This window comes from Rhipicephalus microplus, unplaced genomic scaffold, assembly GCF_043290135.1.
Source record: "Rhipicephalus microplus isolate Deutch F79 unplaced genomic scaffold, USDA_Rmic scaffold_12, whole genome shotgun sequence".
Lineage (NCBI taxonomy): Eukaryota > Metazoa > Arthropoda > Arachnida > Ixodida > Ixodidae > Rhipicephalus > Rhipicephalus microplus.
Genome location: NW_027464585.1, coordinates 8,602,033 through 8,661,037, shown reverse-complemented (window position 1 = coordinate 8,661,037; position 59,005 = coordinate 8,602,033). Strand labels below are relative to the sequence as shown.

The following is a 59,005-nucleotide window of genomic DNA, read 5'->3' as shown; positions in this document are numbered from 1 at the left end:
AACAGCCGATCGCGCTAGACAATTGCGGCACGGAGACAGTCGTGCTCCACTCTCACCATCATCAGAACATAACTTCAAAGCTATCAGCGCAAAGAAAAAAGCAACACACTACTCCCGGGAGATCTCGAAACTCCAATTTTATGATTAACAGCCGAACGTGCTAGCCAATTGCGCCACGGAGACAGTCGTGCTCCTCTCTCACCACCGTCAGAACATTTCACCAAAGCTATCAGCTCAAAGAAAAAGAAGCGCCGCACCACCACCGGGTGGGCTCGAACCTCCAAACTTTCGGTTAACAGCCGATCACGCTAGCCAATTGCGCCACGGAGACAGTCGTGCTCCACTCTCACCATCATCAGAACATATCTTCAAAGCTATCAGCGCAAAGAAAAAAGCAACACACCACTCCCGGGAGGGCTCGAAACTCGAACTTTCGGTTAACAGCCGATCGCGCTAGCCAATTGTGCCACGGAGACAGTCGTGCTCCACTCTCACCACCGTCAGAACAATTCACCAAAGCTATCAGCGCAAAGAAAAAGAAGCGCCGCACTACCACCGGGTCGGCTCGAACCTGCAACCTTTCGGTTAACAGCCGATCGCGCTAGCCAATTGCGCCACGGAGACAGTCGTGCTCCACTCTCACCATCATCAGAACATATCTTCAAAGCTATCAGCCCAAAGAAAAAAAAGCGCCGCACCACCACTGGGTGGGCTCGAAACTCCAACCTTTCGGTTAACAGTCGATCGCGCTAGCCAGTTGCGCCACGGAGACAGTCGTGCTCCACTCTCACCACCAACAGAACATAACTTCAAAGCTATCAGCCCAAAAAAAAGCGCCGCACCACTACCGGACGGGCTGTAACCTCCAACCTTTCGGTTAACAGCCGATCGCGCTAGCCGATCGCGCCACGGAGACAGTCGTGCTGCACTCTCACCACCATCAGAACATATCTTCAAAGCTATCAGCGCAAAGAAAAAAAAGATTCTCGTCACCACCGGGTGGGCTCGAACCTCCAAATTTTCGGTTAACAGCCGATCGCGCTAGACAATTGCGGCACGGAGACAGTCGTGCTCCACTCTCACCATCATCAGAACATATCTTCAAAGCTATCAGCGCAAAGAAAAAAGCAACACACTACTCCCGGGAGATCTCGAAACTCCAATTTTATGATTAACAGCCGAACGTGCTAACCAATTGCGCCACGGAGACAGTCGTGCTCCACTCTCACCATCATCAGAACATATCTTCAAAGCTATCAGCGCAAAGAAAAAAGCAACACACCACTCCCGGGAGGGCTCGAAACTCGAACTTTCGGTTAACAGCCGATCGCGCTAGCCAATTGTGCCACGGAGACAGTCGTGCTCCACTCTCACCACCGTCAGAACAATTCACCAAAGCTATCAGCGCAAAGAAAAAGAAGCGCCGCACTACCACCGGGTCGGCTCGAACCTGCAACCTTTCGGTTAACAGCCGATCGCGCTAGCCAATTGCGCCACGGAGACAGCCGTGCTCCACTCTCATCACCATCAGAACATATCTTCAAAGCTATTAGCCCAAAGAAAAAAAAGCGCCGCACCACCACCGGGTGCGCTCGAAACTCCAGCCTTTCGGTTAACAGCCGATCACGCGAGCCAATTGCACCACGGAGACAGTCCTGCTCCAATCTCACCACCATCAGAACATATCTTCAAAGCTATCAGCGCAAAGAAAAAAGCAACACACCACTCCCGGGAGGGCTCGAAACTCCAACCTTTCGGTTAACAGCCGATTCAACTTGTCCATTGCGCCACGGAGACAGTCTTGCTGCACTCTCACCACCATCAGAACATATCTTCAAAGCTATCAGCCCAAAGAAAAAAAAGCGCCGCACCACCACCGGGTGGGCTCAAACCTCCAAAACTTCGGTTAACAGCCGATCGCACTAGCCAATTGCGCCACGGAGACAGTCCTGCTCCACTCTCACCACCATCAGAACATATCTTCAAAGATATCAGCGCAAAAGAAAGCAACACACCACTCCCGGTAGGGCTCGAAACTCCAATTGTTCGGTTAACAGCCAAATGTGCTATCCCATTGCGCCACGGAGACAGTCGTGCTCCAATCTAACCACCGTCAGAACATTTCTCCAAAGCTATCAGCGCAAAGAAAAAGAAGCGCAGCGCCACCACCGGGTGGGCTCGAACCTCCAACCTTTCAGTTAACAGCCGATCGCGCTAGCCAATTGCGCCACGGAGACAGTCGTGCTCCACTCTCACCACCATCAGAACATATCTTCAAAGCTATCAGCGCAAAGAAAAAAGCAACACACCGCTCCCGGGAGGGCTCGAAACTCCAACTTTCGGTTAACAGCCGATCGCGCTAGCCAATTGCGCCACGGAGATAGTCCTGCTCCACTCTCACCACCATCAGAACATATCTTAATGGCTATCAGCCCAAAGAAAAAAAGCGCCGCACCACCACCGGGTGGGCTCGAAACTCCAACCTTTCGGTTAACAGTCGATCGCGCTAGCCAATTGCGCAACAGAGACAGTCGTGCTCCACTCTCACCACCAACAGAACATATCTTCAAAGCTATCAGCTCAAAAAAAAGCGCCGCACCACCACCGGATGGGCTTTAACCTCCAACCTTTCGGTTAACAGCCGATCGCGCTAGCCAATCGCGCCACGGAGACAGTCATGCTGCACTCTCACCACCATCAGAACATATCTTCAAAGCTATCAGCCCAAAGAAAAAAAAGCGCGGCACCACCACCGGGAGGGCTCGAACCCCCAACCTTGCGGTTGACGGCCGAACGCGCTAGCCAATTGCACCACGGAGACAGTCCTGCTCCACTCTCACCACCATCAGAACTTATCTTCAAAGCTATCAGCCCAAAGAAAAAAAGTGCCGCACCACCACCGGGTGGGCTCGAACCTCCAACCTTTCGGTTAACAGCCGATCGCACTAGCCAATTGCGCCACGCAGACAGTCCTGCTCCACTCTCACCACCATCAGAACATATCTTCAAAGCTATCAGCCTAAAGAAAGAAAAGCGCCGCACCACCACCAGGTGGGCTCGAACCTCCAATCTTTCGGTTAACAGCCGATCGCGCTAGCCAATTGCGCCACGGAGACAGTCGTGCTCCACTCTCACCACCATCAGAACATATTTTCAAAGCTATCAGCGCAAAGAAAAAAAAAGCGCCTCGTCACCACCGGGTGGGCTCGAACCTCCAACTTTTCGGTTAACAGCCGATCGCGCTAGACAATTGCGGCGCGGAGACAATCGTGCTCCACTCTCACCTCCGTCAGAACATTTCTTCAAAGCTATCAGCGCAAAGAAAAAAGCGGCACACCACTCCCGGGAGGGCTCGAAACTCCAATTTTTCAGTTAACAGCCGAACGTGCTAGCCAATTGCGCCACGGAGACGGTCGTGCTCCACTCTCACAACCATCAGAACATTTCTTCAAAGCTATCAGCGCAAAGAAAAAAGCAACACACTACTCTCGGGAGATCTCGAAACTCCAATTTTATGATTAACAGCCGAACGTGCTAGCCAATTGCGCCACGGAGACAGTCGTGCTCCTCTCTCACCACCGTCAGAACATTTCACCAAAGCTATGAGCGCAAAGAAAAAGAAGCGCCCCACCACCACCGGGTGGGCTCGAACCTCCAATCTTTCGGTTAACAGCCGATCGCGCTAGCCAATTGCGCCACGGAGACAGTCGTGCTCCACTCTCACCACCATCAGAACATATCTTCAAAGCTATCAGCGCAAAGAAAAAAGCAACACACCACTCCCGGGAGGGCTCAAAACTCGACCTTTCGGTTAACAGCCGATCGCGCTAGCCAATTGCGCCACGGAGACAGTCGTGCTCCACTCTCACCACCATCAGAACCTATCTTCAAAGCTATCAGCGCAAAGAAAAAAGCAACACACCACTCCCGCGAGGGCTCGAAACTCCAACCTTTTGGTTAACAGCCGATCGCGCTAGCCGATTGCGCCACGGAGAGACCTGCTTCATTCTCATCCCCATCAGAACATATCTTCAAAGCTATCAGCCTAAAGAAAAAAAGCACCGCACCACCACTAGGTGGGCTCGAACCTCCAATCTTTTGGTTAACAGCAGATCGCGCCAGCCAATTGCGCCACAGAGACAGTCGTGCTCTACTCTCACCACCATCAGAACATATCTTCAAAGCTTTCAGCGCAAAAAAAAGAAGCGCCGCATCACCACCGGGTGGGCTCGAGCCTCCAACCTTTCGGTTAACAGCCGATCGCGCTAGCCAATTGCGCCACGGAGACAGTCGTGCTCCACTTTCACCACCTTCAGAACATATCTTCAAAGCTATCAGCGCAAAGAAAAAAGCAACACACCACTCCCGGGAGGGCTCGAAACTCCAACCTTTCGGTTAACAGCCGATCTCGCTAGCCAATTGCGCCACACAGACAGTCCTGCTCCACTCTCACCATCATCAGAACATATCTTCAAAGCTATCAGCCCAAAGAAAAAAAAGCGCCGCACCACCACTGGGTGGGCTCGAAACTCCAACCTTTCGGTTAACAGCCGATCTCGCTTGCCAATCGCTCCACACAGACAGTCCTGCTCCACTCTCACCACCATCAGAATATATCTTCAAAGCTATCAGCCCAAAGAAAAAAAGTGCCGCACCAACACCGGGTGGGCTCGAACCTCCACCCTTTCGGTTAACAGCCGATCGCACTAGCCAATTGCGCCACGCAGACAGTCCTGCTCCACTCTCACCACCATCAGAACATATCTTCAAAGCTATCAGCCTAAAGAAAGAAAAGTGCCGCACCACCACCAGGTGGGCTCGAACCTCCAATCTTTCGGTTAACAGCCGATCGCGCTAGCCAATTGCGCCACGGAGACAGTCGTGCTCCACTCTCACCATCATCAGAACATATCTTCAAAGCTATCAGCGCAAAGAAAAAAGCAACACACCACTCCCGGGAGGGCTCGAAACTCGAACTTTCGGTTAACAGCCGATCGCGCTAGCCAATTGCGCCACGGAGACAGTCGTGCTCCACTCTCACCACCGTCAGAACATTTCACCAAAGCTATCAGCGCAAAGAAAAAGAAGCGCCGCACTACCACCGGGTCGGCTCGAACCTGCAACCTTTCCGTTAACAGCCGATCGCGCTAGCCAAATGCGCCACGGAGACAGTCGTGCTCCACTCTCACCATCATCAGAACATATCTTCAAAGCTATCAGCCCAAAGAAAAAAAAGCGCCGCACCACCACTGGGTGGGCTCGAAACTCCAACCTTTCGGTTAACAGTCGATCTCGCTTGCCAATTGCTCCACACAGACAGTCCTGCTCCACTCTCACCACCATCAGAATATATCTTCAAAGCTATCAGCCCCAAGAAATAAAAAGCGCCGGACTACCACCGGGTCGGCTCGAACCTCCAATCTTTCGGTTAACAGCCGATCGCGCTAGCCAATTGCGCCACGGAGACAGTCGTGCTCCACTCTCACCACCATCAGAACATATCTTCAAAGCTATCAGCCCAAAGAAAAAAAAGCGCCGCACCACCACCGGGTGGGCTCGAAACTCCAACCTTTCGGTTAACAGCCGATCTCGCTTGCCAATTGCTCCACACAGACAGTCCTGCTCCACTCTCACCACCATCAGAATATATCTTCAAAGCTATCAGCCCAAAGAAATAAAAAGCGCCGCACTACCACCGGGTCGGCTCGAACCTCCAATCTTTCGGTTAACAGCCGAACGCGCTAGCCAATTGCGCCACGGAGACAGTCTGCTTCACTCTCATCACCATCAGAACATATCTTCAAAGCTATCAGCCCAAAGAAGAAAAAGCGCCGCACCACCATCGGGTGGGCTCGAAACTCCAACCTTTCGGTTAACAGCCGATCGCGCAATCCAATTGCGCCACGGCGACAGTCCTGCTCCTCTCTCACCACCATCAGAACATATCTTCAAAGCTATCAGCCCAAAAAAAAAGCGCCGCACTACCACCGGGTGGGCTCGAACCTCCAACATTTCGGTTAACAGCCGATCGCGCTAGCGAATTGCGCCACGGAGACAGCCGTGCTCCACTCTCATCACCATCAGAACATATCTTCAAAGCTATTAGCCCAAAGAAAAAAAAGCGCCGCACCACCACCGGGTGCGCTCGAAACTCCAGCCTTTCGGTTAACAGCCGATCACGCGAGCCAATTGCGCCACGGAGACAGTCCTGCTCCAATCTCACCACCATCAGAACTTATCTTCAAAGCTATCAGCGCAAAGAAAAAAGCAACACACCACTCCCGGGAGGGCTCGAAACTCCAACCTTTCGGTTAACAGCCGATTCAACTTGTCCATTGCGCCACGGAGACAGTCTTGCTGCACTCTCACCACCATCAGAACATATCTTCAAAGCTATCAGCCCAAAGAAAAAAAAGCGCCGCACCACCACCGGGTGGGCTCAAACCTCCAAAACTTCGGTTAACAGCCGATCGCACTAGCCAATTGCGCCACGGAGACAGTCCTGCTCCACTATCACCACCATCAGAACATATCTTCAAAGATATCAGCGCAAAAGACAGCAACACACCACTCCCGGTAGGGCTCGAAACTCCAATTGTTCGGTTAACAGCCAAATGTGCTATCCCATTGCGCCACGGAGACAGTCGTGCTCCAATCTAACCACCGTCAGAACATTTCTCCAAAGCTATCAGCGCAAAGAAAAAGAAGCGCAGCGCCACCACCGGGTGGGCTCGAACCTCCAACCTTTCAGTTAACAGCCGATCGCGCTAGCCAATTGCGCCACGGAGACAGTCGTGCTCCACTCTCACCACCATCAGAACATATCATCAAAGCTATCAGCGCAAAGAAAAAAGCAACACACCGCTCCCGGGAGGGCTCGAAACTCCAACTTTCGGTTAACAGCCGATCGCGCTAGCCAATTGCGCCACGGAGATAGTCCTGCTCCACTCTCACCACCATCAGAACATATCTTAATGGCTATCAGCCCAAAGAAAAAAAGCGCCGCACCACCACCGGGTGGGCTCGAAACTCCAACCTTTCGGTTAACAGTCGATCGCGCTAGCCAATTGCGCAACAGAGACAGTCGTGCTCCACTCTCACCACCAACAGAACATATCTTCAAAGCTATCAGCTCAAAAAAAAGCGCCGCACCACCACCGGATGGGCTTTAACCTCCAACCTTTCGGTTAACAGCCGATCGCGCTAGCCAATCGCGCCACGGAGACAGTCATGCTGCACTCTCACCACCATCAGAACATATCTTCAAAGCTATCAGCCCAAAGAAAAAAAAGCGCGGCACCACCACCGGGAGGGCTCGAACCCCCAACCTTGCGGTTGACGGCCGAACGCGCTAGCCAATTGCGCCACGGAGACAGTCTGCTTCACTCTCATCACCATCAGAACATATCTTCAAAGCTATCAGCCCAAAGAAGAAAAAGCGCCGCACCACCATCGGGTGGGCTCGAAACTCCAACCTTTCGGTTAACAGCCGATCGCGCAATCCAATTGCGCCACGGCGACAGTCCTGCTCCTCTCTCACCACCATCAGAACATATCTTCAAAGCTATCAGCCCAAAAAAAAAGCGCCGCACTACCACCGGGTGGGCTCGAACCTCCAACATTTCGGTTAACAGCCGATCGCGCTAGCGAATTGCGCCACGGAGACAGCCGTGCTCCACTCTCATCACCATCAGAACATATCTTCAAAGCTATTAGCCCAAAGAAAAAAAAGCACCGCACCACCACCGGGTGCGCTCGAAACTCCAGCCTTTCGGTTAACAGCCGATCACGCGAGCCAATTGCGCCACGGAGACAGTCCTGCTCCAATCTCACCACCATCAGAACTTATCTTCAAAGCTATCAGCGCAAAGAAAAAAGCAACACACCACTCCCGGGAGGGCTCGAAACTCCAACCTTTCGGTTAACAGCCGATTCAACTTGTCCATTGCGCCACGGAGACAGTCTTGCTGCACTCTCACCACCATCAGAACATATCTTCAAAGCTATCAGCCCAAAGAAAAAAAAGCGCCGCACCACCACCGGGTGGGCTCAAACCTCCAAAACTTCGGTTAACAGCCGATCGCACTAGCCAATTGCGCCACGGAGACAGTCCTGCTCCACTCTCACCACCATCAGAACATATCTTCAAAGATATCAGCGCAAAAGAAAGCAACACACCACTCCCGGTAGGGCTCGAAACTCCAATTGTTCGGTTAACAGCCAAATGTGCTATCCCATTGCGCCACGGAGACAGTCGTGCTCCAATCTAACCACCGTCAGAACATTTCTCCAAAGCTATCAGCGCAAAGAAAAAGAAGCGCAGCGCCACCACCGGGTGGGCTCGAACCTCCAACCTTTCAGTTAACAGCCGATCGCGCTAGCCAATTGCGCCACGGAGACAGTCGTGCTCCACTCTCACCACCATCAGAACATATCATCAAAGCTATCAGCGCAAAGAAAAAAGCAACACACCGCTCCCGGGAGGGCTCGAAACTCCAACTTTCGGTTAACAGCCGATCGCGCTAGCCAATTGCGCCACGGAGATAGTCCTGCTCCACTCTCACCACCATCAGAACATATCTTAATGGCTATCAGCCCAAAGAAAAAAAGCGCCGCACCACCACCGGGTGGGCTCGAAACTCCAACCTTTCGGTTAACAGTCGATCGCGCTAGCCAATTGCGCAACAGAGACAGTCGTGCTCCACTCTCACCACCAACAGAACATATCTTCAAAGCTATCAGCTCAAAAAAAGCGCCGCACCACCACCGGATGGGCTTTAACCTCCAACCTTTCGGTTAACAGCCGATCGCGCTAGCCAATCGCGCCACGGAGACAGTCATGCTGCACTCTCACCACCATCAGAACATATCTTCAAAGCTATCAGCCCAAAGAAAAAAAAGCGCGGCACCACCACCGGGAGGGCTCGAACCCCCAACCTTGCGGTTGACGGCCGAACGCGCTAGCCAATTGCACCACGGAGACAGTCCTGCTCCACTCTCACCACCATCAGAACTTATCTTCAAAGCTATCAGCCCAAAGAAAAAAAGTGCCGCACCACCACCGGGTGGGCTCGAACCTCCAACCTTTCGGTTAACAGCCGATCGCACTAGCCAATTGCGCCACGCAGACAGTCCTGCTCCACTCTCACCACCATCAGAACATATCTTCAAAGCTATCAGCCTAAAGAAAGAAAAGCGCCGCACCACCACCAGGTGGGCTCGAACCTCCAATCTTTCGGTTAACAGCCGATCGCGCTAGCCAATTGCGCCACGGAGACAGTCGTGCTCCACTCTCACCACCATCAGAACATATTTTCAAAGCTATCAGCGCAAAGAAAAAAAAGCGCCTCGTCACCACCGGGTGGGCTCGAACCTCCAACTTTTCGGTTAACAGCCGATCGCGCTAGACAATTGCGGCGCGGAGACAATCGTGCTCCACTCTCACCTCCGTCAGAACATTTCTTCAAAGCTATCAGCGCAAAGAAAAAAGCGGCACACCACTCCCGGGAGGGCTCGAAACTCCAATTTTTCGGTTAACAGCCGAACGTGCTAGCCAATTGCGCCACGGAGACGGTCGTGCTCCACTCTCACAACCATCAGAACATTTCTTCAAAGCTATCAGCGCAAAGAAAAAAGCAACACACTACTCTCGGGAGATCTCGAAACTCCAATTTTATGATTAACAGCCGAACGTGCTAGCCAATTGCGCCACGGAGACAGTCGTGCTCCTCTCTCACCACCGTCAGAACATTTCACCAAAGCTATGAGCGCAAAGAAAAAGAAGCGCCCCACCACCACCGGGTGGGCTCGAACCTCCAATCTTTCGGTTAACAGCCGATCGCGCTAGCCAATTGCGCCACGGAGACAGTCGTGCTCCACTCTCACCACCATCAGAACATATCTTCAAAGCTATCAGCGCAAAGAAAAAAGCAACACACCACTCCCGGGAGGGCTCAAAACTCGACCTTTCGGTTAACAGCCGATCGCGCTAGCCAATTGCGCCACGGAGACAGTCGTGCTCCACTCTCACCACCATCAGAACATATCTTCAAAGCTATCAGCGCAAAGAAAAAAGCAACACACCACTCCCGCGAGGGCTCGAAACTCCAACCTTTTGGTTAACAGCCGATCGCGCTAGCCGATTGCGCCACGGAGAGACCTGCTTCATTCTCATCCCCATCAGAACATATCTTCAAAGCTATCAGCCTAAAGAAAAAAAGCACCGCACCACCACTAGGTGGGCTCGAACCTCCAATCTTTTGGTTAACAGCAGATCGCGCCAGCCAATTGCGCCACAGAGACAGTCGTGCTCTACTCTCACCACCATCAGAACATATCTTCAAAGCTATCAGCGCAAAAAAAAGAAGCGCCGCATCACCACCGGGTGGGCTCGAGCCTCCAACCTTTCGGTTAACAGCCGATCGCGCTAGCCAATTGCGCCACGGAGACAGTCGTGCTCCACTTTCACCACCTTCAGAACATATCTTCAAAGCTATCAGCGCAAAGAAAAAAGCAACACACCACTCCCGGGAGGGCTCGAAACTCCAACCTTTCGGTTAACAGCCGATCTCGCTAGCCAATTGCGCCACACAGACAGTCCTGCTCCACTCTCACCATCATCAGAACATATCTTCAAAGCTATCAGCCCAAAGAAAAAAAAGCGCCGCACCACCACTGGGTGGGCTCGAAACTCCAACCTTTCGGTTAACAGCCGATCTCGCTTGCCAATCGCTCCACACAGACAGTCCTGCTCCACTCTCACCACCATCAGAATATATCTTCAAAGCTATCAGCCCAAAGAAATAAAAAGCGCCGCACTACCACTGGGTCGGCTCGAACCTCCAATCTTTCGGTTAACAGCCGATCGCGCTAGCCAATTGCGCCACGGAGACAGTCGTGCTCCACTCTCACCACCATCAGAACATATCTTCAAAGCTATCAGCCCAAAGAAAAAAAAGCGCCGCACCACCACCGGGTGGGCTCGAAACTCCAACCTTTCGGTTAACAGCCGATCTCGCTTGCCAATTGCTCCACACAGACAGTCCTGCTCCACTCTCACCACCATCAGAACATATCTTCAAAGCTATCAGCCTAAAGAAAGAAAAGTGCCGCACCACCACCAGGTGGGCTCGAACCTCCAATCTTTCGGTTAACAGCCGATTCAACTTGTCCATTGCGCCACGGAGACAGTCTTGCTGCACTCTCACCACCATCAGAACATATCTTCAAAGCTATCAGCCCAAAGAAAAAAAAGCGCCGCACCACCACCGGGTGGGCTCAAACCTCCAAAACTTCGGTTAACAGCCGATCGCACTAGCCAATTGCGCCACGGAGACAGTCCTGCTCCACTCTCACCACCATCAGAACATATCTTCAAAGATATCAGCGCAAAAGAAAGCAACACACCACTCCCGGTAGGGCTCGAAACTCCAATTGTTCGGTTAACAGCCAAATGTGCTATCCCATTGCGCCACGGAGACAGTCGTGCTCCAATCTAACCACCGTCAGAACATTTCTCCAAAGCTATCAGCGCAAAGAAAAAGAAGCGCAGCGCCACCACCGGGTGGGCTCGAACCTCCAACCTTTCAGTTAACAGCCGATCGCGCTAGCCAATTGCGCCACGGAGACAGTCGTGCTCCACTCTCACCACCATCAGAACATATCATCAAAGCTATCAGCGCAAAGAAAAAAGCAACACACCGCTCCCGGGAGGGCTCGAAACTCCAACTTTCGGTTAACAGCCGATCGCGCTAGCCAATTGCGCCACGGAGATAGTCCTGCTCCACTCTCACCACCATCAGAACATATCTTAATGGCTATCAGCCCAAAGAAAAAAAGCGCCGCACCACCACCGGGTGGGCTCGAAACTCCAACCTTTCGGTTAACAGTCGATCGCGCTAGCCAATTGCGCAACAGAGACAGTCGTGCTCCACTCTCACCACCAACAGAACATATCTTCAAAGCTATCAGCTCAAAAAAAGCGCCGCACCACCACCGGATGGGCTTTAACCTCCAACCTTTCGGTTAACAGCCGATCGCGCTAGCCAATCGCGCCACGGAGACAGTCATGCTGCACTCTCACCACCATCAGAACATATCTTCAAAGCTATCAGCCCAAAGAAAAAAAAGCGCGGCACCACCACCGGGAGGGCTCGAACCCCCAACCTTGCGGTTGACGGCCGAACGCGCTAGCCAATTGCACCACGGAGACAGTCCTGCTCCACTCTCACCACCATCAGAACTTATCTTCAAAGCTATCAGCCCAAAGAAAAAAAGTGCCGCACCACCACCGGGTGGGCTCGAACCTCCAACCTTTCGGTTAACAGCCGATCGCACTAGCCAATTGCGCCACGCAGACAGTCCTGCTCCACTCTCACCACCATCAGAACATATCTTCAAAGCTATCAGCCTAAAGAAAGAAAAGCGCCGCACCACCACCAGGTGGGCTCGAACCTCCAATCTTTCGGTTAACAGCCGATCGCGCTAGCCAATTGCGCCACGGAGACAGTCGTGCTCCACTCTCACCACCATCAGAACATATTTTCAAAGCTATCAGCGCAAAGAAAAAAAAGCGCCTCGTCACCACCGGGTGGGCTCGAACCTCCAACTTTTCGGTTAACAGCCGATCGCGCTAGACAATTGCGGCGCGGAGACAATCGTGCTCCACTCTCACCTCCGTCAGAACATTTCTTCAAAGCTATCAGCGCAAAGAAAAAAGCGGCACACCACTCCCGGGAGGGCTCGAAACTCCAATTTTTCGGTTAACAGCCGAACGTGCTAGCCGATTGCGCCACGGAGACGGTCGTGCTCCACTCTCACAACCATCAGAACATTTCTTCAAAGCTATCAGCGCAAAGAAAAAAGCAACACACTACTCTCGGGAGATCTCGAAACTCCAATTTTATGATTAACAGCCGAACGTGCTAGCCAATTGCGCCACGGAGACAGTCGTGCTCCTCTCTCACCACCGTCAGAACATTTCACCAAAGCTATGAGCGCAAAGAAAAAGAAGCGCCCCACCACCACCGGGTGGGCTCGAACCTCCAATCTTTCGGTTAACAGCCGATCGCGCTAGCCAATTGCGCCACGGAGACAGTCGTGCTCCACTCTCACCACCATCAGAACATATCTTCAAAGCTATCAGCGCAAAGAAAAAAGCAACACACCACTCCCGGGAGGGCTCAAAACTCGACCTTTCGGTTAACAGCCGATCGCGCTAGCCAATTGCGCCACGGAGACAGTCGTGCTCCACTCTCACCACCATCAGAACATATCTTCAAAGCTATCAGCGCAAAGAAAAAAGCAACACACCACTCCCGCGAGGGCTCGAAACTCCAACCTTTTGGTTAACAGCCGATCGCGCTAGCCGATTGCGCCACGGAGAGACCTGCTTCATTCTCATCCCCATCAGAACATATCTTCAAAGCTATCAGCCTAAAGAAAAAAAGCACCGCACCACCACTAGGTGGGCTCGAACCTCCAATCTTTTGGTTAACAGCAGATCGCGCCAGCCAATTGCGCCACAGAGACAGTCGTGCTCTACTCTCACCACCATCAGAACATATCTTCAAAGCTATCAGCGCAAAAAAAAGAAGCGCCGCATCACCACCGGGTGGGCTCGAGCCTCCAACCTTTCGGTTAACAGCCGATCGCGCTAGCCAATTGCGCCACGGAGACAGTCGTGCTCCACTTTCACCACCTTCAGAACATATCTTCAAAGCTATCAGCGCAAAGAAAAAAGCAACACACCACTCCCGGGAGGGCTCGAAACTCCAACCTTTCGGTTAACAGCCGATCTCGCTAGCCAATTGCGCCACACAGACAGTCCTGCTCCACTCTCACCATCATCAGAACATATCTTCAAAGCTATCAGCCCAAAGAAAAAAAAGCGCCGCACCACCACTGGGTGGGCTCGAAACTCCAACCTTTCGGTTAACAGCCGATCTCGCTTGCCAATCGCTCCACACAGACAGTCCTGCTCCACTCTCACCACCATCAGAATATATCTTCAAAGCTATCAGCCCAAAGAAATAAAAAGCGCCGCACTACCACTGGGTCGGCTCGAACCTCCAATCTTTCGGTTAACAGCCGATCGCGCTAGCCAATTGCGCCACGGAGACAGTCGTGCTCCACTCTCACCACCATCAGAACATATCTTCAAAGCTATCAGCCCAAAGAAAAAAAAGCGCCGCACCACCACCGGGTGGGCTCGAAACTCCAACCTTTCGGTTAACAGCCGATCTCGCTTGCCAATTGCTCCACACAGACAGTCCTGCTCCACTCTCACCACCATCAGAATATATCTTCAAAGCTATCAGCCCAAAGAAATAAAAAGCGCCGCACTACCACCGGGTCGGCTCGAACCTCCAATCTTTCGGTTAACAGCCGAACGCGCTAGCCAATTGCGCCACGGAGACAGTCGTGCTCTACTCTCACCACCATCAGAACATATCTTCAAAGCTATCAGCCCAAAGAAAAAAAAGCGCCGCACCACCACCAAGTGGGCTCGAAACTCCAACCTTTCGGTTAACAGTCGATCGCGCTAGCCAATTGCGCAACAGAGACAGTCGTGCTCCACTCTCACCACCAACAGAACATATCTTCAAAGCTATCAGCCCAAAAAAAAGCGCTGCACCACCACCGGATGGGCTGTAACCTCCAACCTTTCGGTTAACAGCCGATCGCGCTAGCCAATCGCGCCACGGAGACAGTCATGCTCCACTCTCACCCTCATCATAACATATCTTCAAAGCTATCAACCCAAAGAAAAAAAGCGCGGCACCACCACCGGGAGGGCTCGAACCCCCAACCTTTCGGTTGACGGCCGAACGCGCTAGCCAATTGCACCACGGCGACAGTCCTGCTCCACTCTCACCACCATCAGAACATATCTTCAAAGCTATCAGCCCAAAGAAAAAAAGTGCCGCACCACCACCGGGTGGGCTCGAACCTCCACCCTTTCGGTTAACAGCCGATCGCACTAGCCAATTGCGCCACGCAGACAGTCCTGCTCCACTCTCACCACCATCAGAACATATCTTCAAAGCTATCAGCCTAAAGAAAGAAAAGTGCCGCACCACCACCAGGTGGGCTCGAACCTCCAATCTTTCGGTTAACAGCCGATCGCGCTAGCCAATTGCGCCACGGAGACAGTCGTGCTGCACTCTCACCACCATCAGAACATATCTTGAAAGCTATCAGCGCAAAGAAAAAAAAGCTTCTCGTCACCACCGGGTGGGCTCGAACCTCCAAATTTTCGGTTAACAGCCGATCGCGCTAGACAATTGCGGCACGGAGACAGTCGTGCTCCACTCTCACCATCATCAGAACATAACTTCAAAGCTATCAGCGCAAAGAAAAAAGCAACACACTACTCCCGGGAGATCTCGAAACTCCAATTTTATGATTAACAGCCGAACGTGCTAGCCAATTGCGCCACGGAGACAGTCGTGCTCCTCTCTCACCACCGTCAGAACATTTCACCAAAGCTATCAGCGCAAAGAAAAAAGAGCGCCGCACCACCACCGGGTGGGCTCGAACCTCCAAACTTTCGGTTAACAGCCGATCACGCTAGCCAATTGCGCCACGGAGACAGTCGTGCTCCACTCTCACCATCATCAGAACATATCTTCAAAGCTATCAGCGCAAAGAAAAAAGCAACACACCACTCCCGGGAGGGCTCGAAACTCAAACTTTCGGGGTACAGCCGATCGCGCTAGCCAATTGTGCCACGGAGACAGTCGTGCTCCACTCTCACCACCGTCAGAACAATTCACCAAAGCTATCAGCGCAAAGAAAAAGAAGCGCCGCACTACCACCGGGTCGGCTCGAACCTGCAACCTTTCGGTTAACAGCCGATCGCGCTAGCCAATTGCGCCACGGAGACAGTCGTGCTCCACTCTCACCATCATCAGAACATATCTTCAAAGCTATCAGCCCAAAGAAAAAAAAGCGCCGCACCACCACTGGGTGGGCTCGAAACTCCAACCTTTCGGTTAACAGTCGATCGCGCCAGCCAGTTGCGCCACGGAGACAGTCGTGCTCCACTCTCACCACCAACAGAACATAACTTCAAAGCTATCAGCCCAAAAAAAAGCGCCGCACCACCACCGGACGGGCTGTAACCTCCAACCTTTCGGTTAACAGCCGATCGCGCTAGCCAATCGCGCCACGGAGACAGTCGTGCTGCACTCTCACCACCATCAGAACATATCTTCAAAGCTATCAGCGCAAAGAAAAAAAAGATTCTCGTCACCACCGGGTGGGCTCGAACCTCCAAATTTTCGGTTAACAGCCGATCGCGCTAGACAATTGCGGCACGGAGACAGTCGTGCTCCACTCTCACCATCATCAGAACATATCTTCAAAGCTATCAGCGCAAAAAAAAGCAACACACTACTCCCGGGAGATCTCGAAACTCCAATTTTATGATTAACAGCCGAACGTGCTAGCCAATTGCGCCACGGAGACAGTCGTGCTCCTCTCTCACCACCGTCAGAACATTTCACCAAAGCTATCAGCGCAAAGAAAAAGAAGCGCCGCACCACTTCCGGGTGGGCTCGAACCTCCAAACTTTCGGTTAACAGCCGATCGCGCTAGCCAATTGCGCCACGGAGACAGTCGTGCTCCACTCTCACCATCATTAGAACATATCTTCAAAGCTATCAGCGAAAGAAAAAAGCAACACACCACTCCCGGGAGGGCTCGAAACTCGAACTTTCGGTTAACAGCCGATCGCGCTAGCCAATTGCGCCACGGAGACAGTCGTGCTCCACTCTCACCACCGTCAGAACATTTCACCAAAGCTATCAGCGCAAAGAAAAAGAAGCGCCGCACTACCACCGGGTCGGCTCGAACCTGCAACCTTTCGGTTAACAGCCGATCGCGCTAGCCAATTGCGCCACGGAGACAGTCGTGCTCCACTCTCACCATCATCAGAACATATCTTCAAAGCTATCAGCCCAAAGAAAAAAAAGCGCCGCACCACCACTGGGTGGGCTCGAAACTCCAACCTTTCGGTTAACAGTCGATCTCGCTTGCCAATTGCTCCACACAGACAGTCCTGCTCCACTCTCACCACCATCAGAATATATCTTCAAAGCTATCAGCCCCAAGAAATAAAAAGCGCCGCACTACCACCGGGTCGGCTCGAACCTCCAATCTTTCGGTTAACAGCCGAACGCGCTAGCCAATTGCGCCACGGAGACAGTCGTGCTCCACTCTCACAATCATCAGAACATATCTTCAAAGCTATCAGCGCAAAGAAAAAAGCAACACACCACTCCCGGGAGGGCTCGAAACTCGAACTTTCGGTTAACAGCCGATCGCGCTAGCCAATTGCGCCACGGAGACAGTCGTGCTCCACTCTCACCACCGTCAGAACATTTCATCAAAGCTATCAGCGCAAAGAAAAAGAAGCGCCGCACTACCACCGGGTCGGCTCGAACCTGCAACCTTTCGGTTAACAGCCGATCGCGCTAGCCAATTGCGCCACGGAGACAGTCGTGCTCCACTCTCACCATCATCAGAACATATCTTCAAAGCTATCAGCCCAAAGAAAAAAAAGCGCCGCACCACCACTGGGTGGGCTCGAAACTCCAACTTTTCGGTTAACAGTCGATCTCGCTTGCCAATTGCTCCACACAGACAGTCCTGCTCCACTCTCACCACCATCAGAATATATCTTCAAAGCTATCAGCCCAAAAAAATAAAAAGCGCCGCACTACCACCGGGTCGGCTCGAACCTCCAATCTTTCGGTTAACAGCCGATCGCGCTAGCCAATTGCGCCACGGAGACAGTCGTGCTCCACTCTCACCACCATCAGAACATATCTTCAAAGCTATCAGCCCAAAGAAAAAAAGCGCCGCACCACCACCAAGTGGGCTCGAAACTCCAACCTTTCGGTTAACAGTCGATCGCGCTAGTCAATTGCGCAACAGAGACAGTCCTGCTCCACTCTCACCACCATCAGAACATATCTTCAAAGCTATCAGCCTAAAGAAAGAAAAGTGCCGCACCACCACCAGGTGGGCTCGAACCTCCAATCTTTCGGTTAACAGCCGATCGCGCTAGCCAATTGCGCCACGGAGAGTGTCGTGCTGCACTCTCACCACCATCAGAACATATCTTCAAAGCTATCAGCCTAAAGAAAGAAAAGCGCCGCACCACCACCAAGTAGGCTCGAAACTCCAACCTTTCGATTAACAGTCGATCGCGCTAGTCAATTGCGCAACAGAGACAGTCGTGCTCCACTCTCACCACCAACAGAACATATCTTCAAAGCTATCAGCCCAAAAAAAGCGCTGCATCACCACCGGATGGGCTGTAACCTCCAACCTTTCGGTTAACAGCCGATCGCGCTAGCCAATCGCGCCACGGAGACAGTCACGCTCCACTCTCACCCTCATCATAACATATCTTCAAAGCTATCAACCCAAAGAAAAAAAGCGCGGCACCACCACCGGGAGGGCTCGAACCCCCAACCTTTCGGTTGACGGCCGAACGTGCTAGCCCATTGCGCCACGGAGACAGTCGTGCTCCTCTCTCACCACCGTCAGAACATTTCACCAAAGCTATCAGCGCAAAGAAAAAGAAGCGCCGCACCACTTCCGGGTGGGCTCGAACCTCCAAACTTTCGGTTAACAGCCGATCGCGCTAGCCAATTGCGCCACGGAGACAGTCGTGCTCCACTCTCACCATCATCAGAACATATCTTCAAAGCTATCAGCGCAAAGAAAAAAGCAACACACCACTCCCGGGAGGGCTCGAAACTCGAACTTTCGGTTAACAGCCGATCGCGCTAGCCAATTGCGCCACGGAGACAGTCGTGCTCCACTCTCACCACCGTCAGAACATTTCACCAAAGCTATCAGCGCAAAGAAAAAGAAGCGCCGCACTACCACCGGGTCGGCTCGAACCTGCAACCTTTCGGTTAACAGCCGATCGCGCTAGCCAATTGCGCCACGGAGACAGTCGTGCTCCACTCTCACCATCATCAGAACATATCTTCAAAGCTATCAGCCCAAAGAAAAAAAAGCGCCGCACCACCACTGGGTGGGCTCGAAACTCCAACCTTTCGGTTAACAGTCGATCTCGCTTGCCAATTGCTCCACACAGACAGTCCTGCTCCACTCTCACCACCATCAGAATATATCTTCAAAGCTATCAGCCCAAAGAAATAAAAAGCGCCGCACTACCACCGGGTCGGCTCGAACCTCCAATCTTTCGGTTAACAGCCGATCGCGCTAGCCAATTGCGCCACGGAGACAGTCGTGCTCCACTCTCACCACCATCAGAACATATCTTCAAAGCTATCAGCCCAAAGAAAAAAAAGCGCCGCACCACCACCGGGTGGGCTCGAAACTCCAACCTTTCGGTTAACAGCCGATCTCGCTTGCCAATTGCTCCACACAGACAGTCCTGCTCCACTCTCACCACCATCAGAATATATCTTCAAAGCTATCAGCCCAAAGAAATAAAAAGCGCCGCACTACCACCGGGTCGGCTCGAACCTCCAATCTTTCGGTTAACAGCCGAACGCGCTAGCCAATTGCGCCACGGAGACAGTCGTGCTCCACTCTCACCACCATCAGAACATATCTTCAAAGCTATCAGCCCAAAGAAAAAAAAGCGCCGCACCACCACCAAGTGGGCTCCAATCTCCAACCTTTCGGTTAACAGTCGATCGCGCTAGCCAATTGCGCAACAGAGACAGTCGTGCTCCACTCTCACCACCAACAGAACATATCTTCAAAGCTATCAGCCCAAAAAAAAGCGCTGCACCACCACCGGATGGGCTGTAACCTCCAACCTTTCGGTTAACAGCCGATCGCGCTAGCCAATCGCGCCACGGAGACAGTCATGCTCCACTCTCACCCTCATCATAACATATCTTCAAAGCTATCAACCCAAAGAAAAAAATCGCGGCACCACCACCGGGAGGGCTCGAACCCCCAACCTTTCGGTTGACGGCCGAACGCGCTAGCCAATTGCACCACGGCGACAGTCCTGCTCCACTCTCACCACCATCAGAACATATCTTCAAAGCTATCAGCCCAAAGAAAAAAAGTGCCGCACCACCACCGGGTGGGCTCGAACCTCCACCCTTTCGGTTAACAGCCGATCGCACTAGCCAATTGCGCCACGCAGACAGTCCTGCTCCACTCTCACCACCATCAGAACATATCTTCAAAGCTATCAGCCTAAAGAAAGAAAAGTGCCGCACCACCACCAGGTGGGCTCGAACCTCCAATCTTTCGGTTACAGCCGATCGCGCTAGCCAATTGCGCCACGGAGACAGTCGTGCTGCACTCTCACCACCATCAGAACATATCTTGAAAGCTATCAGCGCAAAGAAAAAAAAGCTTCTCGTCACCACCGGGTGGGCTCGAACCTCCAAATTTTCGGTTAACAGCCGATCGCGCTAGACAATTGCGGCACGGAGACAGTCGTGCTCCACTCTCACCATCATCAGAACATATCTTCAAAGCTATCAGCGCAAAGAAAAAAGCAACACACCACTCCCGGGAGGGCTCGAAACTCGAACTTTCGGTTAACAGCCGATCGCGCTAGCCAATTGTGCCACGGAGACAGTCGTGCTCCACTCTCACCACCGTCAGAACATTTCACCAAAGCTATCAGCGCAAAGAAAAAGAAGCGCCGCACTACCACCGGGTCGGCTCGAACCTGCAACCTTTCGGTTAACAGCCGATCGCGCTAGCCAATTGCGCCACGGAGACAGTCGTGCTCCACTCTCACCATCATCAGAACATATCTTCAAATCTATCAGCCCAAAGAAAAAAAAGCGCCGCACCACCACTGGGTGGGCTCGAAACTCCAACCTTTCGGTGAACAGTCGATCGCGCTAGCCAGTTGCGCCACGGAGACAGTCGTGCTCCACTCTCACCACCAACAGAACATAACTTCAAAGCTATCAGCCCAAAAAAAGCGCCGCACCACCACCGGACGGGCTGTAACCTCCAACCTTTCGGTTAACAGCCGATCGCGCTAGCCAATCGCGCCACGGAGACAGTCGTGCTGCACTCTCACCACCATCAGAACATATCTTCAAAGCTATCAGCGCAAAGAAAAAAAAGATTCTCGTCACCACCGGGTGGGCTCGAACCTCCAAATTTTCGGTTAACAGCCGATCGCGCTAGACAATTGCGGCACGGAGACAGTCGTGCCCCACTCTCACCATCATCAAAACATATCTTCAAAGCTATCAGCGCCAAGAAAAAAGCAACACACTACTCCCGGGAGATCTCGAAACTCCAATTTTATGATTAACAGCCGAACGTGCTAGCCAATTGCGCCACGGAGACAGTCGTGCTCCTCTCTCACCACCGTCAGAACATTTCACCAAAGCTATCAGCGCAAAGAAAAAGAAGCGCCGCACCACTTCCGGGTGGGCTCGAACCTCCAAACTTTCGGTTAACAGCCGATCGCGCTAGCCAATTGCGCCACGGAGACAGTCGTGCTCCACTCTCACAATCATCAGAACATATCTTCAAAGCTATCAGCGCAAAGAAAAAAGCAACACACCACTCCCGGGAGGGCTCGAAACTCGAACTTTCGGTTAACAGCCGATCGCGCTAGCCAATTGCGCCACGGAGACAGTCGTGCTCCACTCTCACCACCGTCAGAACATTTCATCAAAGCTATCAGCGCAAAGAAAAAGAAGCGCCGCACTACCACCGGGTCGGCTCGAACCTGCAACCTTTCGGTTAACAGCCGATCGCGCTAGCCAATTGCGCCACGGAGACAGTCGTGCTCCACTCTCACCATCATCAGAACATATCTTCAAAGCTATCAGCCCAAAGAAAAAAAAGCGCCGCACCACCACTGGGTGGGCTCGAAACTCCAACTTTTCGGTTAACAGTCGATCTCGCTTGCCAATTGCTCCACACAGACAGTCCTGCTCCACTCTCACCACCATCAGAATATATCTTCAAAGCTATCAGCCCAAAGAAATAAAAAGCGCCGCACTACCACCGGGTCGGCTCGAACCTCCAATCTTTCGGTTAACAGCCGATCGCGCTAGCCAATTGCGCCACGGAGACAGTCGTGCTCCACTCTCACCACCATCAGAACATATCTTCAAAGCTATCAGCCCAAAGAAAAAAAAGCGCCGCACCACCACCGGGTGGGCTCGAAACTCCAACCTTTCGGTTAACAGCCGATCTCGCTTGCCAATTGCTCCACACAGACAGTCCTGCTCCACTCTCACCACCATCAGAATATATCTTCAAAGCTATCAGCCCAAAGAAATAAAAAGCGCCGCACTACCACCGGGTCGGCTCGAACCTCAATCTTTCGGTTAACAGCCGAACGCGCTAGCCAATTGCGCCACGGAGACAGTCGTGCTCCACTCTCACCACCATCAGAACATATCTTCAAAGCTATCAGCCCAAAGAAAAAAAAGCGCCGCACCACCACCAAGTGGGCTCGAAACTCCAACCTTTCGGTTAACAGTCGATCGCGCTAGTCAATTGCGCAACAGAGACAGTCGTGCTCCACTCTCACCACCAACAGAACATATCTTCAAAGCTATCAGCCCAAAAAAAAGCGCTGCACCACCACCGGATGGGCTGTAACCTCCAACCTTTCGGTTAACAGCCGATCGCGCTAGCCAATCGCGCCACGGAGACAGTCATGCTCCACTCTCACCCTCATCATAACATATCTTCAAAGCTATCAACCCAAAGAAAAAAAGCGCGGCACCACCACCGGGAGGGCTCGAACCCCCAACCTTTCGGTTGACGGCCGAACGCGCTAGCCAATTGCACCACGGCGACAGTCCTGCTCCACTCTCACCACCATCAGAACATATCTTCAAAGCTATCAGCCCAAAGAAAAAAAGTGCCGCACCACCACCGGGTGGGCTCGAACCTCCACCCTTTCGGTTAACAGCCGATCGCACTAGCCAATTGCGCCACGCAGACAGTCCTGCTTCACTCTCACCACCATCAGAACATATCTTCAAAGCTATCAGCCTAAAGAAATAAAAGTGCCGCACCACCACCAGGTGGGCTCGAACCTCCAATCTTTCGGTTAACAGCCGATCGCGCTAGCCAATTGCGCCACGGAGAGTGTCGTGCTGCACTCTCACCACCATCAGAACATATCTTGAAAGCTATCAGCGCAAAGAAAAAAAAGCTTCTCGTCACCACCGGGTGGGCTCGAACCTCCAAATTTTCGGTTAACAGCCGATCGCGCTAGACAATTGCGGCACGGAGACAGCCGTGCTCCACTCTCACCATCATCAGAACATATCTTCAAAGCTATCAGCGCAAAGAAAAAAGCAACACACTACTCCCGGGAGATCTCGAAACTCCAATTTTATGATTAACAGCCGAACGTGCTAGCCAATTGCGCCACGGAGACAGTCGTGCTCCTCTCTCACCACCGTCAGAACATTTCACCAAAGCTATCAGCGCAAAGAAAAAGAAGCGCCGCACCACCACCGGGTGGGCTCGAACCTCCAAACTTTCGGTTAACAGCCGATCGCACTAGCCAATTGCGCCACGCAGACAGTCCTGCTCCACTCTCACCACCATCAGAACATATCTTCAAAGCTATCAGCCTAAAGAAAGAAAAGTGCCGCACCACCACCAGGTGGGCTCGAACCTCCAATCTTTCGGTTACAGCCGATCGCGCTAGCCAATTGCGCCACGGAGACAGTCGTGCTGCACTCTCACCACCATCAGAACATATCTTGAAAGCTATCAGCGCAAAGAAAAAAAAGCTTCTCGTCACCACCGGGTGGGCTCGAACCTCCAAATTTTCGGTTAACAGCCGATCGCGCTAGACAATTGCGGCACGGAGACAGTCGTGCTCCACTCTCACCATCATCAGAACATATCTTCAAAGCTATCAGCGCAAAGAAAAAAGCAACACACCACTCCCGGGAGGGCTCGAAACTCGAACTTTCGGTTAACAGCCGATCGCGCTAGCCAATTGTGCCACGGAGACAGTCGTGCTCCACTCTCACCACCGTCAGAACATTTCACCAAAGCTATCAGCGCAAAGAAAAAGAAGCGCCGCACTACCACCGGGTCGGCTCGAACCTGCAACCTTTCGGTTAACAGCCGATCGCGCTAGCCAATTGCGCCACGGAGACAGTCGTGCTCCACTCTCACCATCATCAGAACATATCTTCAAAGCTATCAGCCCAAAGAAAAAAAAGCGCCGCACCACCACTGGGTGGGCTCGAAACTCCAACCTTTCGGTGAACAGTCGATCGCGCTAGCCAGTTGCGCCACGGAGACAGTCGTGCTCCACTCTCACCACCAACAGAACATAACTTCAAAGCTATCAGCCCAAAAAAAGCGCCGCACCACCACCGGACGGGCTGTAACCTCCAACCTTTCGGTTAACAGCCGATCGCGCTAGCCAATCGCGCCACGGAGACAGTCGTGCTGCACTCTCACCACCATCAGAACATATCTTCAAAGCTATCAGCGCAAAGAAAAAAAAGATTCTCGTCACCACCGGGTGGGCTCGAACCTCCAAATTTTCGGTTAACAGCCGATCGCGCTAGACAATTGCGGCACGGAGACAGTCGTGCCCCACTCTCACCATCATCAAAACATATCTTCAAAGCTATCAGCGCCAAGAAAAAAGCAACACACTACTCCCGGGAGATCTCGAAACTCCAATTTTATGATTAACAGCCGAACGTGCTAGCCAATTGCGCCACGGAGACAGTCGTGCTCCTCTCTCACCACCGTCAGAACATTTCACCAAAGCTATCAGCGCAAAGAAAAAGAAGCGCCGCACCACTTCCGGGTGGGCTCGAACCTCCAAACTTTCGGTTAACAGCCGATCGCGCTAGCCAATTGCGCCACGGAGACAGTCGTGCTCCACTCTCACAATCATCAGAACATATCTTCAAAGCTATCAGCGCAAAGAAAAAAGCAACACACCACTCCCGGGAGGGCTCGAAACTCGAACTTTCGGTTAACAGCCGATCGCGCTAGCCAATTGCGCCACGGAGACAGTCGTGCTCCACTCTCACCACCGTCAGAACATTTCATCAAAGCTATCAGCGCAAAGAAAAAGAAGCGCCGCACTACCACCGGGTCGGCTCGAACCTGCAACCTTTCGGTTAACAGCCGATCGCGCTAGCCAATTGCGCCACGGAGACAGTCGTGCTCCACTCTCACCATCATCAGAACATATCTTCAAAGCTATCAGCCCAAAGAAAAAAAAGCGCCGCACCACCACTGGGTGGGCTCGAAACTCCAACTTTTCGGTTAACAGTCGATCTCGCTTGCCAATTGCTCCACACAGACAGTCCTGCTCCACTCTCACCACCATCAGAATATATCTTCAAAGCTATCAGCCCAAAGAAATAAAAAGCGCCGCACTACCACCGGGTCGGCTCGAACCTCCAATCTTTCGGTTAACAGCCGATCGCGCTAGCCAATTGCGCCACGGAGACAGTCGTGCTCCACTCTCACCACCATCAGAACATATCTTCAAAGCTATCAGCCCAAAGAAAAAAAAGCGCCGCACCACCACCGGGTGGGCTCGAAACTCCAACCTTTCGGTTAACAGCCGATCTCGCTTGCCAATTGCTCCACACAGACAGTCCTGCTCCACTCTCACCACCATCAGAATATATCTTCAAAGCTATCAGCCCAAAGAAATAAAAAGCGCCGCACTACCACCGGGTCGGCTCGAACCTCAATCTTTCGGTTAACAGCCGAACGCGCTAGCCAATTGCGCCACGGAGACAGTCGTGCTCCACTCTCACCACCATCAGAACATATCTTCAAAGCTATCAGCCCAAAGAAAAAAAAGCGCCGCACCACCACCAAGTGGGCTCGAAACTCCAACCTTTCGGTTAACAGTCGATCGCGCTAGTCAATTGCGCAACAGAGACAGTCGTGCTCCACTCTCACCACCAACAGAACATATCTTCAAAGCTATCAGCCCAAAAAAAAGCGCTGCACCACCACCGGATGGGCTGTAACCTCCAACCTTTCGGTTAACAGCCGATCGCGCTAGCCAATCGCGCCACGGAGACAGTCATGCTCCACTCTCACCCTCATCATAACATATCTTCAAAGCTATCAACCCAAAGAAAAAAAGCGCGGCACCACCACCGGGAGGGCTCGAACCCCCAACCTTTCGGTTGACGGCCGAACGCGCTAGCCAATTGCACCACGGCGACAGTCCTGCTCCACTCTCACCACCATCAGAACATATCTTCAAAGCTATCAGCCCAAAGAAAAAAAGTGCCGCACCACCACCGGGTGGGCTCGAACCTCCACCCTTTCGGTTAACAGCCGATCGCACTAGCCAATTGCGCCACGCAGACAGTCCTGCTTCACTCTCACCACCATCAGAACATATCTTCAAAGCTATCAGCCTAAAGAAATAAAAGTGCCGCACCACCACCAGGTGGGCTCGAACCTCCAATCTTTCGGTTAACAGCCGATCGCGCTAGCCAATTGCGCCACGGAGAGTGTCGTGCTGCACTCTCACCACCATCAGAACATATCTTGAAAGCTATCAGCGCAAAGAAAAAAAAGCTTCTCGTCACCACCGGGTGGGCTCGAACCTCCAAATTTTCGGTTAACAGCCGATCGCGCTAGACAATTGCGGCACGGAGACAGCCGTGCTCCACTCTCACCATCATCAGAACATATCTTCAAAGCTATCAGCGCAAAGAAAAAAGCAACACACTACTCCCGGGAGATCTCGAAACTCCAATTTTATGATTAACAGCCGAACGTGCTAGCCAATTGCGCCACGGAGACAGTCGTGCTCCTCTCTCACCATCATCAGAACATATCTTCAAAGCTATCAGCCCAAAGAAAAAAAAGCGCCGCACCACCACTGGGTGGGCTCGAAACTCCAACTTTTCGGTTAACAGTCGATCTCGCTTGCCAATTGCTCCACACAGACAGTCCTGCTCCACTCTCACCACCATCAGAATATATCTTCAAAGCTATCAGCCCAAAGAAATAAAAAGCGCCGCACTACCACCGGGTCGGCTCGAACCTCCAATCTTTCGGTTAACAGCCGATCGCGCTAGCCAATTGCGCCACGGAGACAGTCGTGCTCCACTCTCACCACCATCAGAACATATCTTCAAAGCTATCAGCCCAAAGAAAAAAAAGCGCCGCACCACCACCGGGTGGGCTCGAAACTCCAACCTTTCGGTTAACAGCCGATCTCGCTTGCCAATTGCTCCACACAGACAGTCCTGCTCCACTCTCACCACCATCAGAATATATCTTCAAAGCTATCAGCCCAAAGAAATAAAAAGCGCCGCACTACCACCGGGTCGGCTCGAACCTCAATCTTTCGGTTAACAGCCGATCGCGCTAGCCAATTGCGCCACGGAGACAGTCGTGCTCCACTCTCACCATCATCAGAACATATCTTCAAAGCTATCAGCCCAAAGAAAAAAAAGCGCCGCACCACCACTGGGTGGGCTCGAAACTCCAACCTTTCGGTTAACAGTCGATCGCGCCAGCCAGTTGCGCCACGGAGACAGTCGTGCTCCACTCTCACCACCAACAGAACATAACTTCAAAGCTATCAGCCCAAAAAAAAGCGCCGCACCACCACCGGACGGGCTGTAACCTCCAACCTTTCGGTTAACAGCCGATCGCGCTAGCCAATCGCGCCACGGAGACAGTCGTGCTGCACTCTCACCACCATCAGAACATATCTTCAAAGCTATCAGCGCAAAGAAAAAAAAGATTCTCGTCACCACCGGGTGGGCTCGAACCTCCAAATTTTCGGTTAACAGCCGATCGCGCTAGACAATTGCGGCACGGAGACAGTCGTGCTCCACTCTCACCATCATCAGAACATATCTTCAAAGCTATCAGCGCAAAAAAAAAGCAACACACTACTCCCGGGAGATCTCGAAACTCCAATTTTATGATTAACAGCCGAACGTGCTAGCCAATTGCGCCACGGAGACAGTCGTGCTCCTCTCTCACCACCGTCAGAACATTTCACCAAAGCTATCAGCGCAAAGAAAAAGAAGTGCCGCACCACTTCCGGGTGGGCTCGAACCTCCAAACTTTCGGTTAACAGCCGATCGCGCTAGCCAATTGCGCCACGGAGACAGTCGTGCTCCACTCTCACCATCATTAGAACATATCTTCAAAGCTATCAGCGAAAGAAAAAAGCAACACACCACTCCCGGGAGGGCTCGAAACTCGAACTTTCGGTTAACAGCCGATCGCGCTAGCCAATTGCGCCACGGAGACAGTCGTGCTCCACTCTCACCACCGTCAGAACATTTCACCAAAGCTATCAGCGCAAAGAAAAAGAAGCGCCGCACTACCACCGGGTCGGCTCGAACCTGCAACCTTTCGGTTAACAGCCGATCGCGCTAGCCAATTGCGCCACGGAGACAGTCGTGCTCCACTCTCACCATCATCAGAACATATCTTCAAAGCTATCAGCCCAAAGAAAAAAAAGCGCCGCACCACCACTGGGTGGGCTCGAAACTCCAACCTTTCGGTTAACAGTCGATCTCGCTTGCCAATTGCTCCACACAGACAGTCCTGCTCCACTCTCACCACCATCAGAATATATCTTCAAAGCTATCAGCCCCAAGAAATAAAAAGCGCCGCACTACCACCGGGTCGGCTCGAACCTCCAATCTTTCGGTTAACAGCCGAACGCGCTAGCCAATTGCGCCACGGAGACAGTCGTGCTCCACTCTCACAATCATCAGAACATATCTTCAAAGCTATCAGCGCAAAGAAAAAAGCAACACACCACTCCCGGGAGGGCTCGAAACTCGAACTTTCGGTTAACAGCCGATCGCGCTAGCCAATTGCGCCACGGAGACAGTCGTGCTCCACTCTCACCACCGTCAGAACATTTCATCAAAGCTATCAGCGCAAAGAAAAAGAAGCGCCGCACTACCACCGGGTCGGCTCGAACCTGCAACCTTTCGGTTAACAGCCGATCGCGCTAGCCAATTGCGCCACGGAGACAGTCGTGCTCCACTCTCACCATCATCAGAACATATCTTCAAAGCTATCAGCCCAAAGAAAAAAAAGCGCCGCACCACCACTGGGTGGGCTCGAAACTCCAACTTTTCGGTTAACAGTCGATCTCGCTTGCCAATTGCTCCACACAGACAGTCCTGCTCCACTCTCACCACCATCAGAATATATCTTCAAAGCTATCAGCCCAAAAAAATAAAAAGCGCCGCACTACCACCGGGTCGGCTCGAACCTCCAATCTTTCGGTTAACAGCCGATCGCGCTAGCCAATTGCGCCACGGAGACAGTCGTGCTCCACTCTCACCACCATCAGAACATATCTTCAAAGCTATCAGCCCAAAGAAAAAAAGCGCCGCACCACCACCAAGTGGGCTCGAAACTCCAACCTTTCGGTTAACAGTCGATCGCGCTAGTCAATTGCGCAACAGAGACAGTCCTGCTCCACTCTCACCACCATCAGAACATATCTTCAAAGCTATCAGCCTAAAGAAAGAAAAGTGCCGCACCACCACCAGGTGGGCTCGAACCTCCAATCTTTCGGTTAACAGCCGATCGCGCTAGCCAATTGCGCCACGGAGAGTGTCGTGCTGCACTCTCACCACCATCAGAACATATCTTCAAAGCTATCAGCCTAAAGAAAGAAAAGCGCCGCACCACCACCAAGTAGGCTCGAAACTCCAACCTTTCGATTAACAGTCGATCGCGCTAGTCAATTGCGCAACAGAGACAGTCGTGCTCCACTCTCACCACCAACAGAACATATCTTCAAAGCTATCAGCCCAAAAAAAGCGCTGCATCACCACCGGATGGGCTGTAACCTCCAACCTTTCGGTTAACAGCCGATCGCGCTAGCCAATCGCGCCACGGAGACAGTCACGCTCCACTCTCACCCTCATCATAACATATCTTCAAAGCTATCAACCCAAAGAAAAAAAGCGCGGCACCACCACCGGGAGGGCTCGAACCCCCAACCTTTCGGTTGACGGCCGAACGTGCTAGCCCATTGCGCCACGGAGACAGTCGTGCTCCTCTCTCACCACCGTCAGAACATTTCACCAAAGCTATCAGCGCAAAGAAAAAGAAGCGCCGCACCACTTCCGGGTGGGCTCGAACCTCCAAACTTTCGGTTAACAGCCGATCGCGCTAGCCAATTGCGCCACGGAGACAGTCGTGCTCCACTCTCACCATCATCAGAACATATCTTCAAAGCTATCAGCGCAAAGAAAAAAGCAACACACCACTCCCGGGAGGGCTCGAAACTCGAACTTTCGGTTAACAGCCGATCGCGCTAGCCAATTGCGCCACGGAGACAGTCGTGCTCCACTCTCACCACCGTCAGAACATTTCACCAAAGCTATCAGCGCAAAGAAAAAGAAGCGCCGCACTACCACCGGGTCGGCTCGAACCTGCAACCTTTCGGTTAACAGCCGATCGCGCTAGCCAATTGCGCCACGGAGACAGTCGTGCTCCACTCTCACCATCATCAGAACATATCTTCAAAGCTATCAGCCCAAAGAAAAAAAAGCGCCGCACCACCACTGGGTGGGCTCGAAACTCCAACCTTTCGGTTAACAGTCGATCTCGCTTGCCAATTGCTCCACACAGACAGTCCTGCTCCACTCTCACCACCATCAGAATATATCTTCAAAGCTATCAGCCCAAAGAAATAAAAAGCGCCGCACTACCACCGGGTCGGCTCGAACCTCCAATCTTTCGGTTAACAGCCGATCGCGCTAGCCAATTGCGCCACGGAGACAGTCGTGCTCCACTCTCACCACCATCAGAACATATCTTCAAAGCTATCAGCCCAAAGAAAAAAAAGCGCCGCACCACCACCGGGTGGGCTCGAAACTCCAACCTTTCGGTTAACAGCCGATCTCGCTTGCCAATTGCTCCACACAGACAGTCCTGCTCCACTCTCACCACCATCAGAATATATCTTCAAAGCTATCAGCCCAAAGAAATAAAAAGCGCCGCACTACCACCGGGTCGGCTCGAACCTCCAATCTTTCGGTTAACAGCCGAACGCGCTAGCCAATTGCGCCACGGAGACAGTCGTGCTCCACTCTCACCACCATCAGAACATATCTTCAAAGCTATCAGCCCAAAGAAAAAAAAGCGCCGCACCACCACCAAGTGGGCTCCAATCTCCAACCTTTCGGTTAACAGTCGATCGCGCTAGCCAATTGCGCAACAGAGACAGTCGTGCTCCACTCTCACCACCAACAGAACATATCTTCAAAGCTATCAGCCCAAAAAAAAGCGCTGCACCACCACCGGATGGGCTGTAACCTCCAACCTTTCGGTTAACAGCCGATCGCGCTAGCCAATCGCGCCACGGAGACAGTCATGCTCCACTCTCACCCTCATCATAACATATCTTCAAAGCTATCAACCCAAAGAAAAAAATCGCGGCACCACCACCGGGAGGGCTCGAACCCCCAACCTTTCGGTTGACGGCCGAACGCGCTAGCCAATTGCACCACGGCGACAGTCCTGCTCCACTCTCACCACCATCAGAACATATCTTCAAAGCTATCAGCCCAAAGAAAAAAAGTGCCGCACCACCACCGGGTGGGCTCGAACCTCCACCCTTTCGGTTAACAGCCGATCGCACTAGCCAATTGCGCCACGCAGACAGTCCTGCTCCACTCTCACCACCATCAGAACATATCTTCAAAGCTATCAGCCTAAAGAAAGAAAAGTGCCGCACCACCACCAGGTGGGCTCGAACCTCCAATCTTTCGGTTACAGCCGATCGCGCTAGCCAATTGCGCCACGGAGACAGTCGTGCTGCACTCTCACCACCATCAGAACATATCTTGAAAGCTATCAGCGCAAAGAAAAAAAAGCTTCTCGTCACCACCGGGTGGGCTCGAACCTCCAAATTTTCGGTTAACAGCCGATCGCGCTAGACAATTGCGGCACGGAGACAGTCGTGCTCCACTCTCACCATCATCAGAACATATCTTCAAAGCTATCAGCGCAAAGAAAAAAGCAACACACCACTCCCGGGAGGGCTCGAAACTCGAACTTTCGGTTAACAGCCGATCGCGCTAGCCAATTGTGCCACGGAGACAGTCGTGCTCCACTCTCACCACCGTCAGAACATTTCACCAAAGCTATCAGCGCAAAGAAAAAGAAGCGCCGCACTACCACCGGGTCGGCTCGAACCTGCAACCTTTCGGTTAACAGCCGATCGCGCTAGCCAATTGCGCCACGGAGACAGTCGTGCTCCACTCTCACCATCATCAGAACATATCTTCAAATCTATCAGCCCAAAGAAAAAAAAGCGCCGCACCACCACTGGGTGGGCTCGAAACTCCAACCTTTCGGTGAACAGTCGATCGCGCTAGCCAGTTGCGCCACGGAGACAGTCGTGCTCCACTCTCACCACCAACAGAACATAACTTCAAAGCTATCAGCCCAAAAAAAGCGCCGCACCACCACCGGACGGGCTGTAACCTCCAACCTTTCGGTTAACAGCCGATCGCGCTAGCCAATCGCGCCACGGAGACAGTCGTGCTGCACTCTCACCACCATCAGAACATATCTTCAAAGCTATCAGCGCAAAGAAAAAAAAGATTCTCGTCACCACCGGGTGGGCTCGAACCTCCAAATTTTCGGTTAACAGCCGATCGCGCTAGACAATTGCGGCACGGAGACAGTCGTGCCCCACTCTCACCATCATCAAAACATATCTTCAAAGCTATCAGCGCCAAGAAAAAAGCAACACACTACTCCCGGGAGATCTCGAAACTCCAATTTTATGATTAACAGCCGAACGTGCTAGCCAATTGCGCCACGGAGACAGTCGTGCTCCTCTCTCACCACCGTCAGAACATTTCACCAAAGCTATCAGCGCAAAGAAAAAGAAGCGCCGCACCACTTCCGGGTGGGCTCGAACCTCCAAACTTTCGGTTAACAGCCGATCGCGCTAGCCAATTGCGCCACGGAGACAGTCGTGCTCCACTCTCACAATCATCAGAACATATCTTCAAAGCTATCAGCGCAAAGAAAAAAGCAACACACCACTCCCGGGAGGGCTCGAAACTCGAACTTTCGGTTAACAGCCGATCGCGCTAGCCAATTGCGCCACGGAGACAGTCGTGCTCCACTCTCACCACCGTCAGAACATTTCATCAAAGCTATCAGCGCAAAGAAAAAGAAGCGCCGCACTACCACCGGGTCGGCTCGAACCTGCAACCTTTCGGTTAACAGCCGATCGCGCTAGCCAATTGCGCCACGGAGACAGTCGTGCTCCACTCTCACCATCATCAGAACATATCTTCAAAGCTATCAGCCCAAAGAAAAAAAAGCGCCGCACCACCACTGGGTGGGCTCGAAACTCCAACTTTTCGGTTAACAGTCGATCTCGCTTGCCAATTGCTCCACACAGACAGTCCTGCTCCACTCTCACCACCATCAGAATATATCTTCAAAGCTATCAGCCCAAAGAAATAAAAAGCGCCGCACTACCACCGGGTCGGCTCGAACCTCCAATCTTTCGGTTAACAGCCGATCGCGCTAGCCAATTGCGCCACGGAGACAGTCGTGCTCCACTCTCACCACCATCAGAACATATCTTCAAAGCTATCAGCCCAAAGAAAAAAAAGCGCCGCACCACCACCGGGTGGGCTCGAAACTCCAACCTTTCGGTTAACAGCCGATCTCGCTTGCCAATTGCTCCACACAGACAGTCCTGCTCCACTCTCACCACCATCAGAATATATCTTCAAAGCTATCAGCCCAAAGAAATAAAAAGCGCCGCACTACCACCGGGTCGGCTCGAACCTCAATCTTTCGGTTAACAGCCGAACGCGCTAGCCAATTGCGCCACGGAGACAGTCGTGCTCCACTCTCACCACCATCAGAACATATCTTCAAAGCTATCAGCCCAAAGAAAAAAAAGCGCCGCACCACCACCAAGTGGGCTCGAAACTCCAACCTTTCGGTTAACAGTCGATCGCGCTAGTCAATTGCGCAACAGAGACAGTCGTGCTCCACTCTCACCACCAACAGAACATATCTTCAAAGCTATCAGCCCAAAAAAAAGCGCTGCACCACCACCGGATGGGCTGTAACCTCCAACCTTTCGGTTAACAGCCGATCGCGCTAGCCAATCGCGCCACGGAGACAGTCATGCTCCACTCTCACCCTCATCATAACATATCTTCAAAGCTATCAACCCAAAGAAAAAAAGCGCGGCACCACCACCGGGAGGGCTCGAACCCCCAACCTTTCGGTTGACGGCCGAACGCGCTAGCCAATTGCACCACGGCGACAGTCCTGCTCCACTCTCACCACCATCAGAACATATCTTCAAAGCTATCAGCCCAAAGAAAAAAAGTGCCGCACCACCACCGGGTGGGCTCGAACCTCCACCCTTTCGGTTAACAGCCGATCGCACTAGCCAATTGCGCCACGCAGACAGTCCTGCTTCACTCTCACCACCATCAGAACATATCTTCAAAGCTATCAGCCTAAAGAAATAAAAGTGCCGCACCACCACCAGGTGGGCTCGAACCTCCAATCTTTCGGTTAACAGCCGATCGCGCTAGCCAATTGCGCCACGGAGAGTGTCGTGCTGCACTCTCACCACCATCAGAACATATCTTGAAAGCTATCAGCGCAAAGAAAAAAAAGCTTCTCGTCACCACCGGGTGGGCTCGAACCTCCAAATTTTCGGTTAACAGCCGATCGCGCTAGACAATTGCGGCACGGAGACAGCCGTGCTCCACTCTCACCATCATCAGAACATATCTTCAAAGCTATCAGCGCAAAGAAAAAAGCAACACACTACTCCCGGGAGATCTCGAAACTCCAATTTTATGATTAACAGCCGAACGTGCTAGCCAATTGCGCCACGGAGACAGTCGTGCTCCTCTCTCACCACCGTCAGAACATTTCACCAAAGCTATCAGCGCAAAGAAAAAGAAGCGCCGCACCACCACCGGGTGGGCTCGAACCTCCAAACTTTCGGTTAACAGCCGATCGCACTAGCCAATTGCGCCACGCAGACAGTCCTGCTCCACTCTCACCACCATCAGAACATATCTTCAAAGCTATCAGCCTAAAGAAAGAAAAGTGCCGCACCACCACCAGGTGGGCTCGAACCTCCAATCTTTCGGTTACAGCCGATCGCGCTAGCCAATTGCGCCACGGAGACAGTCGTGCTGCACTCTCACCACCATCAGAACATATCTTGAAAGCTATCAGCGCAAAGAAAAAAAAGCTTCTCGTCACCACCGGGTGGGCTCGAACCTCCAAATTTTCGGTTAACAGCCGATCGCGCTAGACAATTGCGGCACGGAGACAGTCGTGCTCCACTCTCACCATCATCAGAACATATCTTCAAAGCTATCAGCGCAAAGAAAAAAGCAACACACCACTCCCGGGAGGGCTCGAAACTCGAACTTTCGGTTAACAGCCGATCGCGCTAGCCAATTGTGCCACGGAGACAGTCGTGCTCCACTCTCACCACCGTCAGAACATTTCACCAAAGCTATCAGCGCAAAGAAAAAGAAGCGCCGCACTACCACCGGGTCGGCTCGAACCTGCAACCTTTCGGTTAACAGCCGATCGCGCTAGCCAATTGCGCCACGGAGACAGTCGTGCTCCACTCTCACCATCATCAGAACATATCTTCAAAGCTATCAGCCCAAAGAAAAAAAAGCGCCGCACCACCACTGGGTGGGCTCGAAACTCCAACCTTTCGGTGAACAGTCGATCGCGCTAGCCAGTTGCGCCACGGAGACAGTCGTGCTCCACTCTCACCACCAACAGAACATAACTTCAAAGCTATCAGCCCAAAAAAAGCGCCGCACCACCACCGGACGGGCTGTAACCTCCAACCTTTCGGTTAACAGCCGATCGCGCTAGCCAATCGCGCCACGGAGACAGTCGTGCTGCACTCTCACCACCATCAGAACATATCTTCAAAGCTATCAGCGCAAAGAAAAAAAAGATTCTCGTCACCACCGGGTGGGCTCGAACCTCCAAATTTTCGGTTAACAGCCGATCGCGCTAGACAATTGCGGCACGGAGACAGTCGTGCCCCACTCTCACCATCATCAAAACATATCTTCAAAGCTATCAGCGCCAAGAAAAAAGCAACACACTACTCCCGGGAGATCTCGAAACTCCAATTTTATGATTAACAGCCGAACGTGCTAGCCAATTGCGCCACGGAGACAGTCGTGCTCCTCTCTCACCACCGTCAGAACATTTCACCAAAGCTATCAGCGCAAAGAAAAAGAAGCGCCGCACCACTTCCGGGTGGGCTCGAACCTCCAAACTTTCGGTTAACAGCCGATCGCGCTAGCCAATTGCGCCACGGAGACAGTCGTGCTCCACTCTCACAATCATCAGAACATATCTTCTAAGCTATCAGCGCAAAGAAAAAAGCAACACACCACTCCCGGGAGGGCTCGAAACTCGAACTTTCGGTTAACAGCCGATCGCGCTAGCCAATTGCGCCACGGAGACAGTCGTGCTCCACTCTCACCACCGTCAGAACATTTCATCAAAGCTATCAGCGCAAAGAAAAAGAAGCGCCGCACTACCACCGGGTCGGCTCGAACCTGCAACCTTTCGGTTAACAGCCGATCGCGCTAGCCAATTGCGCCACGGAGACAGTCGTGCTCCACTCTCACCATCATCAGAACATATCTTCAAAGCTATCAGCCCAAAGAAAAAAAAGCGCCGCACCACCACTGGGTGGGCTCGAAACTCCAACTTTTCGGTTAACAGTCGATCTCGCTTGCCAATTGCTCCACACAGACAGTCCTGCTCCACTCTCACCACCATCAGAATATATCTTCAAAGCTATCAGCCCAAAGAAATAAAAAGCGCCGCACTACCACCGGGTCGGCTCGAACCTCCAATCTTTCGGTTAACAGCCGATCGCGCTAGCCAATTGCGCCACGGAGACAGTCGTGCTCCACTCTCACCACCATCAGAACATATCTTCAAAGCTATCAGCCCAAAGAAAAAAAAGCGCCGCACCACCACCGGGTGGGCTCGAAACTCCAACCTTTCGGTTAACAGCCGATCTCGCTTGCCAATTGCTCCACACAGACAGTCCTGCTCCACTCTCACCACCATCAGAATATATCTTCAAAGCTATCAGCCCAAAGAAATAAAAAGCGCCGCACTACCACCGGGTCGGCTCGAACCTCAATCTTTCGGTTAACAGCCGAACGCGCTAGCCAATTGCGCCACGGAGACAGTCGTGCTCCACTCTCACCACCATCAGAACATATCTTCAAAGCTATCAGCCCAAAGAAAAAAAAGCGCCGCACCACCACCAAGTGGGCTCGAAACTCCAACCTTTCGGTTAACAGTCGATCGCGCTAGTCAATTGCGCAACAGAGACAGTCGTGCTCCACTCTCACCACCAACAGAACATATCTTCAAAGCTATCAGCCCAAAAAAAAGCGCTGCACCACCACCGGATGGGCTGTAACCTCCAACCTTTCGGTTAACAGCCGATCGCGCTAGCCAATCGCGCCACGGAGACAGTCATGCTCCACTCTCACCCTCATCATAACATATCTTCAAAGCTATCAACCCAAAGAAAAAAAGCGCGGCACCACCACCGGGAGGGCTCGAACCCCCAACCTTTCGGTTGACGGCCGAACGCGCTAGCCAATTGCACCACGGCGACAGTCCTGCTCCACTCTCACCACCATCAGAACATATCTTCAAAGCTATCAGCCCAAAGAAAAAAAGTGCCGCACCACCACCGGGTGGGCTCGAACCTCCACCCTTTCGGTTAACAGCCGATCGCACTAGCCAATTGCGCCACGCAGACAGTCCTGCTTCACTCTCACCACCATCAGAACATATCTTCAAAGCTATCAGCCTAAAGAAATAAAAGTGCCGCACCACCACCAGGTGGGCTCGAACCTCCAATCTTTCGGTTAACAGCCGATCGCGCTAGCCAATTGCGCCACGGAGAGTGTCGTGCTGCACTCTCACCACCATCAGAACATATCTTGAAAGCTATCAGCGCAAAGAAAAAAAAGCTTCTCGTCACCACCGGGTGGGCTCGAACCTCCAAATTTTCGGTTAACAGCCGATCGCGCTAGACAATTGCGGCACGGAGACAGCCGTGCTCCACTCTCACCATCATCAGAACATATCTTCAAAGCTATCAGCGCAAAGAAAAAAGCAACACACTACTCCCGGGAGATCTCGAAACTCCAATTTTATGATTAACAGCCGAACGTGCTAGCCAATTGCGCCACGGAGACAGTCGTGCTCCTCTCTCACCACCGTCAGAACATTTCACCAAAGCTATCAGCGCAAAGAAAAAGAAGCGCCGCACCACCACCGGGTGGGCTCGAACCTCCAAACTTTCGGTTAACAGCCGATCACGCTAGCCAATTGCGCCACGGAGACAGTCGTGCTCCACTCTCACCATCATCAGAACATATCTTCAAAGCTATCAGCGCAAAGAAAAAAGCAACACACCACTCCCGGGAGGGCTCGAAACTCGAACTTTCGGTTAACAGCCGATCGCGCTAGCCAATTGTGCCACGGAGACAGTCGTGCTCCACTCTCACCACCGTCAGAACATTTCACCAAAGCTATCAGCGCAAAGAAAAAGAAGCGCCGCACTACCACCGGGTCGGCTCGAACCTGCAACCTTTCGGTTAACAGCCGATCGCGCTAGCCAATTGCGCCACGGAGACAGTCGTGCTCTACTCTCACCATCATCAGAACATATCTTCAAAGCTATCAGCCCAAAGAAAAAAAAGCGCCGCACCACCACTGGGTGGGCTCGAAACTCCAACCTTTCGGTTAACAGTCGATCGCGCTAGCCAGTTGCGCCACGGAGACAGTCGTGCTCCACTCTCACCACCAACAGAACATAACTTCAAAGCTATCAGCCCAAAAAAAAGCGCCGCACCACCACCGGACGTTCTGTAACCTCCAACCTTTCGGTTAACAGCCGATCGCGCTAGCCAATCGCGCCACGGAGATAGTCGTGCTGCACTCTCACCACCATCAGAACATATCTTCAAAGCTATCAGCGCAAAGAAAAAAAAGCTTCTCGTCACCACCGGGTGGGCTCGAACCTCCAAATTTTCGGTTAACAGCCGATCGCGCTAGACAATTGCGGCACGGAGACAGTCGTGCTCCACTCTCACCATCATCAGAACATATCTTCAAAGCTATCAGCGCAAAGAAAAAAGCAACACACTACTCCCGGGAGATCTCGAAACTCCAATTTTATGATTAACAGCCGAACGTGCTAGCCAATTGCGCCACGGAGACAGTCGTGCTCCTCTCTCACCACCGTCAGAACATTTCACCAAAGCTATCAGCGCAAAGAAAAAGAAGCGCCGCACCACCACCGGGTGGGCTCGAACCTCCAAACTTTCGGTTAACAGCCGATCGCGCTAGCCAATTGCGCCACGGAGACAGTCGGCTCCACTCTCATCATCATCAGAACATATCTTCAAAGCTATCAGTGCAAAGAAAAAAGCAAAACACCACTCCCGGGAGGGCTCGAAACTCGAACTTTCGGTTAACAGCCGATCGCGCTAGCCAATTGCGCCACGGAGACAGTCGTGCTCCACTCTCACCACCGTCAGAACATTTCACCAAAGCTATCAGCGCAAAGAAAAAGAAGCGCCGCACTACCACCGGGTCGGCTCGAACCTGCAACCTTTCGGTTAACAGCCGATCGCTCTAGCCAATTGCGCCACGGAGACAGTCGTGCTCCACTCTCACCATCATCAGAACATATCTTCAAAGCTATCAGCCCAAAGAAAAAAAAGCGCCGCACCACCACTGGGTGGGCTCGAAACTCCAACCTTTCGGTTAACAGTCGATCGCGCTAGCCAGTTGCGCCACGGAGACAGTCGTGCTCCACTCTCACCACCAACAGAACATAACTTCAAAGCTATCAGCCCAAAAAAAAGCGCCGCACCACCACCGGACGGGCTGTAACCTCCAACCTTTGGGTTAACAGCCGATCGCGCTAGCCAATCGCGCCACGGAGGCAGTCATGCTCCACTCTCACCATCATCAGAACATATTGCCACGTTTCATTTCCCAAGCTTTTGTTATCGTCCCAAAACACCACACGATTCTCAGCGCAATCCGCGCCTGCAGTTTTCGAGAGGGTTCCGGACTGTAGTAGATCATTTCGATAAGATCACGCCCACTCTGCGAATGGTACAGATTGTTCTGGAACGTACGCCGCCGCCAGCGTTAGCGCTAGAACATTCGACGGCGGGAGTATAAATGCCGACGCGCTTCGCCGCTTGTCAGTTGTTGATCGAAGGCCGCATTCCGTTCGCCGCTATCAGTCCGAGACTGCTATCTGTGCGAGACTGCTGCTGTAATAAGACTTTCCGTTTACCGGGCACAGGTTCGCCCAAATAAACAGTTAAATCCCAACACGAAGTCTCCTGTCTTCGGCCACGTCACGACCCCGTGACATCTGGTGGAGGTGCTGCTTCGTTCATGTACCGCACGCCCCCGTCAAGCCGTGATCCCCGCCCACGTCGCAGAGAAGACACCGACGCCAACCAGGAGCAGCGAACAAGCCGCCGACAGCAAGGGCTACCACCGTAGTACGGGATTCTAGAAGACAAGGCGCGGAAGACCAAGGCCATGACCACGACTGCAGCGACAATGACAACCGCCGCATCCCTGCCCACGATGGTCATGCTTCAACCCAGGGAACCACCAATTTTCCATGGGTCATCGTTCGAAGACCCGGAGTCCTGGTTAGAAACATAGGACCGTGTGGCCGCCCTCAACCACTGGGAAAACGAAGAAAAGCTCCGGCGTGTGTACTTCTACCTGGAAGACACCGCAAGGACCTGGCTAGAAAATCGTGAGTCCACGCTCCGAACGTGGGATGTCTTTTGCGGCGCATTTCTGCAAACGTTCGCGAACGTCGCTCACAAAGAAAGGGCCGCTGCTCAACTAGAGACCCGGGTTCAGCTACCGAATGAGAAGGTTGGAATTTTCACAGAGGAGATGACCCGCCTATTTCGTCACGCTGACCCAGACATGGCTGAGGAGATGAAAGTTCGTTTCCTCATGCGAGGGGTCAAACAGGAGCTCTTCGCGGGACTAATGAGGAATCTACCGAACACCGTCCAAGAATTTGTATCCGAGGTGACCACCATCGAAAAAACCCTTGACAGGCGCAACAGACAGTATAATCGTCGCCTGACTCCAGAATGCGCTGCTGCTCAAACCAGTGACTCCGAATACCTGCGTGAAACGATCCGAGCGATCGTGCGGGAAGAGCTGCGCAAACTGTTGCCTTCGGCGCAACCTCAAGTGGATTCGATCGCCGACATTGTGCGAGAAGAAGTTCGGCAATCACTTCGAATTCCCCATACACCGCTGCCCGAGCCAGAAACTATGAGCTACGCCGCTGCAGTGCGCCACAACGCTCCTCCCCGTCCACGCCAAAACGCCGCCCCGTCGCACTTCCGTCGCCAGACACCACCGCCGCCACCACCCCCACCGACGACCTACCGTTCATCAGCGGGCCAGCGCAGTGCGCCGAGGAAAACCGACGTTTGGCGCACCCCTGACCACCGCCCACTGTGCTACCACTGCGGCGAGGCCGGGCACACTTACCGCCTTTGCCAGTACCGACAGATGGGACTGCGTGGCTTCGCCGTCGATGCACCACGTCCGCAGCCAGGAGAATGACCACGTGACATCGCCGACTACCTGACAGGAACTCGGTGGACACCACGAAGCTCTTCGCGTTCGCCGTCGCCCAGCCGCCGCACGTCACCGCACCACCGACAGTACTCTGGCCAAACTCGGGGCCGGTCTCCTAGCCCGTATCCGGGAAACTAAGGGCAGCAACCGGTGGAGGTGTGGTTGCTGTGCGACGAACTACCGAAGATCCTCCGACGACGTCGACGCCGCGACGGAGCTTTCCCTACACAACGCCAACCAGGCAAAGCCCTGACGGCGAAAGCTCACTTACTGAAGGTGGCCTGACGACGCAACATGGAGGCAGCGGAACAAGCCGACGCAGCCGTGACCCGACGCCACGCCCTAACTGTAATGCGAGACGGCGAACTAGCGACCTCGACGTTCTTATCGACGGCCACAGTGTGACCGCTCTCGTCGATACTGGAGCCGACTATTCTGTCATCAGTGGGTCGTTCGCCGCAAAGTTAAAGAAAGTTAGGACAGCTTGGAAAGGCCCTGAAATCCGCACAGCCGGAGGTCATCTCGTAACGCCTGCAGGAATCTGCACAGCGAGAGTCACCATTAACGGCCGTATTTATCCTACAGACTTCATAGTCCTACAGCGTTGCTCGAGAGATGTCATCCTTGGCATGGACTTCTTATGCCTCCATGGTGCTGTCATCAACCTAAAAACAAAGTCAATAACGTTATCCACAGAAGAAGCACTACCGCCGCGCACGCCGTCTGGACACCATGCCTTGAATGTGCTGGAAGAACAAGTCACCATTCCGCCTCGCTCAAGCGTCATTATTTCAGTCGGCGCTCCTGAATCACCTGACTTCAAAGGCGTCGTTGAAGGCAGTCAGCATCTGTTGGTCACCCGAAATATTTGCGTCGCAAGAAGAATTGCAGAGCTGCGGGGAGGCAGAGCAACGGTTATGCTCACGAATTTCAGCAATGAATACAAACATGTGAACAAAGGAACAACGGTCGCATACATCGAAGAAATTGTCGAAGCCACCAGTGCTTTCGCCCTCGCCGATTCTGCGGAACCTGCTCAGAGGAACCAAGCCCCTCCCATAGCTTTCGACGTCAATCCCAGACTTCCGAACGATAAGCAAGAATAGCTCAAGGCCCTGCTCCTGCAATACGAAGATTGCTTTTCGTCGTCATCGAAAATTCGGCAGACCCCAATCACGAAACATCGCATCATAACCGAAGAAAATGCCAGACCACTCCGGTAGAGTCCGTACAGGGTTTCGACGCGAGAACGTGAGGCCATGAAGAGACAAGTTGATGAAATGCTGCGGGATGACATTATCCAGCCGTCCAAGAGCCCATGGGCATCCCCCGTGGTGTTAGTGAAGAAAAAGAATGGGACCCTACGTATCTGCGTCGATTATCGCCGCCTGAACAAAATCACAAGAAAGAACGTGTATCCTCTCCCACGAATAAACGACGCACTTGATCGGCTCCATAACGCCAAGTACTTTTCGTCAATGGACCTCAAGACTGGCTATTGGCAAATCGAAGTTGACTAAAGAGACCGACAGAAGACAGCGTTTATAACACCGGACGGCCTCTTCGAGTTTAAGGTGATGCCCTTCGGCCTTTGCTCAGCGCCTGCAACTTTTCAACGCGTTATGGATACAGTACTGGCAGGATTGAAGTGGCTGACTTGCCTTGTGTACTTGGACGACGTCGTCGTGTTTTTCTCGAGTTTCGACGAGCATCTTCGGCACCTTGAAGCTGTACTTCAAGCCATCAAGACTTCCGGACTCACACTGAAGCCAGAAAAGTGCAGACTTGCGTATGAAGAGCTCTTGTTTCTGGGGCACGTTATCAGCAAGTCTGGAGTTCGTCCTGATCCACGGAAAACAGTCGCCATCGCCTACTTCCCGCCGCCCACTGACAAGAAAGCCGTGCGCCGATTTCTGGGCCTGTGCGCCTATTATAGGCGGTTCGTGAAAAACTTCGCCCGCATCGCCGATCCTCTCACTAACCTTACCAAGGCCGACGTGGAGTTCAAGTGGAAAACGCCACAGGAACACGCTTTCCAGGAGCTTAAACATCGCCTCCAGACGCCTCCGTTACTTGCCCATTTCGACGAATTCGCCAAGACAGAAATACATACTGACGCAAGCAGCGTAGGTCTTGGCGCCGTTTTTGTGCAGAGGGCTGACGGACTTGAAAGGGTTATTAGTTACGCCAGCCGATCGCTATCCAAAGCAGAAGCAAATTATTCCACAACAGAAAAGGAGTGCCTCGCCATCATCTGGGCTACGTCGAAATTTCGCCCATACCTCTACGGCAGGCCCTTCAAAGTTGTGAGCGACCACCACGCCCTGTGTTGGCTAGCCACTATGAAGGACCCTTCAGGTCGCCTCGCACGATGGAGCCTGAGACTTCAAGAATATGACATTACTGTCATTTACAAGTCCGGCAAAAAACACTCCGACGCCGAATGTCTCTCTCGTGCGCCTGTCGACCAGCCGCTACCCGACGACCCGGATGACGACTACTTCTTGGGAACGATCACTACCGACGACTTCGCTGAACGACAGCGGGCCGACCCGGAACTTAAGGCCCTAATAGAATACCTCGAAGGCAGGACCGCCGAAGTCCCGAAGGTATTCAAGCGCGCACTTGCGTCGTTTTTTCTACGAAACGGTCTTCTACAAAAGAAAAACTTTTCACCGCTTCGGGCTAAGTACCTCCTTGTGGTGCCTTCAGCTCTGCGACCAGAACTCCTACAGGCCCTGCACGACGATCCGACGGCAGGGCAACTCGGTGTTTCTCGCACGCTCGCGAGGATACAAGAAAGGTACTACTGGCCGCGTCTTACCACCGACGTCACTCGTTATGTGAGGACATGCCGGGACTGTCAGCGACGCAAGACACCGCCGACAAGGCCAGCGGGACTTCTGCAGCCAATAGATCCACCTTGCCGACCTTTCCAGCAGATTGGTATGAACCTACTGGGGCCGTTCCCGACGTCGGCTTTCGGAAACAAGTGGATCGTGGTAGCTACCGACTACCTCACCCGCTACGCCGAGACAAAAGCCCTGCCAAAAGGCAGTGCATCCGAGGTAGCTAAGTTCTTCATCGAAAATATCGTCCTACGTCACGGCGCCCCGGAGGTCCTTATCACCGACAGAGGAACAGCATTCACTGCCGACTTAACTCAAGCGATCTTCGCATACAGCCAAACAAACCACCGCCGGACGACAGAGTATCACCCACAGACCAACAGCCTCACCGAGCGGCTTAACAAGACGATCGCCGACATGCTGTCAATGTACGTCGATGTCGAACACAAGACGTGGGACGCCATTCTTCCGTATGTGATCTTCGCATACAACACTGCGGTGCAAGAGACGACGCATATATCTCCATACAAGTTGGTCTACAGAAGAAGCCCGACAACGACGCTCGATGCCATGTTACCCAACGTCACCGACGAAGAAAACCACGATGTGAGCGAGTACCTTCATCGCGCCGAAGAAGCCCGACAACTTGTGCGGCTCCGTATCAAGAATCAACAGACGACCGACAGCCACCGTTACAACCTTCGACGACGCTTCGTGGAATACCAGCCCGGTGAACGTGTTTGGGTGTGGACGCCGATACGCCGACGTGGACTAAGTGAAAAGCTTCTGCGACGGTACTTCGGACCGTACAGGGTGGTTCGACGTCTCGGCCCACTTGATTACGAGGATGTCCCCGACGGCATCACGAACTCTCAACGACGCCGATCGCGACCTGAAGTCGTCCATGTCGCACGCCTAAAGCCATTTCATGCGCGTTAACAAACTGAAACAGTGCTTTTTTGTATTATTGTTGTATTGTAATTTATTCATTGTACTTTCTTGCATTATTATTGTACCTTAATCTTTAGTTAAAGCATCGAGACGATGCCTTTTTTCAGAGGGGGGCAATGCCACGTTCCATTTCCCAAGCTTTTGTTATCGTCCCAAAACACCACACGCTTCTCAGCGCAAACCGCGCCTGCAGTTTTCGAGAGGGTTCCGGAGTGTAGTAGATCATTTCGATAAAATCACGCCCACTGTGCGAATGGTACAGATTGTTCTGGAACGTACGCCGCCGCCAGCGGTAGCGCTAGAACATTCGACGGCGGGAGTATAAATGCCGACGCGCTTCGCCGCTTGTCAGTTGTTGATCGAAGGCCGACGCTCCGTTCACCGCTATCAGTCCGAGACTGCTATCTGTGCCAGACTGCTGCTGTAATTGGACTTTCCGTTTACCGGGCACAGGTTCGCCCAAATAAACAGTTAAATCCCAACACGAAGTCTCCTGTCTTCGGCTACGTCACGACCCCGTGACAATATCTTCAAAGCTATCAACCCAAGGAAAAAAAAGCGCGGCACCACCACCGGGAGGGTTCGAACCCCCAACATTTCGGTTGACGGCCGAACGCGCTAGCCAATTGCACCACGGAGACAGTCCTGCTCCCCTCTCACCACCATCAGAACATATCTTCAAAGCTAACAGCCCAAAGAAAAAAAAGTGCCGCACCACCACTGGGTGGGCTCGAACCTCCAACCTTTCGGTTAACAGCCGATCGCACTAGCCAATTGCGCCACGCAGACAGTCCTGCTCCACTCTCACCACCATCAGAACATTACTTCAAAGCTATCAGCGCAAAAGAAAGCAACACACCACTCCCGGGAGTGCTCGAAACTCCAATTTTTTGGTTAACAGCCGATTGTGCTATCCAATTGCGCCACGGAGACTGTCGTGCTCAAATCTCACCACCGTCAGAACATTTCTCCAAAGCTATCAGCGCAAAGAAAAAGAAGCGTCGCACCACCACTGGGTGGGCTCGAACCTTTAACCTTTCGGTTAACAGCCGATCGCGCTAGCCAACTGCGCCACGGAGACAGTCGTGCTCCACTCTCAATATCATCAGAACATATCTTCAAAGCTATCAGCGCAAAGAAAAAAGCAACACACCACTCCCGCGAGGGCTCGAAACTTCAACCTTTTGGTTAACAGCCGATCGCGCTAGCCAATTGCGCCACGGAGACAGTCCTGCTCCACTCTCATCACCATGAGAACATATCTTCAAAGCTATCAGCCTAAAGGAAAAAAAGCGCCGCACCACCACCAGGTGGGCTCAAACCTCCAATCTTTCGGTTAACAGCCGATCGCGCTAGCCAATTGCGTCACGGAGGCAGTCGTGCTCCACTCTCACCACCATCAGAACATATCTGCAAAGCTATCAGCGCAAAGAAAAAAAGCAACACACCACTCCCGGGAAGGCTCAAACCTCCAAGTTTTCGGTTAACAGCCTCACGTGCTAGCCAATTGCGCCATGGAGACATTCTTGCTCCAATCTCACCACTGTCAAAATATATCTCCAAAGCTATCAGCGCAAAGAAAAAAAAAGCGACACACCGTCCCCGGGTGGTCTCAAACCTCCAACCTTTCGGTTAACAGCCGATCGCGCTAGCGAATTGCGCCACAGAGACAGTCGTGCTCCACTCTCACCATCATCACAACATATCTTCAAAGCTATCAGCGCAAAGAAAAAGCGACACACCACTCCCAAGAGGGCTCGAAACTTCACTTTTTCGGTTAACAGCCGATAGCGCTAGCCAATTGCGCCACGGAGACAGTCGTGCTCCACTCTCACCACCGTCAGAACATTTCTTCAGAGCTATCAGCCCAAAGAAAAAAAAGCGCCGCACCACCACCGGGTGGGTTCGAACCTCTAACCTTTCGGTTAACAGCCGATCGCTCTAGCCAATTGCGCCACGGAGACAGTCCTGCTCCCCTCTCACCACCATCAGAACATATCTTCAAAGCTTTCAGCCCGAAAAAAAAAACCGCCGCAGCACCACCAGGTGGGCTCGAACCTCCGACTTTTGGTTAACAGCCGATAGCGCTAGCCAATTGCGGCACGGAGACAGTCGTGCTCCACTCTCACCACCGTCAGAACATTTCTTCAGAGCTATCAGCCCAAAGAAAAAAAAAGCGCCGCACCACCACGGGGTGGGCTCGAAACTCCAACCTTTCGGTTAACAGTCGGTCGTGCCAGCCAATTGTGCCATGGAGACAGTCGTGCTCTACTCTCACCACCATCAGAACAAATCTTCAAAGCTATCAGCCTAAATAAAAAAAAGCGCAGCACCACCACCGGGTGGGCTCGAACCTCCAACTTTTCGGTTAACAGCCGAACGTGCTAGCCAATTGTGCCACGGAGACAGTCGTGCTTCTAACTCACCACCGTCAGAACATTTCTCCAAAGCTATCAGCGCAAAGAAAAAAAGCGCCGCGCCACCACCGGGTGGGCTCCAACCTCCAACTTTTCGGTTAACAGCCGATCGCGCTAGACAACTGCGCCATGGAGACAGTCGTGCTCCACTCTCACCACCGTCAGAACATATCTACAAAGCTATCAGCGCAAAGAAAAAAGCAACACACCACTCCCGGGAGATCTCGAAACTCCAATTTTTTGATTAACAGCTAATCGCGCTAGCCAATTGCGCCACAGAGACAGTCCTGCTCCCCTCTCACCACCATCAGAACATATCTTCAAAGCTATCAGCGCAAAGAAAAAAGCGACACACCACTCCCGGGAGGGCTCGAAACATCAATTTTTCGGTTAACAGCCGAACGTGCTAGCCAATTGCGCTACGGAGACAGTCGTGCTCCACTCTCACCACCGTCAGAACATTTCTTCAGAGTTATCAGCCCAAACAAAAAAAAGCGCCGCACCACCACCGGGTGGGCTCGAATCTCCAACCTTTCGGTTAACAGCCGATCGCGCTAGCCAATTGCGCCACGGAGACAGTCGTGCTGCACTCTCACCACCATCAGAACATATCTTCAAAGCTATCAGCGCAAAGAAAAAAAGCAACACACCACTCCCGGGAAGGCTCAAACCTCCAAGTTTTCGGTTAACAGCCTCACGTGCTAGCCAATTGCGCCATGGAGACATTCGTGCTCCAATCTCACCACTGTCAAAATATATCCCCAAAACTATCAGCGCAAAGAAAAAAAAGCGACACACCACTCCCAAGAGGGCTCGAAACTTCAATTTTTCGGTTAACAGCCGAACGTGCTAGCCAATCGTGCCACGGAGACAGTCGTGCTTCTATCTCACCACCGTCAGAACATTTCTCCAAAGCTATCAGCGCAAAGAAAAAAAGCGCCGCGCCACCACCGGGTGCGCTCGAACCTCCAACTTTTCGGTTAACAGCCGATCGCGCTAGACAATTGCGCCACGGAGACAGTCGTGCGCAACTCTCACCACCATCAGAAAATATCTTCAAAGCTATCAGCGCAAAGAAAAAAGCAACAAACCACTCATGGGAGATCTCGAAACTCCAATTTTTTTATCAACAGCCGAATGTGCTAGCCAATTGCGCCACGGAGACAGTCGTGCTCCTCTCTCACCACCGTCAGAACATTTCTTCAGAGCTATCAGCCTAAAGAAAAAAAAGCGCCGCACCACCACGGGGTGGGCTCGAAACTCCGACGTATCGGTTAACAGTCGGTCGTGCCAGCCAATTGTGCCACGGAGACAGTCGTGCTCTACTCTCACCACCATCAGAACAAATCTTCAAAGCTATCAGCCTAAAGAAAAAAAAAGCGCAGCACCACAATCGGGTGGGCTCGAACCTCCAACTTTTCGGTTAACAGCCGAACGTGCTAGCCAATTGTGCCACGGAGACAGTCGTGCTTCTAACTCACCACCGTCAGAACATTTCTCCAAAGCTATCAGCGCAAAGAAAAAAAGCGCCGCGCCACCACCGGGTGGGCTCCAACCTCCAACTTTTCGGTTAACAGCCGATCGCGCTAGACAACTGCGCCATGGAGACAGTCGTGCTCCACTCTCACCACCGTCAGAACATATCTACAAAGCTATCAGCGCAAAGAAAAAAGCAACACACCACTCCCGGGAGATCTCCAAACTCCAATTTTTTGATTAACAGCCGAACGTGCTAGCCAATTGCGCCATGGAGACAGTCGTGCTCCATTCTGACCACCGTCAGAACATTTCTCCAAAGCTATCAGCGCAAAGAAAAAAAAGCGACACACCATACCCGGGTGGGCTCAAACCTCCAACATTTCGGTTAACAGCTAATCGCGCTAGCCAATTGCGCCACAGAGACAGTCCTGCTCCACTCTCACCACCATCAGAACATATCTTCAAAGCTATCAGCGCAAAGAAAAAAGCGACACACCACTCCCGGGAGGGCTCGAAACATCAATTTTTCGGTTAACAGCCGAACGTGCTAGCCAATTGCGCTACGGAGACAGTCGTGCTCCACTCTCACCACCGTCAGAACATTTCTTCAGAGTTATCAGCCCAAACAAAAAAAAGCGCCGCACCACCACCGGGTGGGCTCGAATCTCCAACCTTTCGGTTAACAGCCGATCGCGCTAGCCAATTGCGCCACGGAGACAGTCGTGCTGCACTCTCACCACCATCAGAACATATCTTCAAAGCTATCAGCGCAAAGAAAAAAAAAGCAACACACCACTCCTGGGAAGGCTCAAACCTCCAAGTTTTCGGTTAACAGCCTCACGTGCTAGCCAATTGCGCCATGGAGACATTCGTGCTCCAATCTCACCACTGTCAAAATATATCTCCAAAACTATCAGCGCAAAGAAAAAAAAGCGACACACCACTCCCAAGAGGGCCCGAAACTTCAATTTTTCGGTTAACAGCCGAACGTGCTAGCCAATCGTGCCACGGAGACAGTCGTGCTTCTATCTCACCACCGTCAGAACATTTCTCCAAAGCTATCAGCGCAAAGAAAAAAAGCGCCGCGCCACCACCGGGTGCGCTCGAACCTCCAACTTTTCGGTTAACAGCCGATCGCGCTAGCCAATTGCGCCACGGAAACAGTCGTGCTGCACTCTCACCACCATCAGAACATATCTTCAAAGCTATCAGCGCAAAGAAAAAAAGCAACACACCACTCCCGGGAAGGCTCACACCTCCAAGTTTTCGGTTAACAGCCGATCGCGCTAGCCAATTGCGCCACGGAGACAGTCCTGCTTCACTCTCATCACCATCAGAACATATCTTCAAAGCTATCAGCGCAAAGAAAAAAAGCGCCGCGCCACCACCGGGTGCGCTCGAACCTCCAACTTTTCGGTTAACAGTCGGTCGTGCCAGCCAATTGCGCCATGGAGACATTCTTGCTCCAATCTCACCACTGTCAAAATATATCTCCAAAGCTATCAGCGCAAAGAAAAAAAAGCGACACACCGACCCCGGGTGGTCTCAAACCTCCAACCTTTCGGTTAAGAGCTAATCGCGCTAGCCAATTGCGCCACAGAGACAGTCCTGCTCCACTCTCGCCACCATCAGAACATATCTTCAAAGCTATCAGTCCAAAGAAAAAAAGCGCCGCCCCACCAACGGGTGGGCTCGAACCTCCAACTTTCGGTTAACAGCCAATCGCGCTAGCCAATTGCGCCACGGAGACAGTCGTGCTCCACTCTCTCCACCATCACAACATATCTTCAAAGCTATCAGCGCAAAGAAAAAAGCAACACACCACTTCCGCGAGGGCTCGAAACTCCAACCTTTTGCTTAACAGCCGATCGCGCTAGCCAATTGCGCCACGGAGACAGTCCTGCTTCACTCTCATCACCATCAGAACATATCTTCAAAGCTATCAGCCTAAAGAAAAAAAAGCGCCGCACCACCACCAGGTAGGCTCGAACCTCCAATCTTTCGGTTAACAGCCGATCGCGCTAGCGAATTGCGCCACAGAGACAGTCGTGCTCCACTCTCACCATCATCACAACATATCTTCAAAGCTATCAGCGCAAAGAAAAAGCGACACACCACTCCCAAGAGGGCTCGAAACTTCAATTTTTCGGTTAACAGCCGAACGTGCTAGCCAATCGTGCCACGGAGACAGTCGTGCTTCTATCTCACAACCGTCAGAACATTTCTCCAAAGCTATCAGCGCAAAGAAAAAAAGCGCTGCGCCACCGCCGGGTGCGCTCGAACCTCCAACTTTTCGGTTAACAGCCGATCGCGCTAGACAATTGCGCCACGGAGACAGTCGTGCGCAACTCTCACCACCATCAGAAAATATCTTCAAAGCTATCAGCGCAAAGAAAAAAGCAACAAACCACTCATGGGAGATCTCGAAACTCCACTTTTTTTATCAACAGCCGAATGTGCTAGCCAATTGCGCCACGGAGACAGTCGTGCTCCTCTCTCACCACCGTCAGAACATTTCTTCAGAGCTATCAGCCTAAAGAAAAAAAAGCGCCGCACCACCACGGGGTGGGCTCGAAACTCCGACGTATCGGTTAACAGCCGGTCGCGCCAGCCAATTGCGCCACGGAGACAGTCGTGCTGTACTCTCACCACCATCAGAACATATCTTCAAAGCTATCAGCCTAAAGAAAAAAAAGCGCCGCACCAACACCGGGTGGGCTCGAACCTCCAACTTTTCAGTTAACAGCCGATCGCGCTAGCCCATTGCGCCAGGAAAACAGTCGTGCTCCACTCTCACCACCATCACAACATATCTTCAAAGCTATCAGCGCAAAGAAAAAAAAGCGCCGCACCACCACCGCGTGGGTTCGAACCTCTAACCTTTCGGTTAACAGCCGATCGCGCTAGCCAATTGCGCCACGGAGACAGTCCTGCTCCACTCTCACCACCATCAGAACATATCTTCAAAGCTTTCAGCCCGAAGAAAAAAAACTGCCGCACCAACACCGGGTGACTCGAACCTCCAACTTTCGGTTAACAGCCGATAGCGCTAGCCAATTGCGCCACGGAGACAGTCGTGCTCCACTCTCACCACCGTCAGAACATTTCTTCAGAGCTATCAGCCCAAAGAAAAAAAAGCGCCGCACCACCACGGGGTGGGCTCGAAACTCCAACCTTTCGGTTAACAGCCGGTCATGCCAGCCAATTGTGCCACGGAGACAGTCGTGCTCTACTCTCACCACCATCAAAACATGTCTTCAAAGCTATCAGCCTAAAGAAAAAAAAGCGCCGCACCACCACCGGGTGGGCTCGAACCTCCAACTTTTCGGTTAACAGCCGATCGCGCTAGCCCATTGCGCCACGGAGACAGTCGTGCTCCACGCTCACCACCATCAGAACATATCTTCAAAGCTATCAGCGCAAAGAAAAAAAAGCGCCGCACCACCACCGGGTGGGCTCGAACCTCCAACCTTTCTGATAACAGCCGATCGCGCTAGCCAATTGCGCCACGGAGACAGTCCTGCTCCACTCTCAGCACCATCAGAACATATCTTCAAAGCTTTCAGCCCGAAGAAAAAAAAGCGCCGCACCACCATCGGATGGGCTCAAAACTCCAACCTTTCGGTTAAAGCCGATCGCGCTAGCCAATTACGCCAAGGAGACAGTCCTGTTCCACTTTCACCACCATCAGAACATATCTTCAAAGCTATCAGCCCGAAGAAAAAAAAAACCGCCGCAGCACCACCAGGTGGGCTCGAACCTCCAACTTTCGGTTAACAGCCGATAGCGCTAGCCAATTGCGCCACGGAGACAGTCGTGCTCCACTCTCACCACCGTCAGAACATTTCTTCAGAGCTATCAGCCCAAAGAAAAAAAAGCGCCGCACCACCACGGGGTGGGCTCGAAACTCCAACCTTTCGGTTAACAGTCGGTCGTGCCAGCCAATTGTGCCACGGAGACAGTCGTGCTCTACTCTCACCACCATCAGAACAAATCTTCAAAGCTATCAGCCTAAAGAAAAAAAAAAGCGCAGCACCACAATCGGGTGGGCTCGAACCTCCAACTTTTCGGTTAACAGCCGAACGTGCTAGCCAATTGTGCCACGGAGACAGTCGTGCTTCTAACTCACCACCGTCAGAACATTTCTCCAAAGCTATCAGCGCAAAGAAAAAAAGCGCCGCGCCACCACCGGGTGGGCTCCAACCTCCAACTTTTCGGTTAACAGCCGATCGCGCTAGACAACTGCGCCATGGAGACAGTCGTGCTCCACTCTCACCACCGTCAGAACATATCTACAAAGCTATCAGCGCAAAGAAAAAAGCAACACACCACTCCCGGGAGATCTCCAAACTCCAATTTTTTGATTAACAGCCGAACGTGCTAGCCAATTGCGCCATGGAGACAGTCGTGCTCCATTCTGACCACCGTCAGAACATTTCTCCAAAGCTATCAGCGCAAAGAAAAAAAAGCGACACACCATACCCGGGTGGGCTCAAACCTCCAACATTTCGGTTAACAGCTAATCGCGCTAGCCGATTGCGCCACAGAGACAGTCCTGCTCCACTCTCACCACCATCAGAACATATCTTCAAAGCTATCAGCGCAAAGAAAAAAGCGACACACCACTCCCGGGAGGGCTCGAAACATCAATTTTTCGGTTAACAGCCGAACGTGCTAGCCAATTGCGCTACGGAGACAGTCGTGCTCCACTCTCACCACCGTCAGAACATTTCTTCAGAGTTATCAGCCCAAACAAAAAAAAGCGCCGCACCACCACCGGGTGGGCTCGAATCTCCAACCTTTCGGTTAATAGCCGATCGCGCTAGCCAATTGCGCCACGGAGACAGTCGTGCTGCACTCTCACCACCATCAGAACATATCTTCAAAGCTATCAGCGCAAAGAAAAAAAAGCAACACACCACTCCCGGGAAGGCTCAAACCTCCAAGTTTTCGGTTAACAGCCTCACGTGCTAGCCAATTGCGCCATGGAGACATTCGTGCTCCAATCTCACCACTGTCAAAATATATCTCCAAAACTATCAGCGCAAAGAAAAAAAAGCGACACACCACTCCCAAGAGGGCCCGAAACTTCAATTTTTCGGTTAACAGCCGAACGTGCTAGCCAATCTTGCCACGGAGACAGTCGTGCTTCTATCTCACCACCGTCAGAACATTTCTCCAAAGCTATCAGCGCAAAGAAAAAAAGCGCCGCGCCACCACCGGGTGCGCTCGAACCTCAAACTTTTCGGTTAACAGCCGATCGCGCTAGCCAATTGCGCCACGGAAACAGTCGTGCTGCACTCTCACCACCATCAGAACATATCTTCAAAGCTATCAGCGCAAAGAAAAAAAGCAACACACCACTCCCGGGAAGGCTCAAACCTCCAAGTTTTCGGTTAACAGCCGATCGCGCTAGCCAATTGCGCCACGGAGACAGTCCTGCTTCACTCTCATCACCATCAGAACATATCTTCAAAGCTATCAGCGCAAAGAAAAAAAGCGCCGCGCCACCACCGGGTGCGCTCGAACCTCCAAATTTTCGGTTAACAGTCGGTCGTGCCAGCCAATTGCGCCATGGAGACATTCTTGCTCCAATCTCACCACTGTCAAAATATATCTCCAAAGCTATCAGCGCAAAGAAAAAAAAGCGACACACCGACCCCGGGTGGTCTCAAACCTCCAACCTTTCGGTTAAGAGCTAATCGCGCTAGCCAATTGCGCCACAGAGACAGTCCTGCTCCACTCTCGCCACCATCAGAACATATCTTCAAAGCTATCAGTCCAAAGAAAAAAAGCGCCGCCCCACCAACGGGTGGGCTCGAACCTCCAAATTTCGGTTAACAGCCAATCGCGCTAGCCAATTGCGCCACGGAGACAGTCGTGCTCCACTCTCTCCACCATCACAACATATCTTCAAAGCTATCAGCGCAAAGAAAAAAGCAACACACCACTTCCGCGAGGGCTCGAAACTCCAACCTTTTGCTTAACAGCCGATCGCGCTAGCCAATTGCGCCACGGAGACAGTCCTGCTTCACTCTCATCACCATCAGAACATATCTTCAAAGCTATCAGCCTAAAGAAAAAAAAGCGCCGCACCACCACCAGGTAGGCTCGAACCTCCAATCTTTCGGTTAACAGCCGATCGCGCTAGCGAATTGCGCCACAGAGACAGTCGTGCTCCACTCTCACCATCATCACAACATATCTTCAAAGCTATCAGCGCAAAGAAAAAGCGACACACCACTCCCAAGAGGGCTCGAAACTTCAATTTTTCGGTTAACAGCCGAACGTGCTAGCCAATCGTGCCACGGAGACAGTCGTGCTTCTATCTCACAACCGTCAGAACATTTCTCCAAAGCTATCAGCGCAAAGAAAAAAAGCGCTGCGCCACCGCCGGGTGCGCTCGAACCTCCAACTTTTCGGTTAACAGCCGATCGCGCTAGACAATTGCGCCACGGAGACAGTCGTGCGCAACTCTCACCACCATCAGAAAATATCTTCAAAGCTATCAGCGCAAAGAAAAAAGCAACAAACCACTCATGGGAGATCTCGAAACTCCAATTTTTTTATCAACAGCCGAATGTGCTAGCCAATTGCGCCACGGAGACAGTCGTGCTCCTCTCTCACCACCGTCAGAACATTTCTTCAGAGCTATCAGCCTAAAGAAAAAAAAGCGCCGCACCACCACGGGGTGGGCTCGAAACTCCGACGTATCGGTTAACAGCCGGTCGCGCCAGCCAATTGCGCCACGGAGACAGTCGTGCTGTACTCTCACCACCATCAGAACATATCTTCAAAGCTATCAGCCTAAAGAAAAAAAAGCGCCGCACCAACACCGGGTGGGCTCGAACCTCCAACTTTTCAGTTAACAGCCGATCGCGCTAGCCCATTGCGCCAGGAAAACAGTCGTGCTCCACTCTCACCACCATCAGAACATATCTTCAAAGCTATCAGCGCAAAGAAAAAAGCAACACACCACTCCCGGGAGGGCTCGAACCTCCAACTTTTCGGTTAACAGCCGATCGCGCTAGCCAATTGCGCCACGGAGAGAGTCTCTCTCCACTCTCACCACCATCAGAACATATCTTCAAAGCTATCAGCCCAAAGAATAAAAAGCGCCGCACCACCACCGGTTGGGCTCGAACCTCCAACCTTTCGGTTAAAAGCCGATCGCGCTATCCATTTGCGTCACGGAGACAGTAGTGCTGCTCTCTCACCAACATCGGAACATTTCTTCAGAGCTATCAGTCCCAAGAAAAAAAAAGCGCCGCACCACCACCGGGTGGGCTCGAAAACCTCTAACCTTTCGGTTAACAGCCGATCGCGCTAGCCAATTGCGCCACGGAGACAGTCCTGCTCCACTCTCACCACCATCAGAACATATCTTCAAAGCTCTCAGCCCGACAAAAAAAACCGCCGCACCACCACCGGGTGGGCTCGAACCTCCAACATTTCGGTTAATAGCCGATCGCGCTAGCCAATTGCGCCACGGAGACAGTCGTGCTCCACTCTCACCACCATCAGAACATATCTTCAAAGCTATCAGCGCAAAGAAAAAAGCAACACACCACTCCCGGGAGGGCTCGAACCTCCAACTTTTTGGTTAACAGCCGATCGCGCTAGCCACTTTAGCCACGGAGAGAGTCCTGCTCCACTCTCACCACAATCAGAACATATCTTCAAAGCTATCAGCCCACAGAATAAAAAGCGCCTCACCACCACCGTGTGGGCTCGAACCTCTAACCTTTCGGTTAACAGCCGCTTGCGCTAGCCAATTGCACCACGGAGACAGTCGTGCTCCACTTTCAACACCATCAGAACATATCTTCAAAGCTATCAGCGCAAAGAAAAAAGCAACACACCACTCCCGGTAGGGCTCGAAACTCCAACCTTTCGGTTAACAGCCGATCGCGCTGGCCAATTGCGCCACGGAGACAGTCCTGCTCCACTCTCACCACCATCAGAACATATCTTCAAAGCTCTCAGCCCGACAAAAAAAACCGCCGCACCACCACCGGGTGGGCTCGAACCTCCAACATTTCGGTTAATAGCCGATCGCGCTAGCCAATTGCGCCACGGAGACAGTCGTGCTCCACTCTCACCACCATCAGAACATATCTTCAAAGCTATCAGCGCAAAGAAAAAAAGGCGTCGCACCACCACCGGGTGGGCTCGAAACTCCAGCCTTTTGGTTAACAGCCGATCACGCTAGCCAATTGCGCCACGGAGACAGTCCTGCTACACTCTCACCACCATCAGAACATATCTTCAAAGCTATCAGCCCAAAGAAAAAAAAGCGCCGCACCACCACCGGGTGGGCTCGAACCTCCTACCTTTTGGTTAACAGCCGATCGCGCTAGACGATTGCGCCACGGAGACAGTCGTGCTCTACTCTCACCACCATCACAACATAACTACAAAGCTATCAGCGCAAAGAAAAAAGCAACACACCACTCTAGGGAGATCTCGAAACTCCAATTTTTGATTAACAGCCGAACGTGCTAGCCAATTGCGCCACGGCGACAGCCGTGCTCCTCTCTCACCACCATCAGAACATTTCTTCAGAGCTATCAGCCCAAAGAAAAAAAAGCGTCGCAACACCACAGTGTGCGCTCGAAACTGCAACATTTCGGTTAACAGCCAGTCGTGCCAGCCAATTGTGCCACGGAGACAGTCGTGCTCACCTCTCACCACCATCAGAACATATCTTCAAAGCTATCAGCCTAAAGAAAAAAAAAGCGCCGCACCACCAACGCGTGGGCTCGAACCTCCAACTTTTCGGTTAACAGCCGATCGCGCTAGCCCAGTGCGCCACGGAGACAGTCCTGCTCCACTCTCAGCACCATCAGAACATATCTTCAAAGCCTTCAGCCGGAAGAAAACAAAGCGCCGCACCACCACAGGGTGGGCTCGAACCTCCAACCTTTCGGTTAACAGCTGATCGCGCTAGCCAATTGCGCCACGGAGACAGTCATGCTCCACTCTCATCCTACCATCAGAACATATCTTCAAAGCTATCAGCGCAAAGAAAAAAGCAACACACCACTCCCGGGAGGGCTTTAAACTCGAACCTTTCGGTTAACCGCCGATCGCGCTAGCCAATTGCGCGACGGAGACAGTCCTGCTCCACTCTCACCACCATCAGAACATATCTTCAAAGCTATCAGCGCAAAGAAAAAAAGGCGCCGCACCACCACCGGGTGGGCTCGAAACTCCAGCCTTTCGGTTAACAGCCAATCACGCTAGCCAATTGCGCCACGGCGACAGTCCTGCTACACTCTCACCACCATCAGAACATATCTTCAAAGCTATCAGCCCGAAGAAAAAAAACCGCCGCACCACCACCGGGTGGGCTCGAACCTCCAACTTTCGGTTAACAGCCGATAGCGCTAGCCAATTGCGCCACCGAGACAGTCGTGCTCCACTCTAACCACCGTCAGAACATTTCTTCAGAGCTATCAGCCCAAAGAAAAAAAAAGCGCCGCACCACTACGGGGTGGGCTCGAAACTCCAACCTTTCGGTTACCAGCCGGTCGTGCCAGCCAATTGTGCCACGGAGACAGTCGTGCTCTACTCTCACCACCATCAGAACATATCTTCAAAGCTATCAGC

General features: G+C 52.4%; 7 non-coding genes across 7 annotated transcripts; all 7 read right to left on the bottom strand.

Moving 5' to 3' along the window:
- Positions 1-14,782: 14,782 nt before the first annotated feature.
- TRNAD-GUC (transfer RNA aspartic acid (anticodon GUC)) lies at positions 14,783-14,856 on the bottom strand. Its single transcript has one exon. It is a non-coding gene; the product is annotated as a tRNA-Asp (tRNA).
- Positions 14,857-19,930: 5,074 nt separating this feature from the next.
- On the bottom strand, positions 19,931-20,004 carry TRNAD-GUC (transfer RNA aspartic acid (anticodon GUC)). Its single transcript has one exon. It is a non-coding gene; the product is annotated as a tRNA-Asp (tRNA).
- A 2,719-nt stretch (positions 20,005-22,723) lies between these two features.
- On the bottom strand, positions 22,724-22,797 carry TRNAD-GUC (transfer RNA aspartic acid (anticodon GUC)). The gene has a single exon. It is a non-coding gene; the product is annotated as a tRNA-Asp (tRNA).
- A 3,309-nt stretch (positions 22,798-26,106) lies between these two features.
- TRNAD-GUC (transfer RNA aspartic acid (anticodon GUC)) lies at positions 26,107-26,180 on the bottom strand. Its single transcript has one exon. It is a non-coding gene; the product is annotated as a tRNA-Asp (tRNA).
- Positions 26,181-31,407: 5,227 nt separating this feature from the next.
- Positions 31,408-31,481, bottom strand: TRNAD-GUC (transfer RNA aspartic acid (anticodon GUC)). Its single transcript has one exon. It is a non-coding gene; the product is annotated as a tRNA-Asp (tRNA).
- Positions 31,482-34,200: 2,719 nt separating this feature from the next.
- TRNAD-GUC (transfer RNA aspartic acid (anticodon GUC)) lies at positions 34,201-34,274 on the bottom strand. The gene has a single exon. It is a non-coding gene; the product is annotated as a tRNA-Asp (tRNA).
- A 3,309-nt stretch (positions 34,275-37,583) lies between these two features.
- On the bottom strand, positions 37,584-37,657 carry TRNAD-GUC (transfer RNA aspartic acid (anticodon GUC)). The gene has a single exon. It is a non-coding gene; the product is annotated as a tRNA-Asp (tRNA).
- Between the last annotated feature and the right edge of the window lie 21,348 nt (positions 37,658-59,005).